Below are 72,089 nucleotides of genomic sequence, written 5' to 3' on the forward strand. Positions count from 1 at the left end.
ATTCACTGTAAAGATGCTGACATTGCCAGGCCAGCAAGATCTTGCAGATGTATAATGGAAAGTGTATTTCTTAGAATGTGAGTCCTATAAAATGTTCTTCAGAGGAAAACTAATGGCTCCCACATTTGAGGGATTCACAGGGATTTTAGTACCTTAAAAGCGCTGACGAGTCCTACAAGACTAACATATTTGATCCAGGGTTTTCTGCTCTTATTGGACAACGTGTTTGCTTTCAGGATCTTGAGAGACTTGGTAACTGATCCTTGAAAAAGGAAAAGAGTGTAGAGGCTGGGTTATGTTTAACATTCTAAAGTAAAATGACTCTTCTTTAGATGCCACAGTACAGTAAATTAACATGGGTTCTGCAGCTAAAGCAGGAATCTTTGATTATGATTCTGCCATTTACTAGTTCTATAATTCTACAGGTTCTTTGATCTTTGTGACTTTTCCTTCTATTTAGCCTCTAAATTGGGATAATAATATCATTTGTGGCTGTGTAGAACCTCATAATTTATACTAAATTCACAGGTGTACCATAAGTGAGGTATAAAAAACTTATCTGGAATTAATTTTTTGGTATCTTGGAAGTTATTTTTAGAAAACAGCAATTGATTTGAGCCCTGACCTGTGTGCATGGGTGTAAAGTTGAGGATGGTGTTGTCTATGCCAGGTTTTTATGACATCTTTTCTTTCAGGCCAGTACTCCCCCAAACCTGTATTTCTGTAATGTGCATATGACTGACTACACCTGTGGCTAAATTCCAATTTCCCCTTTGTGAAGAATGCCAAGAATAGGGCAGCAGGTTGGGAGCTGTACAGGGGCTTGCTGTTTATTTTCTCCTTGTGATTTTAATTTTGATCTGTTCATAAATGGCAGATTTAATTCCTAGGTCCAGACCTCTCCTGTCTCTTCTTTTATTGCTGCTTCCATGGAACTGTGTTTTTGAGAAAGTTTTGGGCATAGAAAAGCACATGCACTTGATTCTATACTTTATTTGATTGAAAAAAAGTACAAGATGGTAGAGGAAGTAATTTAACAAATACAAACACTGGAGTAACGCAAAAGCAAGATCACATAACTCAATGCAGCTTTTCATCTCTTCTTCCATTACTGTAATGGAAATTCCTTTAGAGATGTTAGTTTAGTTTATTTAGATTATGTCATTTAAGAGTTTGAAGATAGTTCTAGTTTCACTTAAACTTAGAGCAGTGTTTATAAAACTTCTTTGGGACTTAAAGAAACAGCTGATGCATTTTCAGGACAGCCAACTTGAAATTAAAGGCAGACCAAACTCCCTACACCATTAAAATAGACGGTTCTCCTCACAGGCAGACTTACAAGTGAGAAGAAGATAGCCAGGTTGGTACTTTTAAAAAAAAAATTCTGATAACCAAATATGTAGTAGATTTTTAGGTCCTAGACTGTGTCTAAAGCAAATAGTTGACTTAACCCCCTTAATCCTTCTTGTAACAATAAACAAAGAGTCTTAGTTATATCCTGATAGGAAGTAAACTTATTTTTGAGAGCTAGTCCTTTTGTAAGGAAAAAGAACTTTAAGTCCCGAGGATACCATTTAGCAAATTATTGCAGCAGTTCCCTTAATGATACCCTTGGGCCCAGAAATATTTAATGAGCCTTCCAAAGTGCCATAGTTACTTTTAGGGAGTAACATAACTGTGGGAATTTAGCTAAATACGCTGGAAAGTTTCTTTAGATGGCTTTGCAGATCAAGACCAGATAAAAAAGGATGGATTCTAAATTGGGAAATGACTTTGCCATGGAATAAGCTTCATTTTATTATATCAAATAGTGTTGCTAACAATGTTATAGTTTATATTTTTTAAAGATTTATTTATTCAATTGAAAGAGGTACAGAGAGGGAGACATACACACACACACAGAGAGAGAGAGAGAGAGAGAGAGAGAGAGAGAGAATCTTCTACCCATTGAGAATCTTCTACCCATTGCTTCACTCCCCAAATGGGTGTAAAGGCCAAGGATGGACAAGGTTGAAGCCAAGATCCAAGAGCTTTTTCAAGTTCTCCCATATGGGTTATAGGGCTCCAAACACTTAGGCCATCTTCCTCTGCTTTTCCCAGGTGCATTAGCAGGGAACAAGATCCGAAATGCAGCCAGAACATTAATGGGTTTCCATATGGGATGCTGGCATTGTAGTTGGGGGCTTTACTTGATATGCCATAATGCTGATTCCAGCAATGTTATATTTTATATATGACATACGAATGGCACAATCTCTGAAATGCTCATTATCTGCCTATCTTAATTCTGTTGTCTTCAGCTCTATAAACATATAAATATCTTCCTTCAGGGTTTGAGAGATGCTTTTGGATCAAATTATGTTAGTTTCTATGAGTATTTAAGTCAGACTACTGCATGCATACCACACTCCTTTTAGCTTTAATTAATCCAGATGTCTATATATTTATCTAGGTTCCTATGTGAGCGCTGTTGGACATTGCTGTACAGAGTCGCACAACCAAGAGATCTTGCTACAACAAAATCATGATTTCTAACCAGGCATGGATCTTCACAACAGCCCTTTAAGTATCCCTTGTAAATTCCCTGTCATAAAACCAAAGAAAAAGCTCTTTTGATTTACAACACTGTTAGCTCCTGCAGGTCATCTTTGCCTTCTCTGAAATAAGAAGTTGCACTTTTCTGCACTAAAATATTAGAGCAGCCAGGTGTGAAGTCCCTCAATGGAATGGCTTCCTTACCTACAATCTAATCACTTAGTTTTCCACCATTGATGACTATTCTTAGTCTTCTCAAGGTTTTATTTTTCCATCTGTGACCTGAATCTCAAAGACAGTTGAAGGCTGTCTCTCCTTCAACCATTTCTTCCATCACTTTTTCTCCAAATATTTCCCTTAAATACCACTCAATTGACAAACCTGATATTGATTTCACCTGCAAGCCTCATTGCTCAACAACCACTTCAGACAACCCATACACAAATGATTTTGACCTTCAGCTAAGGTAGCCTTCAACTACTTGAACTGATACTGGACTGTCAACATTTCTAATAAATTATTTTTGACCTGACTATACTCTATCCTACATCGACTTACAACTTTCTGTTTCAACCCCTATAATACCAGCATCTGACTTTATTTTAGAATTTAACAAGTATCATTGCATTCATTGCCCAAAACCTGTCTCTAAAAAATAGGCAGTGAACAAACTGAAGTATTCCAATCACCTAACCTCATTTGTTGTATATTCTCAGGGATCCATAATATTCATCCAATGGCTGAATCATCAAAGTCCAAATGCTGAAGTACATCCAACTCCAAACACTGGAAGCTGAAGTTCCCTGGCTTGACATGTCCTGGCCTTACAACTACTCCCTACACCTTGCAAAATACTAAATTCCTATGGAACAAGAGGGTGTATTTTCTGTGGCACAGAACCAGTGTCCAACCTCTAACTTCCACGGACTGATTTTCTCCATAAATATTCATTTCAAGCTTGTTTTCTATTCATTGAGGGAGAAAAGTCTAATTTATTTGTGACATTAGTTAGCATGTCAAGTATTTGAGAGGTTTGTCACCAAGGAAAACGGGCCCTCTAATCTGAATTTGAAACAGTTTCTCCATTGTTATTAAGACCAAAGCTTTCCAAACCTTAGTATGTAATAAGATTACCTGGGACCTTGTTAAGATACAAATTCTGATTAAATTTTGATCTGCACTGCAAATTTGGGTTGGGCAGAAGAGTCTGCTTTGCTTACATGCTCCCAACTAGTACTGATATGCTGGGCTGAGAAATACCTTTCATTAGCCACATTTAAGGCCATCACCTGATATTGTAAGATCTCCAATTTTTATTGTAAACATAAGGCCACTTCATGGTTAAGCACAGGAAGGAACATGATGCATTAATGGTGGTTATATATAATTAGAACTTTATCAATTTCTATTTATCTCCTTTTCTGTTAAGTGAATATTTGGCACAAGTCAGAAGAGGTTGGTTAAAAATGTGAAAGAGCATCTTCTCTGTTGTTTTAGTACTTAAAGCAATTTCAAACTATGAAAGATTAGTTTGGAGTGATTTATGACTTAAGACTTGAAGCAGCAAAATACAACTTTTGGAAGAGGAGAGTCATGTCACAAGACACAGAACAAGGTCTTTGTATTTGCCAGCCTCAGTTAAAATGTAAAGCATGATTATAGAGTGGCTTATCTCAGGGGACATGATGTATGAGCACCTATTTGAAGCAGCTTGGAGCAGGGGACAGATGGTAGTACAGAAGCATGTAAAAGCAAGTCACCAAGTGCCTCTCAGGAGTGCTGTCTAGGAGGGCAACATTGGGCCAGAGTAAAGTGCCCTGGTGTTGTGGCTCTGCAGTTGAGCAGGCATGCTCTGGAAGCATAGCTGGGTAAACTGGCCCAGACTTTGAGCAGTAGCATAGTTCCAGTCCTTGAAGTGGGATATGAGGATGTTTATTTAGCCACACACACAGTGGAGGATCCTAAGGAGGAGTTAGAGCCTCATTCCTTAGCAGTTCTCAGCCCTGACTGCACATGAGAATCACCTGGGTTGCCTTTGAAGCACTGCACTGTAATGTCCCTACCCTTGCAGGTTCTGATATAATTTGCCTGTGCAAGGCTCAGGCATTTCTAGTTTTGTTACCAAACTGATTATAATGTGCACCATGGACAGGAACCAGTTCCTTAAAAGATCCCAGGATAAAATTCCTCCTTTACAGACTTGGCAGAATGTCTCCTTCCAGAGCCAGACCCCTTAATTCCAGTTTTCAGTCTTAGACTTACTCATCTCTTGTCAAACTTCAGCAGGCATCAGAATTACCTGGAGGACTTAATAAAACAGATTGACAGGGCATCATCTGGTAATTTCAGATTCCATGGGTCTGAGATGGGATGGAAATGTGTTTTTCTAGCAAGTTTCCAGACCTTGCTACTGCTGCTAGTTGGGAACCCCACATTGAAGACATAGCATAAGGCTGGGTTTTGAATCTTCATGTCAGGATAAAAACCACCCTATGATATATCTAAAAGTTAATGACATAAAATGCAGTTCTGGAGTCTAGATGCAGGCTTTAGTGCCATGACTTGATCCTTTTCCTGTGTGCCAGCTTAGATGTCTGGCTTTCTACCTCCTAATTGTTCCCAAATGTGAAAATCCAAGAATGAAACTTTCTAGTTAGAATCAGAAACACTGGGCTTCTCAAGGATGCTAAGTAATATATGAAGATTAGATGTTACATAGAAAATTATCTCTGGTTATAGTGTTGACCATAGGTTGAAAAAGAATAGTGAATGACGAGAGTGATGACAGGAATATGGGGGAGGGAGAGGAACACAAACCAAAGAAGGTGATATTGGGGTAGAGGCAAAGAAATCATTTGTTAAGTATTAATGAAATTGTTTAACACAATTTATCGATTGATGGTTATATGCTAAGCCATAATCTATCGGTAAGATTACTAACAACAATGTAAAACTTAACATGAGTAGTTATACTCAGCATGCTCTATTCTAACGGGTGAAGGTGATAGGTGTTCACCGCATCCTTTAAGTAAGGTTTCACAGTGAGTGTATAAAGTGTCTGAGTTTGATCCTGTCCCACTTTTATCTCTTTATAAAGGAACAGCTAGAAGCACAGATGGTTATCTGAGAATCCTCAGTGTTTTTCACCAGGAGCTGTTATCATGTTATAGTAAGTTAGATTTCTTAGAGGAAGTGTATTAATTCTTCCATGACATGAAGGAACTTCTATGTAGCTGAGATTAGAAACCTGTCAGACCTCAGAGGAGGAAAGCTCAAGAGTTCTAGCAGTGTGCATCAGACATCAATGAGCACTTTTCAGGACAATGCGATTTCTCATTTTTATCATCCCTCCTAGGAAAATTTCAGATTGTTTCATTCCACTTCTTGGATATGAACCCAACAGAGTGGCACATATGCTTAGGAGCCAAAGAAAATATTTGAAGTTGAATTTGATGTTTTTGATTTTTTTTTTGCTTTGTTTTAATTGCTAAAGGATGTCTTTGTCGTTAAACATGAGATTGGCATTAAATTAATATAATGATCTAATCAATTCCCCTTGGTTTACAGTTCAGAGATTGCTAAGAAATGAATACTCAGTATTATAGCTAAGTTTTCACATGGCATGAATCATTGCAATTTCCTTTGCATTTTCTAACTAGAAAAATACAGAACCAATACCAACCAAAGATGAGGTGTCAAGGAAAACAGGAGCTATGAAGTAAAGCATGTAAAGTTTTATGGAGCTGCCTGGAAATCAATGTTGTTTGTATAACTCAGAAGAAGTAATGTGATCTGGTGTTCCCAAAATTCCTTAAAATATTCATCTAGAAAACAGAAGAAATACTCTGGCATCTTGAAACACTTTCTGTCTTATAAGACTATATCTCTCCAAACTGTGATCCAGGATAAAGCTACATGAGACCAAAAGGAATAACAGTTGGTGGAGAAATAACAAGATAAAACGTACAAGACAGAAATATCCACTATAAAATCCCAGATGTACAGAAGTGATTTATAACTTCTGTAGTCATTGTTAAATCTTGAGTTGAATTTTCATGTTTTCCTAGAATTACAGATGACTGAATATTGTAAAATAGTTTAATATTAAGCAAAACACATTTCTGATTTAAGCAAATGCTAAGTGGCAGGCTATTGAAAGAAGAAAGAAAATTTCCATATAGCCATTTCCACTTTCTTCTCTGAATTAGTTGAAACCATTTTAAATATACATCCATAAAATTTGAAAATTCAGATATCAATGTAAAAGAAATCTACAACTTTAAAGTCATGGCTTAGTGAATTTAAAAAGTTATATTTGAAGTACTATCAGAGATATTATTGATACTCACTCAGCATGCTCCATTTATAGAGAAGCCTCATTGTAAGAATTTTACATTTTTATAGGGCAAATCTTATACAAGCTGAGCATCTCTAACCTGAGAATCCAAAATTGTCCAAAATTGGAAACCTGTTTGAGCACCCACAGGTTGCCATTAGAGGAAGATTCCACACCCAACTGACCTCATGTGACAGGTTGCAGACAAAATGCAAGTGCACTAAAACTTGGATAAAATTACTTGCATGCTATGAACATTAAATTTATATGAGGAATAAATGAATTTTGTGCTTAGACTTGGGTTATATCCCCCAAACAACTCACTACTTATATCCAAAAATTTCAAAAAACAAAAGAATTTGAAATCCAAAATGCTTCTATCTCAAGCTGTTTAGGTTAGGGATATTCAACCTGTAAAACGGAAAAAAGCTTCAAATGAGTTTACTTGAGGAGGTTAAACCTTTGTTTGCTTTCTTTCTTCAAGAAGAATATGCAAAAGAAAATGGGGGATAAACTAAAATCAGAACCAGCAACTGGTGTCATCCTAGCTTTACTTGTAATAAAGGCAAAATGGCGGCAAAGACCATACAAGAAAAACTTGCACTATAGCAAGGCTGGCAGTCTTTATTTACAGTTGGAAAAAAGAATCATTTTGCTTTTTAGCTTAACATTTCAAGTTCTTTGAAGCACCTCTGTGGCTGAGAGTTACCTGTAAAGAGTTAATGCAATGCTGATCATCTGTCCTATGCAGAGGATTAATTTAGTTGATCATTCTCTGCAACAAACGAATTTTAAGAAATTTTGTATTTCCAAGCATTGATTATAAACTTGCCAAAGACCAAACTTAAACCAGTATCTTGGGATTGGCACCGTGGCGTAGTGAGTGAGGCTGCCGCCTGCAGTGCCGGCATCCCATATGCGCAACAGTTCCAGTCCTGGCTGCTCCACTTCCAATCCAGCTCTCTGCTATGGGAAAGCAGTGGAAGATGGCAACATGGATGGACCTGAAGGACATGATATTAAGTGAAATAAGAGACACAGAAATACAACTATTGCATAGTCTCACTCCTACATGGAAGCTAAAAATGTTGCTTTCACAGAACCAGAGATAATAGTGGTTACTAGAGGCTGGGACGTGGAGCAGGAGAGGGGATACAAAGAGATTGGACAACAGATACCAACATGGAGTTAGGTAGAGGGAGTAAATTCCAGTGTTCTACAGCACAACAGATGATTACACTTTATATAAGTTCACCATGTATTCATTCAGGAACTGGAAGATAGAAGGCTGAAATCTCCTAACACAAAGAAATGCAAATGTTTTAAAAAATTGAAATGTTAATTATATATATGTATATATACAAACGCACAAAATTAAAAAACTGAACCCCATACATATATACAATTATAATGTGTCAAATTTTTAAAAAAGGAAATAGAGGCACATATGAAATCAATTATGAAACATAATAAAAAAGAAAAAAAAACAGGTCATCTTCTAACTTGCAGGTTTCTTTTAATAGGAGTCACCCCAGTCCATAGGAAGAACTATTTTGTGGGAAGATACTGAGTCTGACTCTTAACTGGACTTGTCTCAAATTACCCTATTGCCAATTCTTAGTATTTTTGCTTCAGACTACCAAGAAAATACAGCTTGTCTCCACATTCTTCAGCACATCTAGTTTCTTATGATAATACTTTCATAATTCTTCTATAGTTGCAGGTCATTTCATTTGCATTTTTGCTGAGTGTTTTTATAACCCAGTTTCATAGTATTCCACAGGTCCACTAGGAGCAAGTGTCACGAACTCTACAACATGCAGTACTACATGTAAAGTTAGACAAGAAGGTATCTGATGACAAATAGAAATATTATGATTATTTTGCTTTATATTTATATAAATTATGATTTTAATTTCTGAAAGACTTTCCCATCTCATCTTTCAAATTTGTGAGACTTGTGGAAATTCTGTGTGATAGACCTGATACGTATTATCTCCATCTTATCTTAACAGAGGATGTTTGAATTCTTTGAGTTTCATACTAACTTAGTGGTACAGTTGGGCTGAGGACTGACACAATTTTCTCCAGAGAACATAGTATTCACAAGTTCATGCCCATGTGTTTGCTTTCTATAGATTATTACTTGAGAAGTATATATATGTTTGGAGGCTAAGATGTGGGATTCAAAACAGATGGATAACTCAGGTCCAATCCCCAGGATAATGGAAATGGAAGACTCACATTTGGGAATTACAAATTAAAAAGAAAAGAAAGTAGAATCAGCTATAATATAATTCAGGTATATTTTAAATTTTTTGTACAATCAATCAAAATGAAGTCAAGTACAAACCTAAAACTCATGGTAGAAAATAGTTTTAGAAATAAATCCATAAAAATGCCCTTCCCTTTTATACAAAGCATTCTGAAGTATTGACACCAAATAATCATAGGGATGGATTTCATTTTATTTATTTATTTTTTACAATTAGCCTAAATGGTGTAGGATTAGAGTTATTGCTCTTTAGACACTAAATAAGGAATATCCCAGCAGGGCAGTTTTGTGAGTTACATATAATGGCAAAACCATACATCAAAGCAATTCAAGTTAAGAAGCATGTAGTATTTCCTGGGACAGAACATTCTCTTAAGATTATAGATAAAGAAAATTCTCTTTAGGAAGGAATAAAGGCTGACTTGACTTTGAGCAATGGGAGAGCTTCTTTTTGAGGATTTCAACATGTCCTCAATCTTAGCCATCTTACAACTTTTTCTGTTTCCTGGCCTTTGATCTTTCCTTCATTATTGTTTTAACGACTCTGAGTTTCTGTATATATATTTTAAGTACCTCAACTGGGTAGTTTGCTATCAGTGTTTGTTATTAATAGATAAAATAAATAACCAGAGTTCTGATATTATTTGTGCAGATGATGAAAATTACAGCATGAGGCTTTGGGATAGAGGAACTTCTGAAACAGTAAGAAAATGAGTGGCATTGGAACACTAAGAATTGTGTTTAATTAAGCTTAAATTTGAAGGATGTTGTTTTTCTCTAAGATGCTTACTGGAAAAAGTCACAACTCCTGGTACTGATTGTACTCATTGTAATCATTTGCTTGAGAGAAGAAACTGTTCTGCTAAGACTGGGTGGTGTCTGAGGTCAAAATATGAAGACACTGACCCTAAAATATGCTAATTTGTTCCCAGAAGTAGGCTTAGGTCTGTATTTAGTCAACAAAGTTATATGCATGTTGAGTCTTATTTACTATTCTAACTTATTGTTTAAGTTGCTTAAAAATCATAATTTGATAAATGGTTTCCTATCAGAGTTAATACAAAATGAGCATATGTGACAGGATAGCTCATCTGCAGCCCTTTCTTTCCCATGCTGGTGCTACTCCTGATGGGAGGGGTGGTGGAAATCTTACCTTGTTCATCCTTTTGCAGCTTCACCCTGACAGCCAGACTTAAAACCAAATTTCCTAACATTCCTGTGTGCTTGAGCAGCTGCAGAAAGGGCCAAGGTGCTGCTGGCAGACAAGACAGAGTTATCAGATTCAACTGATATTTACTATGTCACAGGCAGAAATACACCTTGACAATACATGAGAAAAGCACTCTGATTACCTGTTCACAAGAGGAAATCCATAGGCCTGAGCTACTCATACGTATTTACAACAAATAATGAAAGCCCAGAACTATTAAGTTGAAGATCATCAATAAATGGGAGTTAACAAGAAACACTTTAGGTATTCTAAAACCTTCTGTTTTGTCTTAAAACACTAGGATAATAGATATTATTATCCGTATGCCACAACCCTAAATTTCATTAAAGTCATTTTCCTAAACAATAATCTGATTAGATTCAATGTTAACAGAAAACATTGGCTGGGAACAAATGAATGGATAAGGGCTGGGGTGGAGGAGTTTATCTTTGAAAATTCTTCCTGTACCCTTTATACTTTTTTCGTAAAACTGCCCATGAACTCACAATCACACGTATCTTTGAAACTATTCAGTACTTTCTGTTTGCTGCATATAAGCAGAGCCCAGTGCTTTCATGTCTGACTCAATTTCCTGCAGTCTATTCATGAGTACTCTACATGACTGCAATAAATTAAAAGCCTCCAGAATCATGTGAATGCATGCATCTTTGGGTACCTTTTCTTACAGACAAACCCACAGTAGGTCTGTATTGAAGTACATTCTCTGTAGTGTGTATCCATTAAAAGTTAAAGAACAGCTCACGTGAGCTGTGAGACTGTACATAATGATTGGCACAGATATCTCATATTGGCCGAATACTATTCTTTACATGGTGAATGTGTACTTTATGTAGTTAGGTGCTTCTCTGCATGATGGTATGCTGTCACATAAAATTATTCACACTCACACTGCTTATTTCTGAGCACACTGCATCTCTCTCTGGTTATATCTTCAAGAATTGTTGTCTTTAAAAGTTAATTTAGAATATTCCTGCCCATACACTTTAAATATCCCTCCAGACTATTGCAGAATCCAAAGTGGTTTTAATTTTAACAATTTATCTTTTAGCTGTGCAAAGTATTTCCTGTGGGTCGTTCGTGCTGAGGTGCAGGTAGGTGAAGGGAGTTGCCAGGGTTATGTAAAAAAAATAAACTTTAAAAAAGGCTCTCCCAAAGTAGTGCTCAGGAGCTATTCATTTGACCTTCAGTGACAAAGCTTATGCCTTGCAAATTGATTAATACAGATACAATATCAAATCATTTTTCATACAATTTTTTAATGTTTGTTAAGTGCTAGAGCAGTATGTAAACAGAGTATTTGGCATTTTTATTAGGCTGCGGAACTCAGTCATTTCCTTTGCAACAACATCTCATAAACTATTTTGACAGTCTAATAAACTATAAAAAGCTGTGGTAAAAACTGGCTCTGAATGTTATAACCGTACAAAATGGAAAGAGCAAGAGAAAACATCTATCACCGGGATTATTATCACGGTTGCCATGGCAACCCCGTTGCAATGGCAATATCTCCACGGTTCTGCTGTTTGTTATCATCTTTCTTGATTTTACATCATTGAAATTGTAGTAATTACACTGTGCCTGATGAAAAATGCATGCTGTCATGGCAACTAAGTCAAATATTCTTAATCATTTCACCTCTTCAATCTAAAATGTAATTGTTTGTCAGTAAAATAGGTTATACAGAAGGCTTCTATGGACTTATGATTGCCTTAAGTGTTTTGAGAAAAATAGTGCTTTTAGTCTCAAGACCCTAAGCTAAACTAATAGCCTGAGATGGTAAACAATGACTCATTACAATAAGTAAGCGGTATTAATTGTAGAGTAGCTTCTCCAGTGTGGTAAAATTAGAAACCCATGTTGACTTTACTATAGTACTAGAACCAAAGACATAAGAGAATATTTTCAATCATCTAAATATCTTCAATAAATTATTTGAATCAGATGTTACGTTCATTTTTGAGTACTCCACTTGTGTTCTATGAGTCAATGTCTTCTAATGAATGTACTTTAGAATGTTCCTGTCTCCCTTTATATAATTAGGGCACAAAGAAAGATTCATCTTTGCAAATATGAAAAACAAAAATAAATTAATAAGACATAAACAAGTGTCTTCACAAATAGAGTAGTTGATCATAAGTCCATCAGTTATTCCTTGAATTCAAATATTTTGTGTAGTATTTTTGCCATCTATTTTTAATCCTATCTACCCAGATATCTGAGTAATATGTGTGCCCTATCAGAACTGAATGGGAGAATCGATATATAAAGTTGTGTTGTAAAATGCCATAATTATCCTCCTGAGTGGGAATCCATAAATAAACCATAAAATTTCAACAATAATGTGAAAAGGAAAGATTGTATTTTTATACATGGCTAAGGGACCTATGTCCTCAAAAGGATGGAAATTTGCTTGAGTAGGAAAAAAATCAAAATCCTTTGTTTAGCTAATTGCAGAATTTTGTAATTCAGTTCATACTTATCTTTTGTTTAATCCTTGATGTAATAATTTAAATGAGAACATCAAAATAAATTATCTTAAGCTTTTTCAAGACTATGAATCTTTATTCCTATCTTTGTGTGCACTTTACATTTGGAAATAGTGGGTAAGACAAATGGTAGATCCTAGATTTTAGTCTCATAAGGAAATTTTCTGCACATAGAAAATTATGCAGTTCTACTTCTGCCATAGTTCACCATCGTTCCTCCCTATCTGTACCTGTACTTCTCCACTGGGCTAGCATGCCATTACTTCTCCATGGGATATGGGTACTCGCCGGTTTAATGTAATTAATCCATTCCTGCCAAAACTAGATGTCATTGCTATTGTTAAGCCCAGATTTTATTAACACTGGGGAAAGGGAAGAGAAATAAATTGCAAGTACATATTCTCAGAGCATAAGTACCAATGTGTTGATGATGATGATGATAGTAATTTGGTTGTGCTGGGGACTATGAGCTTCATCTTCAATAGATTTAATGATAAAATTGCTTTAAAACTTATTCATTCTTTCTACATGAAAATAAAATATCACACAAATAAAATGAATGTGACACTGAAATAAAAAAGGCCTGCCATTAATAGTAATTTTGCCCAGGAGTGAAATCTTTTAAAGAAAATATCAGAGAAGCACATTAGAAAACTGACTAACTGTGGTAGTTATATCTTCCTTAGACCAAAAAAAAAAAAAATCATGCAGCTGGTGACTATTAATTTGTTATATTATATATACAGAAAACAAGTAGTAGGTAATTGTAAATTTTAAGGGTGTTAAATAATATGCCATCAAAACTACTAAAATTATTCATAATCATAAACTTATAAAAATATGACATGAATTCATCCCAGAGATAGCAAAACTGCCATTAATTATCTAGGAAGAAAACTCATGTTTGAGAATGCTAGCATTGATAATATTTAAAAGACCATGATTAGTTTTATAAAACAATTACCTTACACCCTGGTTTCATCAAGAATATGTCTGTGGGTTGGTCTGTAACATCACAAAGATAACCACGGTTGTAGATATATGCCCTTTGTTCTTACTTCCATCTACTCCCCAGTGACAGAATTAACTCTACACATATATGAGGAGTCTTCAAAATGTGCATGGAACATTGTAAAAAAAAATTCAAGTGAATTTCAAAATTATTTTGCACCAAAATCAATTTATCTTTTAATTATATTTTTCCCATGAATGTTTTGAAATACCTTCATATTTGTAAAGAAAAAAAAACATTGGGGGAAAGTATATGCTCTGTTAACTTTGGTGCTTTTTGGATCTTTCTTTTCAGCTTGAACCTCCCAAATGGCTAAATAATTCTCTATTTTCTAAATAAAATGTTTAAGAAAATGGATTAACTTTTCTCATCCTTGAGCTCTTGAGTGGCTGCTGGCCTGCCTCTGTGCAAGCTCCTGCTGGAACGATTCCCCTTGGTCCACTCATCTCTGGCTAAATAATTATAGGGTCGCAGGGGACAGAGTAGGAGGGATCAGGGATGACTCTCCAACAGGCAGTGGTGCATTCATATGTCTATCAAATCCTGATTGTGTCCAGGTGATAGCCAGACACTATTGGAGGCATTGGAGTTTTGTTCACATCCATAAACAAATCCCACGCCGAGTCCCTACCCTTATAGGTCTTCTATTAGGCAGCATAACTGTTTTACTGTGAAGGAACTGTGGTGTGGCAGATACCATTTTTTATTAACATGTATGCTTTTCTATGCCCTTCCTAATGGTGGGGATCTCACTGAAAATAAACAAAATCATGTTGTCAACTCTGAAGCAGTAAAGGAATACAAGAGATCATGATTATTTAACCTAATTTCTCCTCCCCTTCAGGAAATTTTTTTCTTCATTCTTCTCACTGTCAGTGGAGAGCTCAGGGAATTCAAATTAATTTAAAGATTAGACTGAGTAAAACATAATTAGGGAGGTAAATGTTCTGGGGGAAAGGGGCAGTAGAAAATGCATTCCAGACATAAATCTGAATGACACTGGTGGTATCTGCTAGGTTTATGTGATCTGTGTCTCTTGTCTCATCCCTTGGCATAGATTATCTGAAGCCAACTGAAGTTATACGAAAAATCAAACAGGAAAAATGGTAGCAATAAAAAATTAGGGATATTATGTGTTGATTTCAAAGGCTTCTCTGCCTGGAGGTAATTTAAAATACAAATTAAGTATGGTTTTCAGTATTATGTTAAATAGAATTCTATTCTGAAAAGAGAAATAGACTCTAAATTTGAGCTGTGTCTCAGTACTGGAGCATTTTCCAATTGTTTCTTTAGCATGTGCAAATGCAGCAGTGTCTTATAGTGTGGAATTTGCAGAACTTAAATATCTGAGATCTGTTGTTCACTGTTTGTGTGTTTTAGCAATGTTAATGTGATAATGAATTTCAAGTATATTTTGCAACCCAGAAGCCTTTGATACTTAAAGAAAAGCCCTAAAGATGAAGGTCTCTATAAACTCTAGGGGTGTTCCTTTACAATTTTGATTTGTCAAGCTTTTTAATTCTTATTATTTCCCTTTTGAAATAGACTTAACATGATCATAATTAAAGAGTACCACACTGGAAAGTATTTTATATCTGGAAATCCGACCATTTACATTTCTAATGGAATCTTCCAAAAAAGTTAGACATATTAGAAGTTGGGGTGGGAGAAGTATATTTTCTTTGTGAATCACAAGTTAAATATTAAATATTTCTTATAGCCTCCAAGGCAAAAATACTATTAAGGTATTGCAAATCTGAGCAACCTTTCTGTGCCATATTTAAACTTCATTGATGGAGCTTTTAGGTCAGAGTGAAATTTCAAGATTCAGTAATGTGAATTTGTTTCATTGTATAACCTTCTTAGAACTGCCTAAAGGCTCAGACTAATAATGCTTCTAGTAAATGACAAGCTTTTTTAAACATATGGACTCACTGTGAACAAGAAAAAATCTTATTTTTTTCTTTCATTTTTGTACCCTATATAGATACCGGAATCTCAAGGTAAAAATAAAAATTAGTCCATCACTTGCACAAATATGAATTTTAGAAATTTCAATTATCTTTTTTATAGAAAGATTTCTAAATTACAACTGACAAACAAGAAAGCCAAGTCAGTGTTGTCGTACTTAGTATCAAATTCTAATCAATTTCCATTTTTTTTTTTTTGCCATTAAATGGAGCTTAAGGTGTCAGCTCACTCAAGTTATGTCAATGGGACACAAAAAACATGGCTTCATTTGGTTAAGATATCAGCTAAACAGAATGATCAACCTTTTTAGAATCTTGGTACATCTTTTAAATCATATTAAGATGTTACATGAGTATCCATAATGAATCACAGAGTGTTATTAAAATAAAAACTAAAACTAATAGAAGCAAATCCATGTTAACCATCTAGAGGAAAATTAAAATATTAGTGGATTTCTTATTCTCAGTAGCTCCCTGCTGTGTAAAAGATTAAGGTCAGAGTCTCAAAACTAGGGCACAAAAGAGAGAACAGAGAAGTGCAATCCAAAGCATTTTTCTGAAAAACAAAACAGAATGTCATTTATCTGATACATGAAATTTCCTTCTTAAAAAGAAAGTACCATTTCTATTAGGTCAATGATTTAAATCCTACCGGGTTTTGAGTGAATGAAAATTTATTGTGCTTTTGGGATCTAATGCATAGGAATTACATCAGATTAGGTCCCAAATCTACCTGCTCAGAAACAGAAACTCAAATAATCTGGAAACTGTCAACCTGGTGTCTTCAGAGTACCACCAAGAAACGAGTATCAGAGCACTAATTTCCTTGGAAGATTGTACTAACCTTTAAAGGAAACTTTTGCATAATATCTTCTCTTTTGCATCTATCTATAATTACTTGAAAATATCCTGTCAGTAGAACTTTGTGGGGAGCAACTGGGAGCAACTCAGACTAGACTAAGTTACTCGAATTAAGACTTATTCTATGCATCTGCTCTCCCACAATATGGCGCTGGGAGAGGAGGAAACAGCTTCTGCACAGCTGCCTCTCACCAACTTGACAAGCTGCAGGACCTGCTCCTGATTGGAGGAGAGCAGCGTACTCGGCGTGTGGGTAGCAGAGTTGGGATTGGTGGAAGAGGACTATAAAGGAGGAGAGAGACAACATGCACCGGGAACATCTAAGGGGAACATCTATCTGAAGGAACACCTGTGCAGCCCCCGAGAGAGCCGGCCGGCGGTGTGCCGCTCCCCCGCGGAAGTGGGGAAAGTGGCAGGGGGAACCGCCCTTCCACGGAGGTGGAAGGGTCGGTAGCCAACCCGGGAAGAACCAGCAGCAAACCCGGAGAGGGCCGAGCAGACAAAAGAACAGCGCAGGGTCCTGTGTCGTTCCTCCGCGAAGATGGGGAGCTTTTTTTCCCTACATTTTATTTAAAAGGCAGAAAGAGACAGAGAAATTTCCCATTCAGCGGTTCACCATGCATATGTTCACAATAGCTGAGGCTGCAGCCAGGGGCCAGATACTCAGTCTGTCTCCCATGTGCGTGGCAGGGACCCAAGTGCTTGAGCATCACCTACTGCCTCTTAGGGAGCACATTAGCAGGAAACTGGAATTAGGAGCAGTGCCAGTAGTGAAACTCAGACGATAATGTAGGACTGGGTGATACAACTGGCAATTTAACCTCTATTCCAAAAGTCTGTCTTCAAGACTTCTCTATTTTAAGAGGTAAAAAACACAACCCAGAGGCCTATACCATGGCTCACTTGGTTAATCCTCCACCTGCGGTGCCGGCATCCCATATGAGCACCGAGTTCTAGTCCCGGTTGCTCCTCTTCCAGGCCAGCTCTCTGCTCTGGCCCGGGAAGGCATTGGGGGATGGCCCACGTGCTTGGGCCCTGCACCCACATGGGAGACCAGGAAAAAGCACCTGGCTCCTGACTTTGGATCGGCGCAGCGCTGGCTGCAATGGTCATTTAGGGAGTGAACCAACGGAAGGAAGATGTTTCTCTCTCTCTCTCTGTCTGAAAAAAAAAAAAAAAAGACTGTTCTCTTTTGAAAAAATAAATAAATAAAAACACAATCCAAACTAATTTGACTAGAACAAGCCAAGAAAAATAAAATAGAAATTAGTTGTCAGGTTCTGGGCGTGGTTCTCTTTGGAGCTGGAGGAGATCTGAAAGCCAGCTTCTGTCTTGCTCTTCCCAGGCTCAGCTCTACCTGGAGGTGCAACGGCCGCCAGCTTCAAACTCATCTCCTTTCAGTTTCAACCTCAGTAGGGAAGAATGAACCTCTTTAATGGAAACTCTAGAAAAAAGAATCCTAAGTTCATTCTGCCTATCAACCTTCAGTCAACTCAACCATTGAGAAGAAGAATATGTTGTCTTCTGGGTCAGGCTCAGATTATGCACCCTACCTCTGGATTCTGGAAGGGCATAGCTGCTCCCTGTTCCTGCACAGGACACATGAACCCCTACTTGAAAATCAGGCTGTTTGGCTAGAGGAAAGGTGACTACATGTGAGGGAGGCACTCTATGTGGAACCACCTCCATTGTCAGTGTACCATCTTCAGTTTCATTTAAAAACTGTTAATTTGCTTTCTTTCCTTTTGGTTTTCTTGTTTTCTGCAGCACATTGGATTCTCATTCATTCAAATGCCCCCCCCCCCCCGCTTCATCTCTCTATTCCATGAGTGGTGCAGTTTTGTGCTTGGGTCTCACAGTCGATAGTTGAATGCAACCAGTTCACTGTAGCAGATTGGGGACTAATAGTGACACCAGAGGAAGAAAAGGTAGCCTGCTTGGCAGTCCTTGGGTGTGCTGGATTCTCAAAGGTAATACTAATAGAAGGGCTGTGGGTAGCTTCAAATTACTTTTTCTTTCTAATTGGCAATTAGTTCTAATTAACTTTTAATTAATATTCAATGTTTCTTTAACAAATGGAACCCTGATGAGATCACATCTGTTAATACCACTCTGTTTCTAATTTTGGTATTCTATAATTTTCCATTATGACTGTACCAAGTGCAACTTCAGACAGAAACGTGATCACCTTGGAGTTGGGATGAAAAGGTAGCCTGATTTAAAGTCATTGCGTTCTAAACACAATTTTGGCAAAAATATAGACTCTATTAAATTTAATTTTGCCCTACCATCTTACAAGATAGTACCAGGAATTAGAAGTTATAGCCTCTTTTTTGTGACTTCCATGGAAATTCTTTGTAAGAGCTGAAAACTGCCTAAAAATCCCCCATTTTCCTATGATACACACATAAAACATAATGTGGTACATAGTGCTTAGGAAGACTCACAGAGATTTCTTCCATCCAGTTGTTTTAAGATAAAACTGAAATCCAGAGAGAATTTCTGTTGTCTGTTCATTTCTATCCTCATTGTCTGGGTTGTCTGTATTTCTATACAACTCATAGTAAAAGGAACAAGATCAGAGATATCTGCAGATACTTTATAAAGTTCAGCCTCCTAAGAAGAAAGTCCTGCTTTATGGTCATATGATAGGTTCATTTGGTTTCCCAAGTTCTGTTGCTTTCAGACTGTTGTTGACATCATTCTAATAATAATTTTTGCTCATGGTTAGCTTTTTAGTTCAGCTTTTGTTTGATTTGTGTTTCATGTAAATTTTACTATTTCTTTTTTGTATGTGTGACCAAGCTCTTGGTAAATGCTGTGGGTGCATGTCCTTTCAGATTATCTCAATTTTATCTGTGCTGATTGGGGTAATCTTTCAAATATGCTTCTGCAGTTGCTCAATATTAAATAAAACTGGAGCCATTGTTCACCATGATGTGAGGATTAAGTAGAATAACTGGGTCCATCCAGTAATTACTCAATTGTATGCAGAAGTCAGAGTGGGCAAACCACAGATGCTTCCAGCTAATTTTTAGTTTAAACATCCAATTTCATTCTCCTTGATGAGAGGCCAAAATTCAAACTTTGATTTAGAAAACCAGAACTCAAGTGGGCTGACTATTCTTCTCAGTGTTGGCCACAGAATTGTGGCTGAAGGACTAGATTATTTGAAAGAGATTCAGACCTCTATGATGTAAAATAATAATTAAGATGGCTGTATTTGAGTAAGTGGCTTGTGGTTGATACTTTTCCCTTTGAAAATGAAAGTAATTTGTCAGCCCCCACGTTCCCATTTCTTCATTGATCTATTTCCCAAGAATCTATGGAAATGTGAATATAGTTTTTCTATAGAAAACCAAGCACCATAATTATAATAAAAGATTAAATCTATGACTTAAAAAAATACTTGATGGTATCAAATTTTCATCTCTGAGTATATCCTTTTTAGATCTATATATTACATGGGGAGAAATTACCTACCACTGGAGTCTCCTCGTTTTGGTAAAATGCCTGATAAAATACATATTAAGTATTCATAAACTTCTTTGACTTTATTATAGGTTGCAATGACTATTTGTTTTTTTGTTTTGTTTTACATACCACTTACAGTTAAATAGAGGGCTAAATGACCAAAAAAACAATGATTTCCAGAGTCTAAAAATGCTATGAACACCATTCATCCAAGTACTTTAATCCAGTTTAAATCATGAATTCTGATTTTTTAATTTCTATTTAAATTATTATTATTTTAATTGTATGTATTTATGAGCTGATGTGTGATTGTTCAATACCTGATTAAGCATTCAAACCATCTTTAATTAACACAAAAATATACATATTTTGGGGGGTATCATACAGTATTTCAATACATGTATAAAATGTGTACTGATCACATCAGGGTGAATAACACCTCCATCTTCTTTTCATTGCTTTATGCTTGAAGCCTTCAAGCTTCTCTCTTTTAGATTCATGGAATATGCCAAGATAATAGGTTATCATGAACCAGAGCTGTCCTAATCCCCACCCTTCTGCCTCCAGTATCACTTTCCATATTGAGATCCACTTTTTTTTAGCTTCCAAATATGACAGAGAACATATGGTATCTGTCTTTCTGTGTCTAAGTTATTTCACTTAACATAATGTTCTTCAGTTCCATCCATTTTGCTGGATATGACAGGCTATCATTATCTTCAATGGCTTAATAATATTTCAGTGTATAAATACTCATATAACATATTTTAATGTACTTTATTGTCTTTTCAAAGATTTATCAACTATTCTGGCCATCATCTGGTGTCTTCTCAGGTGTATTAGCAGGAAGGTGGATTAGATGTGGAGCAGCTAGGACTCAGACCCACATGCATAAAGGACATGTTCATCACAGACAGCAGCTTAACTGGTTGAACCACAATTTTATTTATTTATCCATTGATGAGTATCCAAGTTGATTCTGTATCTTAGAAATTGTGAATACCACAGCAATAAACATCACTGTGAAGTATCACTGATATGCTAATATCTATCTCTAGATGTATAACAGGTTAGCTGGATCAGTGGCAGACTTATTTTAAGTGTTTTGATGGCCTTCCATAGTATTCTCCATCAAGACTATAATAATTTGCATATCCATCTATAGTACATACGAATTCCCTTTTCTACATATCTTTGCCAGAATTTCTTATTTTTGTATTTTTTGATAAGAGCCATTTTAACTGGATTAATACGGTGTTTAATGATACACAATTCCCTGACAACTAGTGATTTTAAATAACATTTTTTTCATAATTTTGTTAATCATTTAAATTTCATCTTTGTTAAAAGATTTTATTTATTTATTTGAGAGATAGAGTTACAGACAGAGAGGGAGAGACAGAGAGAAAGGTCTTCTGTCAGCTGGTTCACTATATAAATGGTCACAGCTGGAACTTAGCCAATCTGAAGCCAGGAGCCAGGGTCTCCCACATGGGTGCACTTGGGCTATCTCCTCTGCTTTCCCAGGCCATAAGCAGAGAGCAGGATAGGAAGAGGAGTGGCCAAGAAAAAACTGGTGCCCATATGGGATGCCAGCGCCACAGGTGGAGGCTTAATCTACTATGTCAGAGCACCTGCCCTTTGGATTCCTTCTTTAAGAATTATCCTCCACCTGTGGCACTGGCACCCCAGGTTCTAGTCCCGGTTGAGGTGCCAGATTCTGTCCCAGTTGCTCCTCTTCTAGTCCAGCTCTCTGCTGAAGCCCAGAAAGGCAGTGGAGGATAGCCCAAGTACTTGGGCCCTGCACCCATGTGGGAGACCAGGAGGAAGCACCTGTCTGCTGGCTTCGGATTGGCGCAGTGCGCCGGCTGTAGTGGCCATTTGGGGGATGAACCAATGGAAGAGAGACCTTTGTCTCTCTCTCTCACTGTCTAACTCTGCCTGTCAAAAAATATATATCTATTTATATCATTGACTTTTATTAAAATTGGACTTCTGTATTATTGATTGAGTTTTTTAGTTCCTTATATACTCTAGAAATTAATCCTTTCTCGGCTAGATAGTTTACAAACATTTTTCTCCCACTCTATCAGTTGTCTTTTCACTCTGTAGAATGTTTCCTTTGGTGTACAGAAGCTTCTTGCTTTAAATATAACCTATTTTTCTAGTTTTGATTTGCTCCATGTGATTTTGGGGTCACATCATAAAAAAGTCACTTCCTGTTCTAACGTCTTGTGTTTACCCTGTATTTTTTCTAATAGTTTCATAGTGTTAGGTCTTACCTTTATACCTTTCATCCATTTTGGGTTGTTCATAGAATCAATTGAGAGAGGAAGATAAAGTGCCAATCTTCCACATACGAGTCCTGATTTTCTGTTGTTGGGGATTTGCTGTGATGATGTTCCTAATGTCTAAGGCTAAAAATGTATTTTATTTTCTTTAAGTAATGCCTAAATCTTTACTTTTCATAGTCTACTCTTTTTTTTTTTAAATTAGAGAGCTTTGCACTGAATGACACAAAAGGAAACAAATTACCAATAGATTTCATGTAAGCTTGATTTCAATCTTAAAGAAAAGTAGAACAAAGACAAAAACCCTCAAGAAAGCTTCCACATTACACTTCCATTTTGTAAACTGGCAGCTGGTAGCACTGCTTAGATCCTTTATTGTCTGTGGCTTTCTCTGGTAAAATTTCAAACAGCATTTTAAGGCAACCTTTTTTTGCCTTTATACTTAAGCAGGTAGCTGCGGTTACAACAAATAGGTATGATTACGTTATTATTAACAACGTGATACATATTGATTTGTGATTTTTTTGTATGACCCATGGAGTGTTGGCATATTTATATAAAATTTTAAGACTATTTTAAAGGGCAAGTACACATATCTCTATTGTAAATAAACTAAGTATACAAAAAATCAGATCTTGGGAAATTCCTACAATGGAAATATTTTCACATGATTCAAAAGTATACAATTGTCATACTGTTTTTACTGTCTTATAGATTCTAGTCTTGAAAAACTAATTTTATTGAGAAACTTCAACATGAAATAGAACAGTTATAGAACTTCTTATAATCAGAATTATCTAATTTAAAATTATGCGATGTCACTAAAACTAATTTTAAGGCAGCTGTTTAAAATATGCAAACATTGAACTCTTTTTGAAGCATTTTTGACAATTAGTAATAATATGCATTTGCCATGAAAATACTAGAATCACCATTGTAAACGTGATTAAACAGACATTAACATAAGAAAAATATTTTTCTTATTAACTTTGGGGGACTTATATTTACCAAACACCTCACCAAAGAAGATATGCAGATGGAAAATTAACATGTAAAAAGAATCTAAAAATCATAGGTCATTGGAGAAGTGCAAATTAAAACAGCAATGATATACTACTTTACACTTACTAGGACTGACAAAATCCAAAACACTTAAAACATATGCTAATGAAGATGTGGAGAAATGGAAAACTTTCATTCATTATTGATAGGAATACTAATGCTACAGCCACTTTGGAAGACAGTTTGGCAGATTCTTAGAAAATTAGACATATTCTTAGCATATGATCTGGCAATAACGGTCCTTGGTATTTTTACACAGGAGTTGAAAACCTTTGTCTCCATGAAAATCTGCACATGAATGTTTATAGTAGTTTTATTCATAATTGCCAAAGTTTGGAAGCAATCCGCCTGTCTTTCAGTAGCTGAGAGGATTTAAAAAAAACTGTGGTATATCCAGACATTAGAGTATTATGTAGTGCTGAAAACAAATGGCCTATCAAGTTGTGAAAAGACAGAGGAAACTTTAATGCATATCACTAAGTGAAAGAAGCCAATCTGAAAAGGCTTCATGTTGTATAATGCCAAGTACATGATTTTCTGGAAAAAAGAAAAACTAGGAAGATAAAAAAATAATCAAAGGTTGTCATGGCACAGTGAGGGAAGGAGCATTAATGGACATAGTACAGAGAATGATACTGTAATGATGTATATTGTAATTATAATTTTGTCCAAAACTATAGAATCTTTTTTTAAAGATTTATTTATTTACTTGAAAGTCAGCTATACAGAGAGAGCAGGAGAGGCCGAGAGAGAGAGAGGTCTTCTATCCATTGGCTCCCTTCCTAGATGGCCGCAGTAGCTGGAACTATGCTGATCTGAAGCCAGGATCCGGGAGATTCCCCCAGGTCTCCCACCCAGGTGCAGGGGCCCAAAGACCTGGGCCATCTTCCACTGCTTTCCCAGGCTGTAGCAGAGAGCTGGAGCAGAAGTGAAGCAACTGGGAGGCAAACCAGTGCCCATATGGAATGCTGGCACTGAAGGCAGCGGTTTTACCCGCTACACCACAGCACTGGCCCACAAATCCATAGGATCTTCAGCGTCAACAATGAGCACTAATGAATGATAGATTTTGGATTATAATTTTTTTCAATATGGGTTCACCATTTGTAGCAAATATATTACTCTGGGGGGACATGTTTACAATGCAATAGGCTATGTGGGGAGCAGGGAAAATACATCTGTTCTCTGAACTTATTTTGCTGTGGACCTAAAACTTCTCAAAAAATAAAATCTGGGGGAAAACAAAAGACTATGTCAGTTAATGTAGTTTTGTTTTCCAAAAGGAAAGTCCAATCTTTGTTGGCCTAGGTGCATTCATTTCCCACATCATTTTCGGTGTCTGAAAAGCTTCATGGACCCTGCGAGCATGGTTGCTGGGATCAGAACCCTGCAACAAATATTATGCTTTAATCTTGTGTGAGCCTGATTGCCATATTCTTTGACATTTTTATTTACCTATTTTTTATTTATTTGGAAATAGGAGAGAGAAAAAGAACTCTGTCTCTCTCTCTCTCTCTCTCTCTCTCTCTCACACACACACACACACACACATACAGAGAGAGAGAGAGAGAGGGAGGGAGGGAGGCAGGGAGGTTGGGTGGAGAGACAGAGCTAAAACTGCTCTTAAAATACAGGACATGGTAAAAGCTGTGCCTGTAAATGTTTTCCACCTGAAGGTTCACTCTAAAAATGCCAGGCCAAACCCAGGAACCAGGAATTCAATTTGGGTCTCCCACATGGGTAGCAGGGACTCAAGTACTTGAACCATCACCTCTTGCCTCCCAGGGTGTGTATTAACAGGAAACAAGAATTGGAAGCAAAGCCAGAATTTGAACCCAGCACTCAGATATGGATGCAGATGTCCCAAGTGCACCTAACCACTGTGCCAAATGTCTCCCTTTCTTTCCTACATTTTAAAGCTAAATGTGTGTCTGAATGCATTTCCAAGAGGAATTTTTAGGAGACAAATTGGATTATCTTATAAAGAAGAAAGTGCATAAACAGAATCAGGAGAAATTAAAAAAAAAAAAAAAAAAAAAAAAACCTGTTCTGCAGATAAATTCCAGAAGTCCAATTACTGGTCTATCTCATGCCAATTTAATGGCCAGGAGGAATCCTAAACCTGAAATTTAAAAGGCTGAATGAGAGTAAGCTGCCAGAGTTGCCAAGGAAACAAACAAGGCTAAGCAAGCATCTAAGAAGACAGCAATGGCTCCCACAAAGGCAGACTAAGCAAGAGATGATGAAGCCTGTGCAAGGTTCTGCTGCCCAAGTTGAAGGAAAATGCCAACATACAGATTTGATATGTAAATAAATTCTTGACTATAAAAATTAAAAAGTGAAAATCCACAAAAAATGGGGAAAAATTGGACTGGATGGAAACTTCTAAGTGAATATAAAACCACTGGAGGACACTTCTTGAAACTCTTAAGGAGACTAAATTTTATCTTTAATTTTATCTTTAATTTTCCCTTTGACAAAGTATTGTTTCCCTCTATACTACTACAAATGTATACCAAAGAGGTTCTTTTACAATTCAGAATAATCTCAATGAGGGATTTTCTGGATTGGTGTTTGTGAGTGCTTTAACAGTCAGTACCCACCATGATTGCCCCTGTTTTCCAGGCTGAGTGCTTCTTCAATCAGCCAGTCTTCTGTTGCAAGCTGGCAGCAAGGCAATGTGAGGTCCATCTTGTTTTGAAGGAAATACTAACTTGCATGTTTTTGTTCCAGGAATGCCTTGTCTACTGTGGAAACCATGCCAAGAGCAGATGTCCTTGGGGCAAGGCCTTCTTGGGAACCATGTATCTACTTTCAGTTTTCCTTGATTATAACTTTTCTTTTTGAAAACGTTGATTCTTTTACAAAGAAGTTTCAAATTAACTGTATGAGACCAGGAAAATTGGAATTTATGTTCAACGTTACAGGAACAACTCATTTTGTAATTAAGGGAAGACTATACATCCTGGATTTGTTCCCATTTTGTTAGGCAAACATAGAAGGGTTGTTGTTAACATAATGTCCATAAAATATTTTGATCCTTTTGTGCCCTATAAATCTAAAGCACTATATTATTTGAATTAAAATAAAATCATATATCATTCTGTGTAATATGCTATGTGGAATAACATGAACTTAGCAACCAGGATCCCTGTTCACAATTAGGCATTGAGTGAATGGTAAGACATCTCTTTCAAATAAGACTGAGTAAGAAAAGCATTCCTGAAAACCTTACAAGGAAAATGCATGCATGAGTTTTAAGGTTCCCTAGGCAACACAAATAGAGAATTATATTTTGTTCATTAAAAATACCATGTCACTCCACAGCATTAGTTTTAAGGGTGTAGAATTAGATTTCAAAAGATGCAGATACTATATGACATGCTAAATTATTGAAACACTATATTTTAAAGAAGGGTATAATTACTAATAATTTTTGAATTATTAAAAATGCATTCATTGTTGAAGCATGTGATTACTGGCCGACAGCTTTAGCTATAGCAGACTTTTATTATTGACTGTTATTTTGCTTATCCTCTTTGTCACACTAGCAAGCAGTAGTTTGCATGATTTGTTTCACATTTCCTATGCACACATACATTGATTTCCTATGTAGATATTTACAATTGGAAAATTACACACTCAGGAAGAAACAGATTATATCCATATTACAAGATTTGCACTTCTTAATTACATTACTAACCTCATTGATAAAATAAAAATTGAGAAACATAAAGCAATCATCCATTAAAACTGAACAGAATATAGTTCAAAACTGCACTATGCCCATGCATTTCCATTCATTTCCTCTAAAACGCCTTGCATGAACAATAAGCAAACAAGTAACAGAATACATGAAAATCTTCTTTTTCCCATACACGAAGTCTATGAGAATTCTTCCAAGTAGGCATTTTAATGAGCAGTCTGTTACCTCTGTGCCAGCAGGGCTGGTAGTTGTACAGAAACCCCTTTTATCTTGCATGTAAGAGGGCCATTTTTTTCTTCACAGTGAAATACATACTCTGTTTATCATTGCTTGGTTAAATTGCTTGGGTTACATTACAAACCATGTCAGACTCAAACTATAAAAGTCAGAAAAAGAAAAGACATTTAAGACTTTTCCTTAGGGGATCTCCTCGTAAGTTATTCTCTACTTTTACATTTAAGAAAATAACATCAATTGCCTTTGATAGTTGCCTGGTCTACAATCCAATATATCATGCTACCAGGGACTTGCTTGATGGTCTGAAATTTGTAATTTTTTAACCTTGACACACTACCCTTCTCCGCCATAGACTAATTCTAGGTGCTGCTGTCGACGTCTAGATGGGGACCTTGGGGGGTGGATTTTTCTCCATTGTACTATGCACCAATGTTAACATGGCCATCCTATGGAAACATCACAGAGCTCATAAACATGGACAAGGTGCTTTGACCAATCCCCATTATCCACTTCAGGGTTACAAAACCTCTTCTTACAGAATGAGATAAATTTACTGTCTGTTCTGGGCAAAATATTTTGTGAGGTTTTTTATCAGAATACCCTGACCTACTGTCCTAGCGTTTGACTCTCAGCATAGCCTTGGGCACCAAGAAGGAAAATGGTCAAAGCAAAGCTTAATGTCCTCCTGTGCAAGATGTGAGTAGGGGCACAATTGTTTGCTGAGACCCCCAATATAAATCAAGGCTGTCCCGCTAGAGTTACTGTGACAACCAAAAGAAAACAAGCTATCATTACTCTACTACGGAATATTCCTTTTGTGTGTGTGTGTAAATTATAAATATTACTTTTTCTCCCCACCTTCAGTTTTAAAATGTGGTTTCACATTTCATTTAATGCTAAATGGTTCATTACATAGAGTAGCAACTCAGTTCTCTTATTACGGTGTTATCTTTCACTTTGTCAAAATATGTCTACTTGATAAGAAATCTGACAGAAGTTGCTTATGATGGGATCACTAACAGCCATCAGTTTCTCTCTAGCAAATGAAACTGTAACCATGGTGACGGCCTTTTTTTGCCAGAATGAAAATGAGACAGCACTCCGCTGCAGCCATTAGCAGAATACACAAATGTCCCTCAAGGCAAACATCTAAAGCAAATGGACTGCAAAGGAAGGAGCACTAATTTCTATTTATTTAGGATTTGTAAACCTAGCAGAGCAAGATATTAACAAAGGAACAAACAAAGAAAGCTTAAAAAATCCCTGCTGTTTGTGTTTTCCTTTTGGTTTATGAAACTCCTTGTTTCAAAGCTAAAATACTTCGATCTGATTTTCCTACACTAGCGTTGAATAATACCAACAACAATGTGCCTTTGACTCTAGTCCTGGATATTTTGTGGGTTTTCATCCCCTCCTTGCATAAAAGGGAAAAGAGAACTTAATCAAGTAGAAAAAGTACTTTAAATGATAAGGAGTCTCTCTCTCTCTCTCTCTCTCTCTCTTTTAAATGTGCATTTTAGGGAAAACTATCAAAAATGAAATACAAGATGTCCTTTTTCATATACTTTAATTTCCAAAGAGGCATGTTCATTCTGATAAGGTGCATAGAAGCCGATAATAAGTCCATTCGAACACTATCTGCAATCAGCCACAGACTGTCAAAGACCTTTCAAGTGTCAGATCCTTCTCACTGTCTTCTTATTCACCATCAGCCCATCTCACTAGCAACTACTTAGGGCATGCAGATATTCTCCACACAGACATGGCTTAGGTGAAGTTCTTCAGCCATCTCTGATACAAGAAAATGATTTTCTTTAACTCTCTTACATCCAAACCACAATATTAGTTTAAAATGGTTTCTCATTCTCTGTTTCTTTATTTCTCACTCACTTTCTTAAGGGTCTTTACTTTCCATTTCCCTCCTTCTTTGGCCCCTTCCTCCTATCTTGAATTATTGAAAAATTGATTAAGGACAGTATTTCTCAACATTCAGTTTATTAAACTGACTGATTTTACTTCATTGCTACAAATGCTTCCTTAATTTTAATTTATGCCTTGATCAAAAGAGCAAATGACTTCAGCCTTTCAGAAGTTTTGTCAAGGCCCCCTTGTGCATACATTGTTCCAGAATCACTCCTACTGCCCCAGGAAGGCACGAACTTATAAAGTTCAGGGAATGAGATTTTTTGCCCAGTATCATGTAAAGAATTACATGTAGTAGATTTTGAATCCCACAAAGCGTGGTCAATCTAAAACTCTGTGGCTATATTCATGTAATTAGACTGGGGAATTGTCTTTCAGTGCCTGTGGTATGGATACTTTGCATGCTCATCTGTGGAATGTGTTTTTATAGATTTATTTTCTGTGCTTTATTTGGGCAGGTCTCCTTGAACTGTATATTTCGGTTTTCTTGTCAACTTTAAGTATCTCCCTCATGGCACTGTGAACTGAAACTGAGTTGTTTGGAGCATGGAAACACGCCCCTGGCCACATATTTACCAACTCATTCATCTACTCTTACACTGCAAGTCATCTAAGAGACATTGCGACATCTCAAAAACTGATGGAAGTGACAGGAAAGCAGATTTAGACATTGATTTTGAATCTGGGAATCAAGTTCAGTTTGCAGCACTTCCCTTTTTAGTTTTCACTAAGACAATGCTCTTTGTTGTGGGAAGAAAGTAATGATTTTTTAACTTGTCAAGACAAAATTATCCATCTGGGTGTTTGGTATAGAGGTTAATCTGCCACTTGGATTGCCTGCATTCCATATTGAAATGCCTAGGTTCAAGTCTAGCTCCACTCTCCATTCCAGCTTCCTGCTAATGCGTACCCTGGGAGGCAGCAGGTGATGGCTCAAGGACTCGAGTCCTTGCCAACCATGTGTGAGACCAAGATTCAATTCTTTGCTCCTGGTTCAGCCCTGGCTTTTGTGAGCATTTGGGGAATAAACCAGCAGTTGAAGAATATGTCTGTCTCTGTGCCCCTATCTTGTTCCCTTTCAAATAAATAAAATAAGTATTTTTAAAGATAGTAGGTAGACTTTATTTTTAGCTAAAAATTTATGTTGAGAATCCTTTAATAAAACATTGTGGTGTAGGGTAGGTATTAGGCCTAGAAGTTAAGGCATCAGTTAAAATGCACTCATATCATCAAAGTGCTTATGTTCAAGTCCTACCTATGCTCCTGATTCCAACTTCCTGCTAATGCAGACCCTGAAAGCCAACAGATGATAACTCCGATGACTGGGGCCTGATATCCACAACAGATCCCTGAATTGAGTTCTGGGCTCCTGGATTCAGCTGGGTCCAGCCCTGGTTATTGTGAGTACTTGGGGGATGAATAAGTGGATGGGAGCTCGCTCTCTCGTTCTCTCTCTGTCCCTCTCCCTCCCTCCCCTCTCCCCCCTCTTCTTTCTCATCTCTCTGTCTCTTTGTTTCTCAAATAAATTAATTAATTTAATTTTTAGCTTCTTTTTCACCAAATAAACCAATACTTCATTTATGAAAGAGATGGTTTAAACTCCAGCATATGAGGTATGATTTGTATTTAAGTAGGGATTCTGCCATAGCAATTATGCTCAATATTGTTCCGCCAGGCATTGTACCATCCAGGAACAACCCATTAGAAACCTACAGGAATTATTCAGAGGAGGAGTAATAAGACCTGCTCTTGGATAATGGCAGTACAGACAGAAAGATGACTTGGAGGCTAGAAATATCCAATAAGTTAGCATAAAGGTAATTAACAGGTAAGGGAGAAGAAAGAGACACATCTCTGAAATTTCAGTATTTCCAACTCAAATCCAAAATATAATTGATCATGCATAATGTGCTCCAGCAGTATCCAACATGGCATAAGTTTAAAGAGCTCAGATCTGCATCAGAACCCTGACTGTCTGGACTTGTGTGCACGTTGACAGTGCCCTAGCTTCTGGGGTTCTTTTTGGGTTGTGAATATAGCAGCCCCTAGTATTTAGTAAATTATCATTATTTGTCCAGAGAATGAGATGTGTCAAATTCTAAAAGATACTGTTCCTATTGTGTGCTAAGCACCTTCCAGAATGACTTTTATTTTTTGGTTAAACTAAATTTGTCTAATCAGCTCTAGCGAAGGTTATGTAATGAGGCGCTTTAGTAGAGAGTTTACCAATGCATCGCCTCCATTACGGCCTAGAGGGAGGTCCACAGAATGACGAGTGGGCACAGTGAGTTAGTTGCTGCATGTTCCAGAGCAAGTTCCTCTCTTCTTTGGAAACTAGGAACACACAGTCCTTGTACCTCAACCAGCCCTTCCAGCATTCAGCATTCACACTCCATCCATTACTGACCTTCACATTGGGTCAAAGGACTTAAAAGCAAAGAATTAAACAGTGTCTCAAAGATGCCTCTCAGGACACCATACATCATCGGATAAACTCTGGACTTCTCTCTTGTGGAACAAACATGGAGAGATTCAGAATGAAGAAAAAGGAGAATAGCACTGTGACGTTATCTGCCCTTGGCCGATTCCAGCCATCTAAGCCTGAGGTCTTCTTTTTTCTGTTTTCTAGGTGAGCGTTGTCCACCCAGCCCTGGTCGCAGATCAGCTACAAGACATGAGGTTAAGTTATTGCAGGAGGCTGTTCCAGTGTGTCAAGTCAGCTCTGTGAACATTTCTGGCTGTCTAGTCTGAATAAACTCGTGAAGAACATCAAATGTCTAGTAATCACTTGCGTTTTTCTTATCCCAAGGGTGATATTAAATTATCTGATGCTCATTTGACCACACCACCATAGACACCTGCAGCCTGCAGTGCAACTTAGGATAAAATCTGACTTTTCAAGCACTCATTGTTCTTTATGGTAGCTTAGGGCCACTTTTGAAGTTTTGCTATAAAAGATGATTTTTTAAGGAAGGTGAGTAAATGATTCATGTGATTCCAAAGTTCTAAGGGAAAAAGCATTGACTCCTTGAGAGTATAACTTAGTACTTCTTAAAGAACCTTCTAGAAGATCTCTGGAGAGTATTGCATCCAAGGGGTAGAATTTTGTTAAGTTCTAAAGCCAGCTGTCTTATTTTGTGCTCTCTTATTCTTGTGTTTTATATAACCCCACTTTTTTTTTTTTTTTTTGACAGGCAGAGTGGACAGTGAGAGAGAGAGACAGAGAGAGAAAGGTCTTCCTTTGCCGCTGGTTCACCCTCCAATGGCCGCCGCTGCAGCCGGCGCACCGCGCTGATCCTGGCAGGAGCCAGGAGCCAGGTGCTTTTCCTGGTCTCCCATGGGGTGCAGGGCCCAAGCACCTGGGCCATCCTCCACTGCACTCCCTGGCCATAGCAGAGAGCTGGCCTGGAAGAGGGGCAACCGGGACAGAATCCGGCGCCCCAACCGGGACTAGAACCCGGTGTGCCGGCGCCGCAAGGTGGAGGATTAGCCTATTGAGCCACGGCGCCGGCATATATAACCCCACTTTTAACAATCCCCTGCTGTAGTTACTACTGGAACCTTATGATGCCATCCAAAAATCCAAGGCACACCTAAGTATAAATTGGATTTCACAAAATTTACAGAAAGTACTTTCTAAAGAGCAACCAAAAGGACAGAATAAATATGTCTCTAATGATGTCCATCATTAAAAGGCTGTAAGGAAAATCATCCTTCCACATGTCTCTGAAATCATTATCCCTTCTTCCAAATCATAGGCTGTACTGACAATGTACATGTTGGGGGCTCTGTGCTCAACTGATGGACACAGAGAAAACCAAGGCAAACACTTCAATTGATTCACTCAGTGAACAGTTGCTCTGATTTCTACTGTACAAAATTGACTAGCCAGGCAAAACCTAGGGTTAACTGCCCAATTAGGAATGCATACTCTTTTTTTTCTTAACAATTGAGACTGCCTTGAAAGAAAGTTATTAGTAAAATAAACTATTGAATTCAAAATAGACAGTAGTTGAGTTAGGAACTTCATTCTTGAACAAATCTCATTTAACTCACCTAACTGCAATACCAAACTTCCAGCTTTGAATATAAATGAAGGCTCCTCAACAAATACCTAACACCCACATAAAAATCTGAGCCAAGTGAGTGTTATTTCAGGTTGATATTTATTCCAAGGGTAAAGTTTTATGTAAAGCATGTAAAAGGCATGAGTATATTTCAATACATGTAATATTTATTAAAACATTTTAGTAGTTTTATGTTTTTCTTGGCAGTTTAGAAATTCATCTTTTAAGTAAATTAACTTACAAATGTATGAAAATAATGTATATTTGCTTTATATTTTTAGTAGTGAATATTTTGTTTTAATGCTTGTTTCTTCTCTATAATTTATTTTTCCATAATCGTGAAAGGCCCACAATTTTTACTTCTGTATATTGGTTCCTTAGTGGTGAGCATTCACAATTAGAATTTTAACAATCTCAATAAAGACCAAGTGAGCCAAAGTTTTCAGGAAGTTGAGCATGAGACAGATCTTAGAGCCTTATGCTCTCCGCTCTGTAACATCTTTGATTCTTCTGAGTCATAAGAAAGATCAGAAACTTCAAGTTTTATGGTGAAATTTCCATGTCTTTTCTTATTTCTCACTTTCCAAAAGCCTACTTACCTGGTTACAATAAAGATGATACTATCTGCTTTAATTTAGCTCTACCCCACCCTGTATTTGGGCATTCTTCTGCTGGTGTTCAAGCACCAATCACCCCTGTCTTTCTCCCCTCAGTTAAGAAACAAGTGATAGCTTAACCTGCTGCACCAGAATACTCCTTTCTCTCTCTCTCTCTCTCTCTCTCTCTCTCTCTCTCTCTCTTTCTCTTTTTCTCTCTTTCTCTCTCTCTTTTGGAGCCTTATAAGGAGCCACTGTCATCCAGTCTTCTTGCTCACAGATGACAGTGTGTTATTCTAAATGCATCCAAATACAGTATACATGAGACATTATATTTGGCCTTAGAACCACTATAGTATTTCCTTTTAGTTTTTTTTTTTAACTTTTATTTAATGAATATAAATTTCCAAAGTACGATTTATGGATTACAATGGCTTCCCCCACATACCGTCCCTCCCACCCACTACCCTTTCCTTTTAGTTTTAAGGGGCATATTGACAATATCATTGGATGGAATTCATGAAGTGTTTTCTGCATTAAATGACGTTAGAATTTTTAAGATATTTACTTTTTTAATAATTCTACATATGTAGCTACTTAACACAAAAGAGTTGGACAAATCAGGATAAGATTATACATATTTTGTTCTTGATAACTGTAATAAAATTCATTTTTAATTTACTGTCACTATGTGTGTTGCTATCTGAGCAAATTTCCATTACATACTTCAAATCAAGCATTTCTCTTCCACACATGGTTTCATAAATCTTGGAATAGGTTTCTAAAAGATTATTTATTTATTTGAGAGGTAGAGTAACAGAAAGAGAAGTGGAGACACACACACACACACACACACAGAACTTGTATGCATTGATTCACTCCCCAATTTCCCACAAAGGCTGTGGCTGGATCAGGCGAAAGGTGAGAGCCAGGGATGCCATGGAGGTCTCCCAAGTGGTTAGTAGTGACTCAAGCACTTGAACAGTCATCTGCTGTCTCCCAGGAATATTAGCTGGATGCTGAATTGGAGGCACAAAGTAGCCAAAGCTCACATCAGGCACTCTGGTATGGGATGCAGGTGTGACAAGTGATGGCTCAACCTGCTGCACCAGAATGCTCCTCTTCCCTCCCTCCCTCCCTCCCGCCCTCCCTCCCTCTCTCCCTCCCTCCCTTCCTTCTTTCTTCCTTCCTTCTTTCCTTCTTTCCTTCTTTCCTTTTACTCATTCATTCTAATTAGCAAAAATAACTGTAGCAAGGTCCACCTCCTGTGATGAAAGCTATGAAATGTTTAGAAGTATATTATAGAGTTGCATCAATACACATATTTGCTTTCAAATATTACTGTTTCTAATTTGTGTTTATAGATCATTCCCTATGTTATATTTATTTGGATTGCAACTTAATATATCATTACTTTCCTTAGACCCACTGCCTTTGAACCAAATATGTTGTGAAAAACTCGTGTGCCCCTTCCTGATTCTTTGGAACATTTTCTCACAGGAGCATTACATAAAAATATTGATGAATTACAGGAAGAAAACACAGGTCATTTATGATTCAAAAATATTTAGGCTTTTCAACAGGCTGCAAACTGGTGATAGTAAGTGCTTGTGACTGCCTTTAGGAACAGGAGAGTTTGAGAAAGATTATATGGTGTGTGGGATACAGCATATGGAGAAAGGTTATATGGTGTGCATTGGGGGACACACTAGCTGCCTTCCAACATGAGCACTGAAAATCTGTAAAACTGGACCAAGGGATTGGAACAGTAAAATGACTAAATAGTGAAGAAGGTGGTAATGCTCACAGCATTGCTTTGCTTATGCGGAAACTTCACTTTCTCTAACTCTTGGAGATATTTCTGTTTTTCTTTTTTTTCCCACATGTATTCACATGTTTCCTAGAGGTACATGCTGATCACATTGTAACTGAGCAAATCCACTGATTTTGGTAAAGTTATTACACTACCTCTTCTGAGTGCCTATCACCAATTAGGGAGTGGTAGAAAGACAGTGGATAATATGGACCTGTGGGTGATCCTGTGCCTGGCTGGGAGACTGTCTGCCCTTATCTAAATATGATCAGAGTTGGTGAACTCAAAAGGCTTCCATAGCCTTGGCAACTCATGACAAGAACCTAGGGTGATTACTGATGCTATAAACAAGAGTGACAATTTGTTAAGTCAACAACAGGAGTCACTGTGCACTTACTCCTCATGTAGGATCTCTGTCCTTAATGTGCTGTACATTGTGATTTAATGCTATAACTAGTACTCAAACAGTATTTTTCACTTTGTGTTTCTATGTGGGTGCAAACTGTTAAAATCTTTACTTAATATATGCTAAACTGATCTTCTGTATAAAAAGAGAATTGAAAATGAATCTTGATGTGAATGGAAGGGGGGAGGGAGAGGGAAAGGGGAGGGATGCGGGTGGGAGGGAAGTTATGGGGGGGAAGCCATTGTAATCCATAAGCTGTACTTTGGAAATTTATATTCATTAAATAAAAGTTAAAAAAAGAAAAAAAGAAAACATGGCACACCATGCCCCCTGGGGAAAACTCTGGTTGAGGACTCAGAACACTGAGACCCACACATGACCTGACTGCTGGAAGGCAGCAGGAGCACCAGGCACAATGCCCCCACCCCTCTTCCTGTTGAGGGATCTTTAATTGTCAACTAGGTAAACAGATCCTAGATGTGGCCCAGATGCATAAGAGTTCAAAAGAAGAGAGCAATTCCTGCTGGAGGAAAACAAAAGTTCAGTTTTCAAAATGGTAAAGGTAAGTTTTTAGTTAAAAAAATGAAGAAAAATCACTGTAGGGAGAGAAAATAGCATAAAAATATATGTGACAGAGGAAGTTTCATGGTTTTAATTTTGGAAACAGTGACATGGAGCAGAAACAGTTTTGACAATAGAGAAAAATTTAAATCCCATTTCCAACATAAACATTGAGTCATTGAACTAGTTTTTCTCATCTTGGTCTTATTTATAAATTAGATGTAATATCATCTTGCTTTCAGTGTTGCTGTGAGGATTAAATGGGATCGAGTTTGCAAAATATCTGGTTGCACATTTAATGTTCAATAGAACAAAGCAATCCATTAAAGGATTTTTATGAAAGGCAATAATATAATATCAGCTACTTTTTACTTTCCTAAGCACAAATTCGTTCTTGAAAAGAGGGCGGAAGACATTTTTCTCAATGTTGAACTTGATAGAAAAAATATTTAATTTAGGGATTAATACACAGAGAGTTGGTCACATATAAAAATGACTAATTGCATGTTATTCTCAAAAACTTTAGGGCCTGAAACTGTAATAATGCTATCAATGTGGAAAACTGTATTATAATCAATGCTTAAAGGAATAAAGAACATAGTAAAAACTGTGTATTTTGTTCAGTTTAGCAATAAGTAAGGAAATGACATTGTTCTTTCATGAAGCTCTCTTAAATCAAATTTTAGAATCATAAGTCATGTTTGAGACTATTTGGTGTAATTTCTTTCATGAAGAGACTAAGAAGCATGTAGATCAGGACTGTGCTGTCCACATGTCACTCCAAAAAATAGTGACAACCCTTAACATATTTTCATAGGCCTATGGTAAAATAAAAATTTCTTAATGGAAGATATGAACTTTTGTGAAAACATGTTTATTTATATAAATTTTCACATTTTTAGGTTAAAGTGATCAAATTAAAAAATAGTAGTAAAGCAATAACAAACTTTTTAAAATTCTCTCTATTGAGCAGCATATAAAATAACCAATCATTTGTTTGCCACCACATTCCTTGTAAAAACACTTAATGGTTCATGAAATCAAACATCTGGAAACAACTGAGTTAAGCAACTTAGTAAGAATTTCCTAGACTAATTAGCGATTAGGCTAGAGAGATAGCACAGGATTCCTGGTTTTTGATTCACCATTCTCTACAATACATTCCAATGTAATTTCTTTTAAGTACCTCATTATAGGATCCAGAAAATAAGTTCAATTTTTCTGTGTTCTCTCTCTATTCACTTTGTAGGCTTTCTGCTTCTGAAAAATGTTCCTCAGTGATGGAGAGTGGAAAAAAAATAATAAAAACTTTTATGTGCATCAGTATTCCTCTATGATAGCCATTCTTAAAATGTGTTGAAGAATGAACAACAGTAAATGTAATGAAAAACAAAACAAAAATATGTACCCTTTTCCTCTGGATGACCTAAATTGTAAGCCTTCCATGTTTTTGTTCAAATAATTGTTTCATGGGCTTAGATTTTGAATTATACCATACCATAGTATTTGTCATACTACACATTTCCATAAACTTTTTGAAGACCCCAATAATGAGTTGGTTACATTGTGTAATAAAAATGGTCTTTTAGGGGTGAGCATTTGAACCACGGGTGAACATGGTGGCAAAGATGCTTGTGTCATATCAGAATATCTGGATTAAATTCACAGCTTCAGATACTTAGACATTTTTTCCCAATAGTACCAATATTGGGAGGCAGCTGTGATGGCTCAAATAATTAGGTCCCTGACAGCTATGTGGGTTGACATGGATTGAATTATGGGCATTTGGAAGAGTGAGCAAGCACATAGGAATGCTCTCTCTCTCACTACTTTCCAAATAATTTAAAAAAATGACCTTTTATAAACAAGTCTGAGAACATAATCACCAATTATATCATTAATTTTTATAAAAACCAGTTTTATATTTTATTTATTTATTTTTTTGACCTGGAAACAACCTAAATGCCCATCAACAGTAGACTGGATAAAGAAATTATGGGATATGTGCTCTATAGAATGCTATACAGCAATAAAAAACAATGAAATCTGGTCATTTACAACAAAATGAAGGAATATGGAAAACATCATGCTGAGTGAACTAAGCCAGACCCGAAGGGACAAATATCATATGTTCTCCCTGATTGGTGACAACTAACTGAGCACCAAAAAGGAAACCTGTTGACATGAAATGGACACTATGAGAAACAGTGATTTGATCAGCCCTTGTCCTGACTGTTGATGAACAACTTAATACTTTATCCCTTTTAGTATTTTTTGATCTACTTAATATTATTGGTTGAACTCTTTAATTAACACACAATTATTTTTAGGTGTTTAAATTTAACTGAAAAGTGATCCCTGTTAAATAAAAGAGTGGGAATAAGAGAAGGAGGAGATACACAATTTGGGACATGCTCAAACAGACTTGCCAGGGGATTCCAATTCAATCCCAACAAGGTGACATGTACCAATGCCATCTCACTAGTCCCAGTGATCAATTTCAGTTCACAATTGATCATAATGATAGGTTTAAGAGTCAAAGGGATCACATAAACAAGACTAGTGTCTGCCAGTTTTATATTTTAAATAATTGATGGAGAAACTAAATATTCTGTCTCTCATACATATATGAAAATGTATGCATTGGCCGGCGCCACAGCTCACTTGGCTATTCCTCCACCTGCGGCGCCAGCACCCTAGGTTCTAGTCCCGGTTGGGGCGCCGGATTCTGTCCCGGTTGCTCCTCTTCCAGTCCATCTTTCTGCTGTGGCCTGGGAAGGCAGTGGAGGATGACCCAAGTGCTTGGGCCCTGCACCCATATGGAAAACCAGGAGAAGCACCTGGCTCCTGGCTTCAGATCCGCGCAACACGCTGGCCGTAGGGGCCATTTGGGGGGTGAACCAATGGAAAAAGAACTTTCTCTCTGTCTCTCTCTCTGTGTCTAACTCTGCCTGTCAAAAAAAAAAAAAAAAAAAGAAAAAAAGAAAATGTATGTATCATAATACTTTTTGTGAGGTTGTGTTATACTTATACCATCTGAGATTCTGCTCCTGGGTAGAGAGAAGCCTTGTTCCTACGAAGAAAACATGTGAAAATGTATTCACCCCAAGGCTTTCAGAAGTCAATATTTTTCTAACATTAAATTTCAAGTTCCTCATGAACAAAAGGGAAGGGTAAGGACTCAAATACCATCCTTCCTGGGCTCCCCTCCCCAGACCAGTTTCTATTAGGAGTCTTTCTCATAAAACCTTACAGGAGGGACCAGCATTGTGGTGCAGTGTGTTGAGTTGCCACCTGCAATGCCAGCATCCCATATAGGCATGGATTACAATCCCAGCTGCTCCACTTCTGATCCAGCTCCTTGTTAATTATGCACTGGGGACAGCAGTGGAGGATGGTTCAAATAATTGGCCCCTGTACTCATGTGGGAAATCTGGAAGAAGCTCCTGGCTCTTGGCTCCAGCCTGGCACAACCCTAGCCATTGTTGCCATTTGAAGAGTGAACCAGCAGATGGAAAATTTCTCTTTCTATCTCTCCCTCTCTCTCTGTAACTCTGCCTTTCAAATAAATAAATCTTAAATAACAACAACAACAACAAAAACCTACTGGAAAAACTTCTTTGGGGTTCCCTTCCCACCCTTTTGTCTTGCCCCCCCCCCCAAGTATAATGGTCTCTTGCTCTTTGATATTCATTTGTAGCAGTAACCTCTGGGTAACTTAACCCTCACGTGTGTATCATGTGCAAAAACGACTTCTCTTCTTCCACAATAAAATCTCTACTTGTAATTTATTTAATTTCAAGGAACTATAAGGCAAACATAATCTAAAATTATCCTTACTAATGTATGGATGATCAATATGGTTTTACATCTTGTATATGAATATAGGTTTATCTCATTGTCTGCAGGGGATTGGTTCCAGATTCTTTGACAGATGACAAAATCTGCTAATACAAGAATTCCTTATATTAAAAGACATAGTATTTGCATATTACCTGTATATTTCTACCTGTGTGCTTTGTTTTAAATTTATTTTATTTTATTTGAAACAAAGAGTCACAGAGAGAGAAATGGAGACAGAAAGAGAAGAGAGAGAGCGAAAATGAGAAAGAGAGAGAGATTGCTTCCATCTGCTGGCTCACTTGCCAAATTGCCACAACAGTATGGGCTGGGCAAGAAGTCAGGAGTTTCTTCCAGATCTCCCACATGGGTGCAGGAACTCAAAGACTTGGGCCATCTTCTGCTGCTTTCCCAGGCACATTATCAAGGAGCTGGTTGGGAAGTGGAGCAGCCAGGACTCGAACCAGCATCTATATGGGATGTCAGCAATGCAGCCAGTGGCTTAACCATCCCCATGCCACAACACCAGCTCCTTCACCTATATTCTTTAAATCATCTCTCAGTTTCTTATAACATGTGATATAAGACAAATGCTATGTAAATAGTCATTATTGTGAAGGGGATGATAAGATAAAGTTTGTACATGTTTAGTAGCAACACACTGTGTTTTCAGTTTTTTTAAAGATTTTATTTATTTGAGAGGTAGAGTCACAGACAGAGAGAGGAAGAGACAGAGAGGTCTTCCATCCACATGTTCACTCCCCAAGTGGCTGAAATGTCTAGAGCTGGGCCAATATGAAGCTGGGAGTCAGGAGCTCCTTCCAATCTCCCACATGGATGCAGGAACCCAAGAGCTTGAGCCATCTTCTACTGCTTTCTCAGGCCAAACCAGAGAGCAGGATCAGAAGAGGAGCAGCCAGGACTCAAACAGGCATCCATATGGGATGCTGGCTCTATAGACAGAGGCCCTTTCAATATTTTTGATTCACAGTCCACAGTTGGTTGAATTGGTGGAAGTGGAACCATGGATATAAGGGCCTACTGTAATTATATCTGCAATATGTAAAAATTAAAGACACATTAAAAATGAAAAAAATATTTCAGTCATGTTTATCACTATGGAATTGAGGGTTCAGCCACCACTTGTAGTGTCGGCATTCCATATAGATGCATGTATGAGTCCTGACCGTTCCACTTCTGATCCAGCTTCCAGGTAATTCACCTGGGAAAGCACAGGAGCATGACCCAAATCCTTGAGCCCCTGAATCTATATGGGAGATTCAGATGGAATTCCAGGTTCCTGGCTACAGTTTGGCTCAATCCTGGCCATTGTAGCCATTTGAGGAGTGAGCCAGCAAATGGATTTGCTGTCTCTCTCTCTTTGTCTCTCTCTCTCTATCTAGCTCTGCCTTTCAAATAAATTTTTAAAATTAAAAATTTTTTAAATATTTAGTCAATTTGTGAGAAGGAATGCTTTGGGACAAGAAAATCAAAGAGACTATCTTCAGGGCTACTCTCTTAATTGTTGCTACTCTTCATGGTCTTCCTTTCTTCCTCTTCTGCAAGATTTAGTATTGCTTGTGCAGTGGGCCTCAAGACTATCATACCCTCAGAGCCTCATAGATTCTCATAAGAGGATGGAAATTGTCTCAGATGAGGGGTTGATTTTTTAGAAGCCCTTGCTTGTGTGTCAATAAGATGCATGCATACTAAATTTTTAAACCATGTAAATTTTGGTCTCACAGTTTTATCACATAAGAGCACTTTCTTCCATTCTCTGAGGTTTAATTTTCTCATCCATAAAATGAGAGTAATCACACATTCCTTGCAGGACTGATGGTGGCATAATAAAACATAATGATTAAAGAGCACAATAGGGGGATTGGCATGGTCCAGGCATTTACCAAATGTTAAGGTCATTCCATCTGGACTCTTCACCCTCTTGACTTTGGAACTAGAGTATAGGCACTTCATCTATGTATCTGACTAAACAATTGCATTGATGTAACTAAGATTTCTCTTTCTACAACTTTTCATGAATGAGATACATTCTCAAAATATTTCAGAAAGCTTTTTTTCAAACAAAAGTTTTTCATTAAATATTTCTACTAATTATTTATCTCTGTTGCTAGACATATATCACCAAGACAAATTAAAGTTCCACTTTTAAAAATAATTTGTACATCTATTTTGCAATGTTTGAAATGACTTTAATGGAAAATATGACCTTCATAGTTCCTTTCAAATGATCAAATTGAATGTGCACTACATGGCAATGATGAAATGAATCTTGTAGAACCCAGTTTTCCCCGTGATTATCTCACTGGACTCTGGTTTCTTTTTATCCCTCACATGACATTCCTGCTGATATCAAAAATTAGTTAATGGGTAGCAGGGCTCTGTGGAGATTAAGGAGGACCAAAACCCTGTCTTGGAAGTTTCTAGGAAGGAAGGAAGTGTTGATTTAATTGGCTTTTACTCCATTAGATTTTAAACAGAGATGCAGAGTTTATTACTATAAAACACACATTGCTTTTTTTTTCAAAGATGTCTTCTAACTGCTAGATAGATGAAATGTCACTCTTTATAGTTCGTTTATGTACATCAAGGTATTTTGGTGGTTGTAGTAGTAGGAGTAGTAGTAGCAGTAGTAGTATCTTTATGATTAAGTTAAAAGCTGATGACAAAATTACTTGTTATACAGTATTATTGGAGAAAAATTTCTCCACAAAAATATTTTCCGATAATTTTCTCATTGCTATTCATAGGGCACTAAACTAATCCTAATATGATATTTCCATATCTATATATTTGTATACTTTTAATAAGAAAATTTTTCCACCATAATTTCCCAAACTAAATGTAATTGATAAAGACACCTTCATAGCCTTAAAGTATACTTTTACCATGTTGTTACTTGTCTTTGGCCCAAATTCTTCACATAATCTCTACCAGACAGAAATGCTAACTATATGTCTCACAGAGAATTATCCGCTTATAATACACCTACAGATTGTTAAAGTTTAGAAATTACAATTTCAGTTGTACCAGTATAAAAATGGAACTCCTTAGTTACCTGTAGAGTGTGATGATCAATCTGGATTATGGTTTGAAAAGTCTGCCCTTGTGCAGGTGATTCAGTATCTTCTTTCTTATGAAAGGAAGAAGATGAAGTTTTTACTCAACACTCAAGGGTTATATTTCAGTTTCACAGAACTCACAAGATGATGAATACTGCAGGAACTTTCTTGACTTCCACAGTTCTCTTCATTAACTGGAAACAAGATCGCAGTCAATGACCCTTTTCCCACCAGTCTTTTGGAGACGAAAGTCTCAACCCTCTCCACTTAATAAACTTTCCCTCAATTCTTCTGTTTCTTCCCTCTGGGAGATCTTGCATATCTTACAATCATTCAGGATAAATTTTTAGTCCTTCTCAGAGGGACTCAGTTCCACTGCTACATGTAGGTTAGGGCTGTATACTAGAATGTCTTCCATAATGGAGAGGAGAGGAGGCATAGAAGTAAAAAGGATTGTAACTACTACTATGAACAATTATATGCCAAAAAATTGGATAACCTGCAAGAAACAGATTTCTAGAAATATAGCCTTCCAAAGCTAAAAGTACAGTTTAAAAGCTTGCCATGGGACCCCAAATCCCCTTAAACTAGGCGGTATAAATTCCATCTTAAGTGTTAAAGTGATCATATAGATAGGATTAAGTGTTCGGTAATAATAATAGATAGAATTAAAAAGGAGTGAATGCTCTAACCTGGGAAGCAGTCCACACAGAATCACAATTGCTTTATATAGCACTCTGACCTCAGAATCACCCATTAAGGCATTTTGTTCTGGCTGAAAAGCCCACAAGAGCATTTCATGCATGGAAAGCCAAGACACTGTGGCAAAAAAATATCCTACATGAAGGACCTCAGTGGGTGAGACTCCAGTGGAAAGAAGTGTTTATCAAAGAAGGAAGTACTTATCTCTGAGGGGAGGAGATAACTTCCATTGTGCTTATGGCCTTGTCTAAATACTGACGAAGTTAGTGGATTCAAAAAGTGTCCATAGCCTCGGTTGCTGATTTCAAGAGATTCAGGTGATCACTGACATCATATATAAGAGTGTTAATTGTTAATTAACAAGAGTCACTGTGCACCGACTCTATATGCAGTACCTCTGTGCTCAGAGTTGTATTATAATTATGTCTATGTGCTCCCAAAAGATATAAAATTCTTGGGTGCTTCTAAAAGTTAATTAAATGGCCAGTGCCGCAGCTCAATAGGCTAATCCTCTGCCTGTGGTGCTGGCACACCTGGTTCTAGTCCCAGTCAGGGCGCCAGATTCTGTCCTGGTTGCTCCTTTTCCAGTCCAGCTCTCTGCTGTGGCCTGGGAGTGCAGTGGAGGATGGCCCAAGTCCTTGGGCCCTGCACCCACATTGGAGACCAGAAGCTTCTGGCTCCTGCCTTCGGATCAGCGTGGTGTGCCGGCCACAGCGTGCTGGCCGCAGCGGCCATTGGAGGGTGAACCAATGGAAAAGGAAGACCTTTCTCTCTGTCTCTCTCTCTCACGGTCCACTCTGCCTGTCAGAAAAAAAAAAAAAAGTTAATCAAGTTTCTAAAAAAAGTGAAATTAACTTCAAGATGCAATGAATTTAGTAGCCCTTGTCTCGACTGTTGGGGAATAGTTTGTGTTTGTGTGTGTGTGTGTGTGTGTGTGTGTGCAAATTGTTGCACTCTTTACTTAACATAGAGTTGGTCTTCTGTGTATAAAGTTAGTGGAGAATGGTACTGGGAATGGGAAAGGGAGGAGGAGGGGTGGCAGAATGGGTAGGAGGACAGGTATGTTGGGAAGAATCACTGTATCCCTAAAGTTGTACTAATGAAATGTATGAAGTTTGTATTCCTTTATAAAAAAAAGGAAAAAAGGAAGTAGAATGAAGTAGAATATCAGGCTGTTCAAATTTTTTAACTTAATTCAGAGAGAGAGAGGGAGGGAGAGAGAGAAAGAGAGAGATTAGAGGGAAAGAAGGGGTGGGGTAAAACAGAGAGAGATTCCTTCTGCTGGTTAACATCACGAAGGCCTTGAAAAACTAAGGGGACCAAAACTTGGGGCTGATAACTCAACCCAGGATATCCATGTGGATGACAGGATCCTAACTACTTGAGCCATCACTGCTGCTGCCTAGGATCTACATTAGAAGAAACTGGGATAAGGAGCAGGAGCAAACCATCAAACCCAAACTCTACTATGGGAAATAGTGGAATATTACTCAGCTATTAAAGAGAATGAATTTCTACCATTTGCAGAAAAATGGATGGAACGGGAGGACATCATGATGAGTGAAATAATTCTGACACAGAAAATGCTGCATGTTCTATTTTATGTGGGGGCTAAAATTAAGAAAAAAAACTAACAAACAAAGAAAACAGAAATGTCTAAGTGTATCAGTATTGCTGCCAATACAGTTTTGTAAAACTTTATTTTATACCTGTGTCAAACCAATGTTTAAAAATGTTATACTATTGTACTTTTACTGATCTGTTATGACTTTAAACTACTGTATATTGGTGAAATGGTAATTTTTCCAATTACTGGTCATGTACATTGTTTATATTCTCACTAAACCAGGATTTTTTGCTTTTTACTTGTTAAATTTATTTGGTGAAGCATTAAACCTTTTTACTACCATGTAAATTCAAAATATGTTATCTCAAAAACATAAAAAAAAGAAAGAGAAGGGAGGAGGGTGGTGGAAAGGGAGGGATGGAGGAAGGACATATTATATTCTTGGAACTCTACAAATCACATTGAATTGGTTAAAAATAATTGAAAATTAAAGTTAATTTTTAAAAACAAAATAATGTAAAAACTTTATATTAAAATACATGCATTACTATGAATAATAAAAATAACTTTATAGAGTTTTTAAAAATTGTCTCAACTTCAGTAGGTTCCTGGTATTAAGAAATATAAAGATAATTGAAAATGAATCTTGATGTGCATGGGATGGAAGAGGGAGTGGAAGATGGGACGATTGCGGGTGGGAGGGTGGTTATGTGGGGAAAAACCGCTTAATCCAAAAGTTGTACTTCGGAAATTTATATTTATTAAATAAAAGTTAAAAAACATATGCAAAAAAACAAAAACAAAAAAAGAAATGTGTTTCAATCAGTGAGAAAGCATGAGTAGCATGAAGCATCCTATGAACATTTTTTGAAAATTGAAGAAAGTTTAAACTTATGATATAATTATATAAGAAATAGTGTATGACCATAGGCAGGAAATGTAATTTATCAAGCTTCAAGTATGTTTTCAAAATTTTCATAAAGCAGCACACACCAACCAGTATGACTACTGAGTTAAATTTTGTTTTGAGGTTTTCAAGATGCACTTTTATTTTCATCTTGTGAAGTTTATGCTGCAGGAACAGCTTAGAAAAGATAGATTTTAGGTAAGAAAAATAATTTCATTCAAATAAAATCTGCCAACATGAGAGACAAGTTGCTTTCACAATCACAGACATAGAAGGAGAGTTGAGAGGTGTTCTATGCACTCTGTTGATTTGTAGGAGGTAAGAAGTTCACCATTTGGCTTGCTGTACTGTTCTACAAATCAAGGTAACTCAGAAAGTTCTAAAACATGATACAAATCTTTATGTGCACCATTTCATCAGTTCTATATGTTATAAGGTTATTTGTAGATTTCCAAGCATGTCAGAAGTTTGTTCTACATGGACACAGCAGGGTGAGACCTCTCAAGAACTTGAAACTGAGTAGAATGGGTTGACCTCTCAGTATTACAAGGGGGACTTACACTGATAGCTGCAAGAGCAATTGACAAAACCAATGTTTACTAATAAAACTGGATCCCAAGAATGTGAAAATATCATCAATGGAAACACAAAATATCCAGGTTCACATGAACACACATTAACAACGCCCAGATAAATATTCTGGGAGAAAATGATGCCAATTTGATCTTCATTTTTGCTATGATGAGCACAGATGCATTTGACCATTGGTTCTCAAACTTTAGTGTGCATTCAAATCATGAGGATGATTGACTGAAAGCAGAGTGCTGTGAGCACCGCCAGAGTTCCTGCTTCAGTAGGCTTGCAAATGTACAGTTTCAATAATTTTCTGCACAATGCTGGTCATCTTTCCTGATTCTAGACCACACTTCCAGAACCACTACATTAAACCAACAGAACCTCCTGCTATTAAACACTTAAATCAAGTAAATGCATCTCAAGTTAATTATTCCTTGTCTCTAGTAACCTAAAAGATCTAACTTGACAAAAGGACAAAATAAAGCCATCATTTGAATTTATGCTTAATGCTATAAGTTGATAATTTGTTTTTCTGGATTTCTACGTCAGTATTTTGTGAGCAGGGACATATATAGGTTTTATTTGACATGAATTTATGCATTTTGGCAGGGAGAACTCAAAGAAAAATGATATACAATTTTGAATAAAATCTTAAGTGTGAAGGTATCACTATAGAAAATAAAGCACAAATAATAAATTGAAAAATCTTATAAGCATCACAACATCCAGAAAATCAATGGCCTAGTATCTGTCTCCATACATTTTCTCTCTGCTCTCTGCTCACACTACGAGTTCCACATGTTATGTGCACTACAGCACACATTCATGTTGCCTTACAGCCTTTAGACTTCAGCATGTACTTCATCATGAAGTTAAGACATTCAGTGTAGTAGTTACAATATAGCTTGAAGCTACTTAGCTTGTAATAAAAATATAGAAGAGGTGACAAGCCACTCAACTATGATCCCACTGTATCGGACTAAATAAACTCCCACCCTAGCTTCTCCTTAACTACAAAATGTCTGAATTATACAATACCAATGGGGTGTTAAAATGAAAGCGACCATAGACTTAACGTAGTTCTAATAAGCACAAGTAAAACATGTGGTCATGTGAACCCATTATTAGATTCCCATCCATGGACTTACAGTTGCCCACATTACTTAGGCAGAGTGAAGCTTGAGCTTACTAAGACTCAGCGAATTCATGATGAGAAAGAAAAGAAACGTCATAATTAGGTCTAGATGCTCAGAGATTTCCAGCGGCTGAGATTTCAAAGCTGAGGGTTGGAGACTGACCAGCGTGGACTCAACAAAATCAGCACCATGCTTTTAGCCCATCAGCAGCGCACCCCATATCACCAAGCACTACATGCTTGCTTTTGTGCAAGAGCCACCAATCTTTGGTATTCTGTAAGTGGAACATCTTCCAGTCGGGCCCTTCTCTTCTACATCTGGACTGCCCTTTGAATGTGTGCAATGAAGTTAGAGGGAGCACCGTGAGACACAAAGAAAGTCGAAAGTGCCTTCTGAAAGTAATTTCCATGGCAGTAGGTAGGTTGGAAGACACGCAAGTTATGGAGTCAGACTACCTGGACTTGAAGGTTTGCTCCCTCCTGATCAGTTGGGAATTGCTGGCATGTTAGTCCCACTAACCATGCATTTATTCAATCAAAAAACAAGAATATGAACAGTTCCTCTTCAAAGAGTTGTCATAAGGAGTAAGTTAATTATTGCAATGCTGTCACAACAGTGTCTGCCACATGTTAATAACTCAATAGAAGTTCACTATTATTATTTAGAAAGTAAAAGACATTTTAAAATGTGATTGCAAAGCAGAGCAGAGAAGATTTTTGGATTTATTTCCACTCTCCTTTTTTAATACTAAAATTAGCATCCTTCCAAGTCCAGTTCCTGGGTAACTGCTGTTGCTATTCTAGGCCATCTGTGATCTTGAGTAGCACCAAGTTTGGCACTTCCAAACCATGCTAGGTCCCGTCACAACTCTTAGTGATCTGTTGTCTGTTTATTTGCAGAATTGGTCATAATTTGGTCCTTTTTGTATAAAGTGTCTACATTAGCTCTTAAAACTCTACAGTTGTCTACTGGGGCGCCAGCATTTGGATGGGTGTTATAACACTACATTTTCTCTTCATTACAAGTCCTAAAAATAGGGTGCAACTGACTAACGTTTTCAGCCTTCACAGCAAGATTTGGTTTGTCAGGAAATGGTGTGGGAGTAGTTCTCATATGCACTGAAGGTGCAAAGTGCAAAACAAAAATAACTCAACAAGAGTTTAACAGCCCTTCTTTATGTACGTTATTTACAAAGGCCACAATCTGGAGCTCCAGGCAGAGCCTTGGGAAGCTCAGGAGACCCTTCTGGAACAGGAAAAACTGCCAATACAGATTACACAAATGGGAACATGGGATGAAGAAAAAAAAGGTTCATTTTATTATCTCTGTCCTCTTCATCACTACAGTATTCACGTCGGTTGCAGCATCAATAAGACTTTGATTTTAGTTAAATTTGGAGAACTCTTCAATAATAGAATGTATAAAATCATTAAGAAACCCCCAAACTATTGCTGATTTCATTTTTATGTGTACAGTTTTCCCCATCCTCTCTAGTGGATGACTACTTTTCTTTAAGATGTCCTATTTTCTCATATGAAATAAGACATGCTATATGAGTGAAACTTAATTGCATTTCACTTTCTGTGGCTTCATAATATTTATTTGAAAATATGTTGCAAACATTGAGCCACTTCAAAATTATTATTACTAGCCTTCAATGGAATTCAAAATATAGGCAAGAGGCAGGAGAAAAACAATTGTCTTCATAATATGAATTCAATAAGGGAAACAGCAAGCCATGGTGTTTGCTGCATCCCTTAATCCCACACTTACAGACATCATTTTCTTGATTAAGTAAAAATCTCAGATGAACATAATTAAATCATTTTTGCTGCTTCTCCCCCCTCTGCATTGCTGTTAGTCTTTCTATCACCAACTTAGAAGAAAATTCTTGCACATTGCATGGCACTGGGGATGAATTCTTTATTTTCACGCCAATGAAATATTGTCACAAACACCTTGTTCAGGCAAAAGAAGATTTAGAATAGCTTTGCTTTATCACAGCTTGCAATGTACTTTTGGAGTTAATAGACTCACACAGATGAAATAACCAGAGATTTCCCCCTTTGCATCTTTTGAGGGACTTTCTCATCAAAAGTTTTTCAGTTTTACAGTGTGGAAAACTTTCTCTTTGTACTTAAAAATCAGAGAGAGAAAAACACACGCTATTTTATTTGAGAAGCAAAGAAGATGATGGATTAAAGCAGATGTAGAGTGTTTGCAGTTATATAAGACTATTAGGGACCCTGCTTGTTCTGGTTTTTGTAATTTGTCCATGTCCTACTTTATATAACTCAATCCATTGTGAGCCAAACATGAAATAAGCGAATACAGTATTCCATATTTCACTTTGTCAGCAAATTAAAAAAGTGTAGAACAAACACAATAGTCATCATGAATACAGAACGAAGCATTTTTCAAATCCCAGAGACCTGTAAGGAACAGAAGGTTAAGGAGATTTTTTTTTTAACAATGAGCAGATGTGTTTGTTACTGTTGATGGACAAGCTTATCCATTTACTTCAATTAATAACAAGAGCGAGCACATCAATACGTAAGCTTGTCCTAATGCCCGGATTTTTTTCCAATTTGACAGGTAATAGTGGGGCTGGGAAAATGTCACAACAATTTAGTCCTGCCTCACTGGCTTTAACTACTTCAGTGACAATGAGAATGCATCTTGCTATGATTCCTTATGATTCATCATTATGCTGCATCTGTCACCTCTTACCAGGGCTTAGAATCTGACAATTAATGGTTTAAAATCAAATCCTTTCATGGCTTATTCATTCGGGCACTAAGTAAAATCAAGTTAAAATATTTATGAACAGTATGAAAATGTGGAAACTTTCTTTAGGAACCTGTCTTTTCACATTGAGTCATAAATGAAACCAACTATGTTTGACAAAGAAAGGCCGTTCCATCATATGGCCAAGCTACTAAACCCTCCCCATGTTATAAAAGATCTTTTCTAAAATATAACAGATTTTGTCAGAGAAATTCAAGTGGTTTTTAAAAAGCCCCATGATTTCACAAATTTTAGCATATGAGAGCAAATTATGCCTCCAGCTAAACTGACAATAGATATTGAAACATAATACTATCAGAAAATCAAGCCAGCGTTGGCTGGCCCAATAAATAAGTGCTTTCCTTTAAACAGTGAAACTTGAATGATTAATAATTGTAAGGAAGGGTGAGGAGGGAGTTGACAATTTTTACAGAAAAAGAAAAGCCAATTTATGCTACTCCACTGGCGAAGGAATTAGTGTAGGCACCTGCCTCACATGCTCCACAGAGGAGTGACAGAACATAGAGAACATTCAGAGTGCATGGACAAAGCAACCTATTCTGCAGAGCAAGAATGGCATTCTGTTCATATCTGTATCTCTACAGCATCTAGGACAACCCTGTCACACAGCAAAAACACAACTAGTGTTTCCCAGCAAGCAAGCAACAGCCTTCTGGAGCACTCCCTGCACTCCAGGTATTGGAATGTCTCCAGCAATAGAGGTGCTCAATCTTTGGTTGATAGGTAGCTTGGAGGAGAGCCTCCCTTAGCTCTCCTCAACACTCATCTTCCCACCTGCTACACCTCTATGATGCTCTCCTGGGACCCCTGAGCACCCCTAAAATGAATCTCACATTCTCTTTTATGGTAGCAAGTGTACATAATTTTAATACATCATTTACTATTCATATTTTAGCATTTTTTGTCTGAAACAATTTTGCAATTTGAAACACTTTTACCTACTTATATGGGAATCCTTAGTAAATGCTCCAAATATGTTTGTGTTATGCTGAATTGTTGATGCTGGGTTTAAATCCCTTGGATAATCCTATAACAGCAGAGGTATAAGATTCAGTTACAAGCAGGAAGGACAAAACAGTGAAAAGAACAGTGGTTGGTTGAATTGTGTTCTGCCTATTTTGTATCCTCCCACACCCAAGAACTCAAATGCTAAAATCCTAAACCCTGCCATCACAGAATGTGTCCTTCTTTGAAGGACATGTATCTTCTTTGAAGATAGACTCTTTGTAGATGTAATAAAGTTAAAATAAGGTCATTTTAGTGGGTCTTAATCCAATATGGCTGGTGTCCATATAAGAGAGGAAAATTTGGAAATAAGTACGTATAGAGGAAAGAGGCTGGGAAAAGTCTGGGAGGACAGGTATATACCCAAGTCAAGGAGAGAGGCCTGGAGCATATTTTTTGCATCCCAGCCCTCAGAAGGAACAAATTCTGACAAGATCTTCATCTTATCCACAGAATTATACAACAATAAATTTCAATTAAGCCAGTCAGTGTGTGATGCTTTGTTGTAGCAGCCTTAGCAAACTAATACAAGCATTTAACTCCTTTGCCCACTAAAACTAGAAAATATTTTGTAACAGCATTGTGTCATTGTCCCAGAAGGGAGATTACATAAGCATTTGTATAGGGCCTCTGCAGAGTATTATAAAATAGAAAAACTTGCATTCTTTCCTCCTATAGAAAAAAAATATGTTGTCTTCATGCTATTACCATCCTGCCCTTGCTCAGTGCTCAAATGCTTTGTGTAATATGAAAATGGATCTTCAAGTCAGATGGGAAATTACATTTGCTATAATCAATCAGCCTGCTCTGAAAAACGGATTATTAAAAATGCTTTCATTTGATTACCTGGGTGGAAATATAAATGGAAAATAACAATTCTAAGTGCAGTCTAAGTATTGATAATGTGAAGACTAGAGGAACTAGAGTCATTCCTAACCTTAATAAATTTTTGAGCTATATTAATGCCTACAATAAGACAGGTTTGTTAGAGTAGCTATGATTTACTTAGGTTTATCAACACAATGACTATAAGCTAAACTACAGGGTCTGTTATTTCCTGAAATGAAAATATAGTCAAAGAAACAAAAGGGAGGCATGTTTATGGAGATAGCGTACGAGGTAGGGCAGAAGAAACAGGGTGCACAAATGCTTATTTTAAATTATCCATCCTAAGAAATTGAGATAATAAATATTAAAAAGGCAGTGTCAGTTGAATATTAGCCTTTGATCAGTTTTGCAGTTTTGTTTTTAAAGGTTTTAACTGATTCCAGGCTCAGATTCTAGAAGACTTGTTTTCTTTCTATCAAAATCCTGTTCCCATTCTGGGGGCGAGGGTTGGTACAGAGGAACATGAGTAAGAAAATATAGAAAGCTGTATCAGGGACACAGTAGAATTCTTGGCTTTAAAATAGCTCATATGAACCTGTAATAATAAACCCAAAGAATCACGAGTACCCAGATTATATTTCACTGGAAAAAACAATTCTGAAATGTACACCCTATTCTGCATTACCTGTGAAGGGCCCAGTATACCAATATGTGCTTTTCAGTCATTCATTACAGCTGTTTTGTCATTCCAAGATAAGCCATCACTCAAGAAAAAAAAATAAAGATGGTTAAGAAACATCTCTATGAAAATTTATAATTGATAATCAAGCACAATATATTTAAAACACTCATTCAGTGAAAAAGCAGAATAATAAAACCTTGTGCTACCTTGTTTCTGGTTCCAAAAACACATTCTCATTAACTCAGCAAATACTTATTGATCATCGAACTATTTCAGTATATGTTTTGTCATGTATTCTGTTTGGATTTGTATGCAAATATACTACATACACCATTATTTTATTCTGAAATGGATGCAGATTTTTGCTTGGAAAATATATTAGTTTTTTTTAAAAAAAGCTGTGCTTCAAACTATTTTGTGTATTTCAGAAGTCAATCATAATCCATTTTCTCAGTGAATAAAATAGCTGTGAAGAATTCCTATGAAAAAAATATTAATGTTCAGAAACTGGTGTTGTGGCACAGCAAGTTAAGCTGTGGCTTTGTGAAGTCAGCATCCTACATAGGATGTTAGTTCGAATACCGGCATGTCATATCCGTCTCCCTACTACTGTGCCTAGGAAAGTATTGAGTGATGGCCCAAGTAATTGGGTCCCTGCCACCCATGTGGGAGACTCAGATGGAGCTTCAGGCTCCTGGCTTTGGTCTAGGCCAGCCAGTTGTTGAGGCCATTTATGGAGTGAACCAGCATATGGAAGATTTCTCTTTCTGCCATTCAAATAAATAGATCGTTAAAAACAATAATGTGCAGAGAATATGACCACCATAATTAAAATTTCCTTTGCAATATTTCCTTCATTACTTAAATTTCCATGTCTATAAAGATAATCACACTTCTTTACAAAGACAATGGGTTAAACCAGTGGCAGCTGTGGGGCTTGAGTTGTTGTTTACTTCTGCAATGGATCAACCCAAATACTCACTATTTCACTCCTATACCTGGATACATGGGGATGTACCACACAGCCATGCAGATGGGAGTCTCCTACTTCAGCTAAGTTCCCCACATTACTAGAGCTGTGTCTACAAGTCCTTTATCAGACACCTCCTGCTCCTATAGATTTTTTGAAGATTTTCCTTTTCTTCTCAGAACTCCCTTTTATTCTCATAAGAACTTAACTCCACTTTCATGGGGCAAAAAAATCAAGACCTTCAGCAAGTGAAATTGAATTCCTTTAGTCAATATATGCAAGGAAATATATATCTGTGTGAATTTTTCTTCCATTTTGGAGATGCTCGAGACAAATATACCTCAAGCACAAAGATTGAGAGCTTGGAGGACTAAGGAAAACTGCTGTACCCATGGTTATAGTTAAGAATAGTGAAGCTGAAGCAATCCAGACTGAAATCAGAAAGAGGTAATAGGCACATAGGGTAAGTCCAGGGAAAACCAGGCTCCAGATGTCTCCTCCCAACAGGCTCACACATGGAGGCTTTTAATTCTATCAGTAATGACGTAGGGCAGCACATGTGGAATACTTCCAACTAAGGAAGCTTATCTGAGCTTGGGTCTCTTAGGTTTTTATTGGTCTCTATTGTAATGACTTGAAGCTCCAAGTGATGGAGTACCACAACTATTCAAAGTCTGGATCAAAATTAGGTGTATTCCATAAATCACATCATTAGGATAATGCTCATTTTCTGTTCAAATTGGTACTGTCTGGCCAGCATATACAAAAACACACTATCAGGCAGAATACCTGTCTCCTAACATGGTAAAAGTCATCTCCTTGAAGCTGGCTAAGGATCAGTGCTGAAGATAGACCATTATCTGCAGTGTGCAGGATTTAAAAATCCAGGTCTGCTGAGTTAACCCTTTGCTGCCTAGTCTCCTCTCCTGTTCCAATCCCAGTGCTATCACACCTCTGTTAAAGACTGCTATAGTTTGAGTATGGATCAAATGTGCCCTCCCCCCTGAGGTTCACGTGTTAAAGGCTTGGTTTACAGGGTGCTGGAATTGAAAGGTGGAGAACCTTGAAGAGGCAGAGCCTAGAGGGTAGTTGTTCACTCTTTGAGAACCTGCTCTCAGAAGGTCACTGTCATGCTGTCTCTCTCTCTCTCTCTCTCTCTCTCTTTCTTTCTCTCTCTCTCCTTCTCTCTCTCTCTCTCTCTCTCTCCCTTTTTAAGATTTATTTATTTATTTGAAAGAGAGCTATAGAGAGGCAGAGGCAGAGAGAAAGAGAGGTCTTCTATCTGTTGGTTCACTCCCCAAATGGCTGCAATGGCCAGAGCTGGGCCAGTCTGAAGCCAGGAGCTTCTCCCATGTCTCCCCTGTGGGTACAGGGGTCCAAGCACTTGGGCCATCTTCTACTGCTTTCCCAGACTATAGCAGAGAGCTGGATCAGAAGTGGAACAGCCAGGGCTCGAATTGTTGCCCATATGAGATGCCAGCACTGCAGGCAGCGGCTTTACTCGCTATGTCATGGCACCTGCCCCCATGCAATCACTTGAGTTCTCATGATAGGACTGTTATAAAAAAAGTTAGTCTAGCCCCACCTAGTTCTCTCTCTCTTCTTCCTGGCTCACTGTGTACTGTTCCTTTGGCACACCCTATCAGAATTTAGACTTTGAAACTTCAAAACTGTGGGCTAAATAAATTGAGCTTTACTTCATAAATAGCCTGTCTCAAGTATTTTGTGATAATAACAGAAAGCTGAATAATACAAAGGCTAATATTTCCTCCTGTACCTTGGAACACTCATTTCTTGTTGCTATTCATGTACTTTATTCTATCAATCATTCTTCTATTCATTTCTATTGTCAAAACATGCTTAATCTCTTCTATTTAAAAAGTAACTGCACATGATATTTGTCTTTCTGGACAAATGTCAGATGTTTTCTCTGGTTTGTGGTAGCTAATAAAGTATTAAAAATGTACAGTATATGAATGAAATTGACATCTTGACATTTGCTTTGTGTTGATAGTCCTAGCTTATATTCCTTCTGAACAATAATATTTCTACTTTTAACTTGCTTATTTAGTGGAGCATTAAGCCTTTGACTATAAAGTAAATTAAAAATATGTTATCACAATAATAAAAAAGAAAGACTTGAATAGGGAAGAAGGGATTGGGTATCACTATATTTTTAGAATTGTATCTTTGAACTGCATGAAATCTGCTATCTATATTGAAATATATTACTGTAATTATATAATTATCATGTTAAAATATAAAATGTAAAAAAATAACAGCAGAGAATTCTAGTTCTACCAAGGAAGAGTGATCTCATTCATTCTATGCACCCTTCCCCCATTTAACTAAACACCCTTGGTAAAGAAAAACTAGCAAACTAGCATTAATAGTTTCTGAAAAGTGGAAATAAGTTGGTCGATGCCTAGAGACCATGAGACTTTTAGAATGGTGTATCAGTGAGCTCTTTGAGTTTTCTTATTTCTTCTCATGAATCTTACAACCATGAACAGGATCAGGAAAAAAAAAGTTTCCAAGAAACGTTTGTTCTCCTTAGCAGCAGGAGTGAGAAAAGAGTGGTCCAACAGACGCCATTTTTGACAGTGCCTGTTCTACTCCAAGTAAACACCAGTGAACAAAACTGTAAAGCCGCACCAACTCTGCTCTCAGGCTTTCAGAATTGAGCTGAAAGTTTATGTTCCACCCCATTTCCCAGCCATTGGGAACAGGTTGCAGATCTCCAGTTCCCTTGCTATGTGGTATCCACATAACCAAACAGTGAGTTAATCTTCTGAGCCTGCCTGGAAGAAGCAGGCATTATTTCTATTCCCCCTCCAGTTGATATCAATGTGAGCAAGCAGACAGCTGAGTGTCCATTCCCATCCCCAGGGATCACTGCAAAAATCCAGGGAAGAGTTAATCTTCCACCTGCCATAGCAGCAAAGAGATATAGTGAGTCATGGGAGTCAGGACTATTGATTGGACACATAACCTAAAATAGTTGGACACAAGGACCCAGCAAGAATAGCCTTCATTTCACTAACTGATACTGTCCATCCCCTTCTGTAATAATGGGCCGAATACCAGGGCCCAAACGTGTCCATATGCATATATTAGTATGTGTGAATTTTGCTTTCTATGGCAAAGGAGTCATTGCACAGGCATAATTAAGGTGAAAGAACTTGTGAAGAGGATATCATCCTATGTTACTCAGTTACCCAATCTCTTTAAAAGCAGAGAACCCTTTTTAGTTGTAGAAGACAAGAAAGATAGCACCATGACAAGGGCTTGGCCTTCCATTGCTGGCTTTGAAGAAGGAGAAAGGTCCAGAACCATGAGTCAAACTATGCAGGACATCTCTAGAAGCTAAAACAGGCAAGGAAATTAGCCCATTGAAGACAATGTAACCTTGCCAAAGCCTTGATTTTAGTCCAGGGGAACTGTTAACATTTTGGCCTAAAAAATTGTAACATAATAAATCTGGGTTGATTTTAAACACTGAGAATGTGGTCATTTGTTAAAGTATCAATAGAGAATTAATGTATCTCTCACCCTGGCAGTAGGGATCATCAGTTAACTCCTGTTTCAGAGTCAACATGACAAAGTAAACTGAAGTCCCATCTAATATCAAAAAGACATCAGTTGGGCTGGGGTTGTAGTGCATCGGGTTAAGCACAGCTTGTGATGCCCATGTTTCTTATCTGAGTGCTGCTTGTAGGCCCCAGCTACTCCACTTCAAATCCAACTTCCTGCTAACACACCTAGAAAGGCAACAGAGGATGATCCCTGCTCTTGTGTCCCTGTCATCCACATGCGAGATGGAGATACTGGGTCCTGCCCTTCACCTGGCCCAGCCCCGGCTATTGTAGCCATTTGGAAGTGAACTAGCAAATGAAAGATTTCTTTCTTTCTCTCTCTCTCTCTCTCTCTCTTACCCTCCACCATCCACTTTTGTCACTCTGCTAAATAATTATTTTTTAAAACAAGTTATCAGCAATGCCGGAGAGGGAGCCACATTTACAATCCACCCATCTGCAAGGCAGCAATTAGGGTTGATGTTCCCGGGTGGTATCAGCAGGGCCTACAGGAAAGGTAAACATGGGCACCTACCTGACCTTCATGCAAAACTCAATACAGGGACCGACTAAAAAGGTTAAAGGTTAATTACAATCTAGAGTCTTCTGACGTAATATCCAAACTATTCAAGACAAAATCAGAGGTTTATCCAAAGATTAGGAAAACACTAAATTATTGACCATAGGTTTCTAATAAGAAATCATAGAAACCAAAAGAAAATGGTACAAGTTTTCAGTACTTTAAAGGACTGTCAACCAGAGGGAGCAGAGCTGTGGCACAGTACATTGGACCACCGCCAGCAGTGCTGGCATCCCAGGGTGGTGCCAGTTTCAGTGGCTGCTGCACTACTTATCTGGGAAAGCAGTGGAGAATGGCCCAAGTACTTGGGCCCCTGCATCCACACGGGAGATCCTAAAGAAGCTCCTGGCTCCTGGTTTTGGTGTGACCCACTTCTGGTCATCCCTTTGGGGAGTAAGCCAGCAGATGAAGGATTCTCCCTCTGTCTCTGTCTCTGTCTCTGTCTCTGTCTCTGACTCTCTCCATTTCTCCATCTCTCTGTAACACTGACTTTAAATAAATAAATAAAATCTTTAAAAAAAATTCAACCAGAATTTTTGTATCTGCTGGCATAGAATGAAAACAAACAAATGCATTCTCAGAAGAAAGGGAATTAAAAAAAATTGTTGTTTATAAATCTTATCTTGTAGAAAACATAAAGGACATTGTCTGAATAGAAAGAAAATAAAATAAAAGAAAGACTGAACTCCAGAAAGTAGGAGAAAATCCTCCAGAATAGGTAAAAAATGGGAAATATACTTGACTATCTTATAGTGAGTTTCTTAAATCACATTCAATTATTAAAACAGAAAGTACAAGTCTGATGTAGTGCCTAATGTATATGGAGGCAGTATTTTAGACAATTATCTTTCACAGTAAAATTTTTATTCAATTATTTTTATTTTATTTTATTTTATTTGACCGGCAGAGTGGACAGTGAGAGAGAGAGAGACAGAGAGAAAGGTCTTCCTTTTGCCATTGGTTCACCCTCCAATGGCCACCACGGCCGGCGTGCTGCGGCTGGCGCACCACACTGATCTGATGGCAGGAACCAGGTACTTATCCTTGTCTTCCATGGGGTGCAGGGCCCAAGCACTTGGGCCATCCTCCACTGCACTCCCTGGCCACAGCAGAGAGCTGGCCTGGAAGAGGGGCAACTGGGAAAGAATCCGGTGCCCTGACCAGACTAGAAACCGGTGTGCCGGCGCCGCAAGGTAGAGGATTAGCCTAGTGAGCTGCGGTCCCAGCCTCAATTATTTTTAATTACTTGAGATACTCAGAGAGATTTTCCATTTGCTGGTCCATTCTGCAAATGCTTGCAACAAATGCAGCTGAGGCAGGAACTTGATGCAATTCTCCCACGTAGATGTCAGGGAACCAAGAACTTGAGCTATAACCTGTGGCTTCCCAGGGTCCACATTAGCAGAAAGAAATTGGATGTGGAGATGGGACTCAAACCCAGGCACTCTGGTATGGAATGAAGGTGTCCTAAATGGTGTCTTACCTGCTGTGCTATAACTCACCCCAAGATAGTTATATTTTAAAGGGAATGGGTAGAACAAAGTTTCTATATTTCACTGAAAGATATTTATATATATCCATGTATATAGAATATTCCCTAGAAAAATTGCTAAGAAATATATAGAAAACTATATAGGCAAAATATTATAAATATTCAATGTGAAATTCTGCAAAATTTTAAAAAAACAACCCACAGTGTAAGAAACATGAAAAAGAAGAGTGAAAAGCAGAAGTAATAAAATGAAAACAAATAATAAAATAGCAGACTTAAGATCTGACATATAAACGATTACTTTAGATGTAAATGGTCTAAATACACCAAGTAAAAGAAAAATTATCAGGGTAGATTTTTTCAATACAAAAAGCTCACATCAAACACATACCTTAGGTAGGCTGAACATAAAAGGCTAGGCAAAAACAAAAAGTGCAAAAAGCCGCAGTAACAATATAAATGCCAAATAAATTAGTCTTCAGAACAAAACCAATCATGTAATTATAAAAGAATCAATCTTTTAGAAAGACAAAAAAAATCACACAATATATATTCACCAAATATTAAGTTATATTGATCAACAGATTGAGAGGAATGAATGGAAAAAGACAAATCCAAAATTACAGGTGAAGATGCCAATACCCTCTTTCAACAATGAACAAAATAACTAGTAGAATATAATTAACACGAACAATGGGAACTATTTCAGCAACATGAGCAATTAACAGTACATAATTGACATACTGGCATGTAGAACATACTATCCAAAATCAGCAGAAAACAAATTTTTTCAAGCTTTCATAGAACATTTAGCAAAATAAGTCATAAAAAAACAGAACATTTCAATTAATTAAAACAAAATCAATCATACAGAGTATATGCTCTGCTCATCACAGAATCAAACCATAAATCAATAGTAGAACAATAGCAGAAAAATCTTCAAACATTTAGAAATTAAATAGGAAAGCTGTAGATAATCTGTGAATCAAAAATGTCTTAGATGCTTAAAAATAAATAGAATTGAATGAAAATAAAAATAAAATATATCTAAATATGTGGTAGACAACTAAGCAAGAAGGAAGCAAGATTTGTAGCACTAAATGCTTGCTTGCATGGAAAACAGGAAAGGGGCAGACATTGTGGCGCAGTTGGCAAAGCCACCAGCTTTGACACTGGCATTCAGATGGACACTACTAGCTGCTCCACTTCCAATCCAATTCCCTGCTAATAGCCTGGGAAAGACAGAAGTATTCTTACCTCTGCAAACCCTTTGAGAGACCCAGAGGAAGTATTTTTTCCTTGCTTTGAAGAAATACTCTTCTCCCTTCACATCTTTATGCCTCCTCTTTCACAGGTGGAGGGAAGAATCTGGAATAAACCCAGCTGGGAATCCCACTGCCCACAACACTACCTAGAATATATAAAGAACTTGAAAAACTCAGCAGCTAAAAAAGACACATTCTAAAATGGGTAAAAATCATAAATAATCATTTTCTCAAGTGAATATACAAATGTCAAACGTGCTCATGAAAGATGTTTAATATCATCTGCCTTTACAGGAATGCAAATTAATATAACGTCCACCACACAGCATTTGAACAGTGAAAATAAAAAGTAATGAAAATGCTAAATCCTGGCAATGATGCAGAGAAACTAGATTACTCATTTATTCTTGATAGGAATGTAAAATGCAACAGCCATTGAGAAAGAAAGTCAGTGGTTTCTTATACAGGTAAACACACAACTACCATATGATCCAGAAATTTTGTTCTAGGACATTTATCAAAGAGAAACGAAAATTTAGGTTCACACAAAAATCAATGCATGAATATTTCTAGTAGCTTAATTTTTAATAGACAAACCTAGAAAAAACTTCAACTGTCTTTCAGAGAATGAGTATATATAAACCTTGGTACATTCAACCATGGGATACTAATCAGTGATGAAAAATGGGTTATTTATATACTTAAACACTTGGATGGATTTTTCAAGGGACTACATTAATAAGTAAAGCGAATCACAATGATCTCATACTGTATAATTCCATTAATACTATTTCTTTAAAATGATGCAATTATAGAAAATGATAGAAGACTAAAAATGATCAGAGATGAAGGTGTGGGGCTTGGGTGTGGCTATAAAAAGGCAACATGAAAGATCCTTATGTGGAACTGGCTCACATCTTGATTAGATCAAAATATTGATTTTTAGTTTGGTGTAGTTTTTTTTAACTTTTATTTAATAAATTTCCAAAGTACAGTTTATGAATTACAATGGCTTCCCCCCCATAAGTTCTTTTTTTATTTAATAAATGTGAATTTACAAAGTGCAACTTTTGTATTGTTGTGGCTCCCCCCGCAACCTCCCTCCTTCCCACGGCCCTCCCCTCTCCCACTCCCTCTCCCATCCCGCCCTTCATCGAGTTTCATTTTCAATCACCTTCATATAACAGAAGATCAACTTAGTATACACTAAGCAAGGATTTCAACAGACTGCACTCACACAACCGCACAAGGTATAGGGTATTGTTCAACTAGTAGTGTTGTTTTCAAGTTTCATAGTAGAACACATTAAAAACAGAGATCCCACGTGGGGAGCATGTACCCAGTGACTCCCGTTGTTGATTTAACAATTGGCACTCTTACTTATGACATCAGCAATCACCCGAGACTCCTGCTATGAGCTGTCTAGGCTATGGAAGCCCCTTGAGTTCACCGACTCTGAACTTGTTTAGTCAAGGCCATATCACAGTGGAGGTTCCTTCCTCCCTTCAGAGAAAGGCACCTCCCTCCTTGATGGCCTGTTCCTTCTGCTGGGGTCTTGTTCACTAGGATCTTTCATTTAGATTGTTTTTTGCCACCGTGTCATGGCTTCCCATGCCTGTGAGACTCTCATGGACCTTTTAGCCAGATCCGAATGTCCCAAGGGTTGATTCTGAGGCAGGAGTGCTGTTTTGGGCATTTGCCATTCTATGAGTCTGCTGTGTGTCCTGCTTCCCCCGCAGGATCATACTCTCCCTTTTAATTCTATCCTTCATTGTTTGCTTATACTGGTCTTATTTGTGAAATCTCTTCGACACTTACCTTATCTTTTTGATCGGTTGTGTATTTATACTTATAATTGTTTTAGTGTGCTGTAGTTTCAGAAGATGCTACCATTCAGGGAAACTAGGTAACAAGTTTATGGGACTGTTACATCTTACTTTGTTAGCACTGCATGTGAATCTATAATTTTCTCAAATAAGATTTGTTTAAAACGGTAATTATAGGGCCGGTTCCATAGCTCACTTGGTTAATCCTCCGCCTGAGGCACCAGCATCCCATATGGGCATCGGGTTCTAGCCCCAGTTGCTCCTCTTCCAGTCCAGCTCTCTGCTGTGGCCTAGAAGGGCAGTGAAGGATGGCCCAAGTGCTTGAGCCCCTGTACCCTCATGGGAGACCAGGAAGAAGCACCTGGCTCCTGGCTTCGGATCTGCACAGCGCTGGCCGTGGCGGCCATTTGAGGATTGAACCAGAGGAAGGAACACCTTTCTCTCTGTCTCTTTCTCTCACTGTCTATAACTCTACCTGTCAAATAAATAAATAATAAAAATAATAAATAAAATAGTAATTATAAAACAAATCTTCATTGATTTCACTTTTTTCTCTAGTTGCCATATTGAGTATACAGCTATTGTTAGCTTAGACCCATAGCATTCAAGCCATTAACCCTACCAACTTATTGAAGCAACTCTGTTATTACTAGTTAGCTCCACATCCAAAATTCAAAGACACATATCAGTCTTTTTCCTCCTGGTCCCTCTATGGCATTGGTGAGAACTCCAGATGAAAAGTTTCTTGGCTTTTGATGTCCATGGATTTATTTTTCTTTTGTTCAATTTACTCCTTGGAAAGCTCCTCCTCTTGTATTTTCAAATCTTAGCATTCCCTGATGTTACATTCTCCTTGCTCCCCTTTTCACAGCCTCTATGGAATGTGTGAATGACTTTACCTATACTGGTGACCTGAACTATTTCCAGATTGATGAATCTCGAATTTGTATCCTTCCCTCAAGTCGATTGAGCTGCTTACCAGACATTTCTCACCACTTTTCCTATGCATCTGAGGTTCAGCATGTATTACCTAATCTCATCCTATTTTTTATGTACCAGGAAGTCATCCAATGCTCTGCTAAAACCAGTTTTCCCTAACTCAAAAGCCAACCTTCTCTAAATTGCTTTTTCTCATTCGTGTCTGTCTAAAATCAACCTCATTTTAGGGATTCCTTGAGACTTGGGGAATCCCTACCTTACTCTTCTTTAAATGTTGCCACTTTTCCTCCATCTCTCAGATTTTGTGGCCAGGATCATTCAATAGTCTTTTAATTTCCCTGGAATAACTCTGATTTTTTCAAATATTTCCTCTCATCTGCAACCAATGATTTCCCAAAGCCAAATCAGATCATATCATAGTATTATCTTACACATTTCAATGACTTCCTGTTGTATTCAGAGTAAGTTCATATTTCCACGCTGGTAACCAAGACTTTTGTAATGTATCTCCTGGTATCTAGCCTGGTCTCAATTCCTAAACACTCCTTCTCATCTCAGTATAAGTCATACAGCTTCAGTACATCTTTTCTACCTCCAGACTTTTGTGTTTTTGTTCCTGCTACTATATACAAATTTCTTTTGATACCTACAAATTCATATTTATTCTGCATACACCTCATATATCATCTTTCTAAAGAGGCCGTCTTCCTTCTATTTAGATATCCTTCCTCCGTGTTTCTGTGAACATGCTGTATTAATTTCCTAGCCTGGTACAACAAAGTACCATAAACTGAAAGACTAAAATAACAGAAATCCATCAAGGTGTCAGCAAGACCATGCTCTCTCTGAAGGCTCTTTTGAAAATCCTCTTTTCTTCTTCCCTTTAGGGTGTTGTCAGAAATCTGGTTTTCCTTGGTTGACAGGTGTGTCACTACTTGCATCACCATGTGACCTTCCCCACTGTATGTTTTTGTCCAAATTTTTCTTCCCTTATTAGGACATGAATCAGATCATACTTAGGGCCTACCATAATCCTGTGGTACCTCACCTTAATTTGATTGTGTCTGCAAGGAAAGTCACATACACAGGCTCTATGGGTACATGAATTTTGAGGGGATGCTATTCAATTTATTAACAGTTTAGTGTGATTTTCCTGTCTATATTAAAGTGTGAGCTAAATGAATACTGAATTCCTGAGGGTAAAAGCTATATTGGCTATTTATCCTTTCTGTTCTTGCAACATTATATCTCATAAATAAGATTTTCTCTTTTAAACAAGAGATTCCATTTCATTAATACTCCGATCCTAATTACTTGGCTAACTAATTAATCCATATCTGACAAAGGGAGGTAGACATGTTCAGAAATTAAATGCATAGCACTAACCCTGTCCCAATGGCTTTAAAGATATCAGATAAAAGGGGGTAACAATGCCAGTTTCAGGGAATCTTCTGTCACACTTGAAGGTCTCCTTTGCTATCACCCAGACTGATGAGATCTCCCAGTTACACACCTCCATTTGTACCCACCTTCCTGAAATATGTAGAATCACATTAAAGCGATGCTGTTATTCTTTTATCTCTAGTGTTAACCTGCATGAGTTCTTTCTATTGCTCTTCCAGCCCCTGGGCACTAGATTGACTTTCACCTCTGATGTCTTCCCTCTACATGGCCTGGGCTGACCTTGAAATGAATGAATGCTGTGTTCTTTCTACCAATACTACCAACAGACATAATGGATGACTCCCCTAATAATGAATTCTAGTACCATGCTTTGCCTCCAATCTAATATGTATCCAGTGGAAACTTATACTTCCTCCTAGATTGTACTAGACTGTTGCATGGAAAAGGTTACATCAGAGATTTAGCACCACAGTCTAGAAAATGATTCTCCACTGATTCCCCAAATGGCCACTGGTCCTGGACACTTGCAAATGACATTTTTCACATCTTGGCCCTTGAATTACTCATCAGTAAATGGAGTGAGTAAAGTTTGTCATCTAAATACAATATCATGGCTGGAAGTAAATGTGTCATTGAGTCAGTTTAAGTGTGTTCATTCAATGCTGAATTAACATCCTTTTGGTTATCTGGCATAATGTAGCATAATGTATTCGCACATACATATCTGTATAACAAATATAACCTTACCTATTTGAAAGACTCGAATAATCTGTGATTTCTGCATGAATGATAACGAAATATAGTGCATCACATGACTTTGCATTAAAATTAACTGCATTTGAGAGAAAAGGAAGAATTTTACCATGAAGATGATTTGCATATATTTGTGCATGTTTTTCCCCAATTATTTTAAATTTAAAATATTTTTAAAATATAACTTAAAAATCTTTGTTGAACAATAATTGCATTTGTTTCTGGGGTACACTGTCACATTTCCATATATATGTCAGCTCTTATTTTTTATTTGTTCAGAAAATATACAATAGGTTACTATGAACTACAGTGATTCCACTTTGTTGTGTAACACTGAGAACTTATTCCTTATATCTAACAGACATTTAGTGCACATTATCCAAACTCCTTCTATCCCTTCCTAACTCTCCTAGACTCTACTAATTACTATTATGTTCAGATGGACTTTTTTAGCCTCCTCAGATGACAGAAAACATGTGGTGTTTTTGTCTCTCTTTGTCTTATTTCATCAGTTCTATCCCTTTTACTGCAAATGACAGTACTTCATTTATTTATGATTGAATAACATTCCACTGTGCACACATGCTAAATTTTCTGTATCCATTCATTTGTTGATAAATATTTTGGTTGATTCTATATCTTGGCTATTATGAATCATGCTGAAATAAACATGGTGATGCATGTATCTCTTTGATATAATATCATTTTTTTTGGATATATACCCAGTAGTGGGATCACTGGATTATATGGTAGTTGCATTTCTAGTTTTTTAAGGGATCTCCACACTGTTGATCTTCTGTAGTGGCAGTGCTAATTTACAACCCCATCAATATTGTACAAAAGATATTCTTTCTTTAAATCATTTCCAGCATTAGCTATTTTTTTTTTCTTTTTGATAATGGTAATTCTAATAGGAATGAAGTGAAAATCTCAATGTGGTTTTAGTTTGTGTTTCCCTGACAGCTAGTAGTATTGAACATTTTCTTTATATTCTGATTGGCTATTTATATTTCCTTGTTTGAGAAACATCTAATCAGATCCATCTCCCATTCCTTAACTGGATTTTTGTTGAGTTTAGAGTTTTGTGTGTGTGTGTGTGTGTGTGTATTCTGTGTGTTACTCTTTGGGCACATATATAGATGCAGACAATTTCTCCCGTTTTGTCAGTTGTCTCATCACTCTGATCATTGTTTCCTTACTGTGCAGAAGTTTTTAGTTTAACATGATCTAATCTGTTAGGCTGTGTTCTCATCTTCTGTGCTTTGGGGGTTTATTACTTACTTTTTTGAGAGAGAAAGAGAGGGAGAGAGAGAGAGAGAGAGAGAGAGAGAGAGAATCTTCCATCTGCTGGCCTGATTAGCTCCAATGGCCAGCGTTGGGCCAGACTCAAGCCAGAAACTCCATCCCGGTCTCTCACATGGGTGGTAGGAGCCCAAGAACTTAGCCCATCTTTCTCTTTCCTCCTAGAAAGCTAGAGCAGCTAGGACTCAAATTGGCACTCCACTATAAGATGACAGTATCACAAGGGGCAGTTTAACCCACTGAGCTACAACATGACTGAACTTTAGAGATCTCATCCAAAAAGATCTTTGCATACACCAACATCTTGAATTGTTCCCCCTAAGTTTTTTTCTAGCAATGTCAAAGTTTCAGGTTTTATATTTAGGTCTTTGAACCATGTTGAGTTGATATTCTAGAAGACAGAGGTTAAGGATCTAATGCTAAGTCTTCTATAGCATTTATTGAAGAGGCAGTCTTTTTCCAATATATTTTCATAGCAACTTTCTTTTTTTTTTCTTTTTTTTTTTTTATTTTGACAGGCAGAGTGGACAGTGAGAGAGAGAGACAGAGAGAAAGGTCTTCCTTTGCCGTTGGTTCACCCTCCAATGGCCGCCGCGGCCGGCGCACTGCAGCCGGTGCACCGCGCTGATCCGATGGCAGGAGCCAGGAGCCAGGTGCTTTTCCTGGTCTCCCATGGGGTGCAGGGCCCAAGCACCTGGGCCATCCTCCACTGCACTCCCTGGCCACAGCAGAGAGCTGGCCTGGAAGAGGGGCAACCGGGACAGAATCCGGCGCCCCGACCGGGACTAGAACCTGGTGTGCCGGCGCCGCTAGGCGGAGGATTAGCCTAGTGAGCCGCAGCGCCGGCCTCATAGCAACTTTCTTAAAAAATCAATTTGCTATATGTACATGGATTCATTCATGTGTTCTCTATCCTGTTTTTTCAATATGTGTTGGTTTTTATGGCAGTACTACATTGTTTTTATTAAAATAACTTTGCAGAAGTCTTTGATGTCATGAATCCCTCAACTTTATTATTAGCACTGCTTATTATTAGCATCATCATCATCATCACCTCCACATCACTTTGGCTATTTTGAAAATTTTGTAATTCCATTTGAATTTTATGATTGTACTTTTTCTTTCTAAAGAGAATGTCATTGGTACTTTGATGGGGTTGTATTACAACAATACATTGCTTTGGATAGTACAGAACTTTAAGAATATTAATTTTTCCATATTATAAACATGGAATATATTTCCATTTTTTGTTTGCACTCATTGATTTCTTTCATTGTTATTATAGTTTTCATTGTGGAGATATTTAACTTTTTTGGTTAAATTTATTAAAAATATTATTTGTAGCTATCACTAATAGGATTGTTCCCTTATTTTGTCTTTCAGCAAGTTTGTTCTTGTTATATAAAAAAGCTATTGCTTTTTGAATGTTGATTTTATATAATGAAACTGTACTATATTCTATTTTCAGTTCTAACAGCTTTTTTTCTGTGTGGAATTTTTAAGCTTTCCATGTATAAAACCTTGCCATTTGTAAACATGCTTATTTTGACTTCCTCTTTTTACTTCTCTTCCCTAATTAATTTTGCTAAGATTTCCAACAGTATGTTAAATGAAAGTGGTAAAATGGACATTCTTGTTTTGTTACAGACCCAGATCCATTCAGTATGAAACTGGTTTGGGGTTTGAAATATATAACCTTTATTATTTGTTGGTATGTTCCTTCTGTACCTAATTTGTTGAGTTCTGAATATAGATATGCTGAACTTTACCAAATGCTTTTTTGCAGCTATTGAGATGATCATGTGATTTTTGTTTTTCCTTCTATTAAAACTTATTACACTTATTTATTTGTGAATGTTGGACCACCCTTGCATTACTGTAATAAATTTAACTTGATTATGTCATATGATCATTTAGATGTGTTATTTCATGTGGTTTTCTCCTATCTTATTGAAAGTGTATAAATCCATGTTCAGCAAAGTCATCAGTCTATAGTTTTCTTTTTGTGTTGTCATCTTGGTTCAGTATTAGCGCAATGCCAGCCTTATGAAAAGAGTGTGTCAGAGTTCCATCTTTTATGATTCTTTGGAATAGTTTGAAAACTACTGGAATTAGATCTTTGAATCAGCTGTAAATTCATCAAGTCATGGATATTTCTTTGAAGGGAGACTTTCAATTACTGGTTGTGATCTGTTTAAATGTTCTCTATCTTCTAGTTCCAGCTGGTAAATTGTACATACCCAGGATTTTATACATTTCTTGAAGCTCTTGCATTTGTTAACATGTGGGTGCTGAGAGCAGTTTCTTATAATCCCCTGCATTTCTATGTTATCAGTTGTAATGTCCCATTTTTAACTCCAATATTATGTATTTGAATTTTCCATTGTTAATCTAGCTACAGTTTACCTATTATGGTTATCTTTTCTGAAAACCAGTTTTTCATTTTAGTGATCTTTAATTTTTTTAAATTATAATTTTGATTTCATTTATTTCTCCTCTGATATTTATTCCTTCTGTTCTATTATTGTTGTGTTAGTTGTAGTTTTTCTAAGTCTTTTAGGCACATGGTTAGATTGATTTTCAGAATTTTTTTGATGTATGTAATTATTGCTATAAACTTCCCTCCTAGTAATGTTTTGTTGAATTTCAGAGGTTTCATAATGCTATATTTTCATTTTCATTTGCATAAAGATTTATTTCTAATTTCTGCTTTAGATTTCCCAATTCATGGGCATACAGCTCTTTGTAGTAATTCGTGATGATTCTTTTTATTTCTGTGGTATCTGTTGTTGCATTTCCTTTTACATCTCTGATTTTATTCATTTAAATCTTCTTTCTCTCTCTCTCTTTGGCTAGTGAAGCCAATGGTGTATGAATTTTGTTTATTTTATCAAAAATCAGCTCTTCATTTCACTAATGTTTTGTATTTTTTTCAAATTTACTCTAGTTCTCTAATTTTAATTATTTATTTCCTTCTACTAATTTTGGCTTAGTTTTTGGTTGTTTTATTAGGTAACTGAGATACACTGATAACTCAATTATATGGTACCTTTCCAATTTTGTAATGTAGGCACCAGTTGTTATAAGTGACTTGATCAGCTCTTGTCCTGACAGTTGATGTACAATGTAATACTTTATCAATTTTAGTATTTTTTTTTGTTCTAGTACTATTGGTTGAACGCTGTAATTAACACACAATTATTCTTAGAGGTGTTTAAATTTTAACTGAAAAGTGATCCTTGTTAGGAATTTGGAAAGCATTACGCTGAGTGAAATAAGCCAGTCCCAAAGGGACAAATACCATATGTTCTCCCTGATCGGTGACAACTAACTGAGCACTGAAAAGGAAACCTGTTAAAGTGAAATGAACACTATGAGAAACGGTGACTTGATCAGCCCTTGCCCTGACTGTTGATGAACAACTTAATATGTTATCCCTCTTAGTATTTTTGTTTGTTTGTTCTACTTAATACTTTTGGTTGAATACTATAATCAATACACAGTTATTCTCAAGTGTTGAAACTTAACTGGAAAGTGGTTGCTGTTAAACATAAGAGTGGGAATAAGAGGGGGAAGAGATGTGCAATTTGAGACATGCTCAAACTGACTTACCTCAAACGGTAGAGTTAGAAACATACCAGGGGATTCCAATTCAATTCCATTAAGGTGGCATGTACCAATGCCAACTCACTAGTCCCAGTGATCAATTTCTGTTCACAATTGATCATAATGATAGGACTAAGAGCCAAAGGGATCACATAAACAAGAATAGTGTCTGCAAATACTAACTGATAGAATAAAAAAGGGAGAGAACGATCCAACATGGGACGCAAGATACACAGCAGACCCATAGAATGGCAGATGTCCTAAACAGCACTCTGGCCTCAGAATCAGCCCTTAAGGCATGCGGATCCGGCTGAAAAGCCCATGAGAGTGTTACAGGCATGGAAAGCCAAAACATTCTGGCAAAAACAAAACAAAACAAAACAAAAAACCTAAATGAAAGATCT

Source organism: Oryctolagus cuniculus, chromosome 6 (assembly GCF_051225735.1).
Source record: "Oryctolagus cuniculus isolate XC-2025 breed Fujian yellow rabbit chromosome 6, ASM5122573v1, whole genome shotgun sequence".
In the NCBI taxonomy this organism is placed as follows: Eukaryota; Metazoa; Chordata; class Mammalia; order Lagomorpha; family Leporidae; genus Oryctolagus; species Oryctolagus cuniculus.